The sequence below is a fragment of the Coregonus lavaretus genome (assembly GCF_964263955.1).
Source record: "Coregonus lavaretus genome assembly, contig: HAP1_SCAFFOLD_636, whole genome shotgun sequence".
NCBI lineage: Eukaryota > Metazoa > Chordata > Actinopteri > Salmoniformes > Salmonidae > Coregonus > Coregonus lavaretus.
The window spans coordinates 132,409-204,497 of NW_028157022.1; the positions used below are offsets into that span (position 1 = coordinate 132,409).

Sequence of the window (72,089 nt, forward strand, 5' to 3'; positions counted from 1 at the left end):
CTTTGTTAGGGGTGATTTCCACAACCTCCAGGTGAGAAGAAGCCGGGTCTACCTCTGTATTAGGGGTGATGTCCACAACCTTACGGTGGGAAGAAGCCGGGTCTGCCTCTATGTTAGGGGTGATTTCCACAACTTCCAGCTGGGAATAAGCCGGGTCTGCCTCTGTGTTAAAGGTTATGTCCACAACAACTAGGTGGAAAGAAGCCGGGTCTGCCTCTGTGTTAGGGGTGATGTCCACAAGCTCCAGGTGGGAAGAAGCAGGATCTGCCTCTGTGTTTGGGGTGATGTCCACAACCTCTAGGTGGGAAGAAGCCAGGTCTGCATCTGTGTTAGGGGTGATGTCCACAAACTCCAGGTGGGAAGAAGCAGGATCTGCCTCTTTGTTTGGGGTGATGTCCACAAGCTCCAGGTGGGAAGAAGCCGGGTCTGTCTCTGTGTTAGGGGTGGTTTCCACAACCTCCTGATAGGAAGAAGCCGGGTCTAACTCTGTGTTAGGGGTGATGACCACAAACTTCAGGTGGGTAGAAGCCTTCTTAGCCTCTGTGTTAGGGGTGATGTCCACAAGCTCCAAGTGGAAAGCAGCCAGGTCTGCCTCTGTGTTAGGGATGATTTCCATAACCTCCTGGTGGGAAGAAGATGGGTCTGCCTCTGTGTTAGGGGTGATGTCCACAAGCTCCTGGTGGGAAGAAGCCAGGTGTGCCTCTTTGTTAGGAGTGATGTCTACAACCTCCAGTTGGGAAGAAGCAAGGTGTGCCTCTTTGTTAGGGGTGATGTCCACAACCTCCAGGTGAGAAGAAGCCGGGTCTGCCTCTGTGTTTGAGGTGATGTCCACAACCTCCAGGTGGGAAGATGCTGGGTCTGCCTCTGAGTTATGGGAGATGTCAACAACCATACGGTGGGAAGAAGCCGGGTCTGCCTCTGTGTTTGGGGTGATGTCCACAAGCTCCAGGTGGGAAGAAGCCGGGTCTGTCTCTGTGTTAGGGGTGGTTTCCACAACCTCCTGATAGGAAGAAGCCGGGTCTAACTCTGTGTTAGGGGTGATGACCACAAACTTCAGGTGGGTAGAAGCCGTCTCAGCCTCTGTGTTAGGGGTGATGTCCACAAGCTCCAGGTGGGAAGAAGCCAGGTGTGCCTCTTTGTTAGGGGTGATGTCCACAACCTCCAGCTGAGAAGAAGCCGGGTCTGCCTCTGTGTTATGGGTGATGTCCACAACCTCCAAGTTGGAAGAAGCAGGGTCTGACTCTGTGTTAGGGGTGATGTCCACAACCAATGGGTGGGAAGAAGCTGGGTCTGCCTCTGTGTTATGGGGGATTTCCACAACCTCCAGGTGGGAAGAATCCTGGTCTGCATCTGTGTTTGGGGTGACAATTAAAATCCTGATTGGCTTTACTACTACAAGGCACCAGGATGTCATGACAAAAGGCATATGTCAGAGTGTTCTCTATGAGTGCTACTCACCTGCTTGGATGTCAGCTGGTAGTGTGGCGGAGACGGCCACCACTAGGACAGGGGGAACTGGCAGGGTGTCTGCAGTAGGCTGGAAGTAGCTTTTCACCTCGTCCGCCACAAAGGCACAGACAGAGCTCATAAAAAAAGGGGTTGTGAGGTCATCCAGGGAGAAGGACTGGCTGATTCTCCCAAGGATCGACCTCACAGAGTCAAAAGTAGCAGCCCGGGAGAAAGGGGTGTGAGGAGAAGAGGCCTTCAACATGCTGGAGAGCTTCTCCCCTACGGCCACCACCATACTCACAGCCATCCCGCTTAGGAGGATGGGGTGATCTGAATGGCCTTCCTCTGGCTGAAGCCACAGGGCCAGGAGGATCCTGGGCACCAGCTCCACCACCACCTGGGATGGGCTGAGCAGGTTGCTACAGGGCTTATTGGACAGCTTGTCCTGAATGCTCCTCACAGCTCTCTCCATGATGATGTGGACCTTGGGGTCGCTGAAATCAACAAAAAGCAGCAGAGAAAGCTAAACAATGTGCAATGTTCACACAGAGAACACTGCCCTAGTTTTTTTCTGCATAGCTCCAGATGTGTAGATGAATGGAGCAAGCCGTATGCGGGGCAGTACATGGAACTCACATGTCAGCGCCAGCTGGAGAGGTGGGGTGCATAGAGCGGCGGAGCTTGCAGACAGCCTTGTGCTCCATGTCAATCATTTTTAGGCAGGTGTTTACTTCCCAGGTCTGCCGTAGGAAACAGGAAGTCCCATTAGTGTAATTTCACAACAGATATATTCTGCTGTACTAACTAGTTGTTGAAAGGCTAGAAAAGAGCTCACTGACTGATAGTCTAAGTCTCTAACTCTCATTCTCTTACCAGCCGAGCGAGTTCGTTCCCCTCCTCCAGGGTTTCCTTCCACACCCTTCAAATAAAACACAAAGCATTTCAACTTTCCTGGCTTCCTATTTATCTGTTGTTTATTTTACCCACACCTCCTGGAGTGCTGCTGGTGACAGAGAATGGCAGTGAAGGTGAGAGCTGACGTGGTACTCACCTCTCCCTAAGGGATTTTTTGCCCTGAGACACCAGCCAGTCGCTCATGTGCTCCATGGTGACATGGGGCGAGACCTGGCCTCGACTCTGGAGCAGCAGATAGTGGACCATGAGCTTCTTCTGCAAGATGAGGTAAGGTGTGAGACCGTGCCACTAAAGACCATATAATGTGCTTTCAGAAGGGCCTCTCGTAACATTTCACAACTGCTCATGTCTCACAATTTGCAAGTGATATTAAGAACTCTTATGACCATCTTCTCTAAACTGTCTTGAAATAAAACTCTTGTTTTGGGATTAAATCTATCTCTTTCTTTCTGTGGTTACTGTTTTTGTGGGATGAATCTTACCTGTTTATTGTAATATGCTTCCTCCCAGCAGGCCTGCAGAGTCTGAAAATAAAGGCTGCTTCTACAGAATTCCTTTGAAAATAATTAAAATAAGTATGCTTTATTAGGTACATTATGCACAGGCATTTACAGTATGCCAAAAGGAATATCTCCTAAAATTACCTTAGTGGGACCATAAGTGAACTCAGGAATGCTCCCAATCCTATCCATGGTCAGAGGGGGACGAAATGCAGCGCTATAAATATACGGGATGCTCTAGAGATAACAGGAATTACTTAAAGTCGCGAATGATCAATGCCTGTGGAATCGTCCAATATGCTGCGCTGAGAATTGAGTTGTAGGCGATATTTGGTTATGTTTGGCGCAACATACATGTTTACATTCTATTGCCATGGAGAAATTGAGTTTCTAGAACCTGTTTTCTTCTATATCTTTATTTCGTGAAAGATTAAGATCTTTATTTTGTCATAATGTGTATATGAGGACGTTGGAGCCCGTTCCGATTCATGACGTGGTTATCCAGGTGCAAGTTGCATAGACCTACTAATCAAACCTTGGCTTACAAGTTAAATTAAATTAGTATATATGCCTATACAAATCTATTGACCACGTCCATTTAAATCAATGATTGTCAATTGAAAATCTGGTTGTTGTGTTATCCTGTTGTGCGTGTCAGGTGTCCTCTTAAGCACGTTATTCCAATATTTCCTAGAATTGACGCAGGTTACACTTTTGCAAAACTACTCGGTTAAAAATAAGAGCATGAATGACAATAAAGGTATGACTTGAATTATATGTGTAGTAGTGTGATGTTGTTCCCCTAGATTATGCACCAAATTGCACACAAGGACAGTTCAAGTAGGCCAGGTCAAGAGGGGATGTTAAAAAGTTAATAATAATAGTAATTCAATGTGGTTTCTTTATTTAATTACAGCTCCATAGCTAATGTTATTTTTTGGTGTACAAACATTTTTATGTATCTATATTGTTAATACACCTAATTGTAAAAGTTGTGTATATTTTGGTTTGGTCCATCGCGGGTTATCTGTATTTATGTACCCTCTTATTGTTCTCTTTTGCCTGACCTTCAACTAGCAAGGTATGTTGTCCTTGGCGCCGTAATTTGTCGATATAAAACTGTGGTAAAGTTACACAAAGTGCTGTTACGCAACTACAGGTTTTGTTACAATGTGGACAATATAAAGATGTATGTTAACAACTTTCACCGAGCTCGCTAATTAGGGTACCTATTGTAACTCGGGAGTATTTGGGTCAGTGTTTGAGTGAGTTTCTATGTGCTCACGCAGGTGCCCGAGAGCTGTGGCTGCACCAAGGGCTAAACTATTGTGTGTTGTCTCTTCGTGTACAGGTATGTCATTTATTTTGTCAGAATTATGTTGTATATCATTTTACTTGTATTGTATAGTGTGTTGTTAGGCACTGAATGTGTGCATGCAGCACCTGTTCTCTTTTGCCTGACCTTCAACTAGCAAGGTGCCCGAGAGCTGTGGCTGCACCAAGAGCTAACATATTGTGTGTTGTCTCTTCGTGTGCAGGTCGAATAAAAATTATCCAACCATCAGAATTCCAGTTGTGGCAGTGTCCTAATTACGTGACCTGCCGACTGGTCAGCTCAAGCCGACCGCCGGAGCTGTGCATGTGGATGAGGTGCACGACCTGCGCATGTGAATTTGTTGATGGCTTACTGTAAGTGAATATATACTGTAAACAGTGAAAGTGAATGTAGCATATTCATTAGATACAGGTATTCGTGCTTATTTGTATGTTTTGGATGAATTTGTTTATTGCATTTTTTGGGGGGGGTATTTGAATGCACTAAATGCACCCGTGTTATGCTGGGGATTTTAGTGTGGGTAGAGGGAGGGGTGTCCTTCCATTTACACCAATTGTACAGTCAGCTCCTGGGAGTAGAGCGTTTGCTAGTCCTGAGTTTGCAAGCACTGGGAGGGGTAGGCTGTTTGTTCCACCTGACCAGGGTATCCCACCTCTGTCTTTTGATGTACCATCATCCACAGTACTCGGTGATAATGGGACGCCTCCGAGTCAGCTTAGTGACCTTATTAAGCAGATTGGTTCAGAGATAGGAGAATCTATCAGAGCGAGTTTACTGCAGCCTGGGGTTTCAAGTCTTTCTCCTGCCCGTCCCCCTCACCAACCCCAGCAGTTTCCCCTGCCTGAGCAGTGTGGGTCAACCTTTATTGATGCGTCCAAGCTGAATCTGGTTGTGAAGTCAGATGTTAGTGCTCCACCTCTTTTTAGGGGTGATGGCTCAGATAAGTACTCTGTCCTGGAGTGGGAGGAGTTAATGGAAGTCTACCTAGAGAAGAGGGGTTACACTGGGTCTGGGAATGAGATGAGGATTCCTAGTCAATGAACTTGTCATAAATCAACATAGGATAGGCCCTCTTCCCCCCCCCCCCCCCCACAAGACTCATATATATATATATATATATAGGAAATGTAAGCAAGGGTTGAGCTTCTTCAGTTTGTGTCACAAAGTGGATAAGTTTCTGTGTCCCTTTCAGAGTGAGTGACACATTTACTTTATATAGTGTACCAAGAGTTGTTCCCTCGCTTACGGCCATACCAGCCTGAATACGCCCGATCTCGGAAGCTAAGCAGGGTTGGGCCTGGTTAGTACTTGGATGGGAGACCGCCTGGGAATACCAGGTGCTGTAAGCTTTTTGTCCCAGTAGAGCGTGCTCTTGTGTCATGGAGCAACTGCCTTTTATTTATCACCCTAATAATATCATGGATTGTTATTGGACTAAATGCAGTTTGTGTGCTGCCCTGCCCTGCCCTGATCAAATCAAATAATGGACAGTGCGTTTCCCTCAAAATATAGGCAGTACATGCAATCTTAGTTTTTAGTCTAGGAGACAGTCAATGTCTGTAGTCCATTAGGGCACTATAAAATCCCTTCAATGTTTTGCCTGATTCCGTTAATTCCCAAGTTCCCTTTTCTCCGTTTAGATTTCCCCGTTGACCGTTTGTCCCTGTTTTGGCAGGTTTTCGCTCTCAAAAGTACACCTTTTTAATAGCAAAACAGCACAATTGGATGTTCTATGTCCACAACAATGTTTAAACCCTATCAGGTGACCATTTGTGAGGTCTGGGAAAAATGTAAGACATTTAGATTTTGGGGTGTAGTTACCCTTAAATGCAAGCGTGCACCAGGAAGAGACCTTTGTTTGGTTAAGCGGTGTTGCTGTAGAACAAATGGCCACTGGAGTGATGCAAATGATCACGGTATAATTCTGCCAGGCAGGCATAGGCTACTTTGTAGTTAACATTTACTTGCGAAGGTTTTGGGGAAAGCCATTCCTTCCCTACCAGAAGAAGGTTATCATTAGCATCATCGCTAACGGCTACACAAAGTGTAGACATACGCGCGCACCGCACACATGCACACAGACAGGGGCATTCCTGTGCCGTTTCAGAAAGTTCATGGAAATACGAATCACTGATGCATTTTGTTCATGTCTTATGATTGACTTGGGCAAATGAATGTGTTTTCTAACAAGTTGAATAGATTTAGTTGATTTCTTACTAAGTTCAATAAATGTTTGAATATTGTTGAATTTCGGTTTAATGTCTGGATTCCGTGATTCGGTCCGCAACGCTTATTTTATAGGGCCCTAGTCAATGAACTTGTCATAAATCAACATAGGATAACGATATTATAACCGCGATTGATAATAGACAGTACTGTGCAGCCGTCTTCATCGACCTGGCCAAGGCTTTCGACTCTGTCAACCACCGCATTCTTATTGGCAGACTAAATAGCCTTGGTTTCTCAAATGACTGCCTCGCCTGGTTCACCAACTACTTCTCAGATAGAGTTCAGTGTGTCAAATCGGAGGGCCTGTTGTCTGGACCTATGGCAGTCTCTATGGGGGTGCCACAGGGTTCAATTCTTGGGCCGACACTTTTCTCCGTGTATATCAATGATGTCGCTCTTGCTGCTGGTGACTCTCAGATCCACCTCTACGCAGACGACACCATTTTGTATACATCTGGCCCTTCATTGGACACTGTGTTAACAAACCTCCAAACGAGCTTCAATGCCATACAACACTCCTTCAGTAGCCTCCAACTGCTCTTAAACACTAGTAAAACTAAATGTATGCTTTTCAATCGAACGCTGCTGGCACCCGCCCTCCCGACTAGAATCACCACTCTCGACGGGTCTGACCTAGAGTATGTGGACAACTACAAATACCTAGGTGTCTGGTTAGACTGTAAACTCTCCTTCCAGACTCACATAAAGAATCTCCAATCCAAAGTTAAATCTAGAATCGGCTTCCTATTTCGCAAACAAAGCCTCCTTCACTCATGCTGCCAAACATGCCCTCGTAAAACTGACTATCCTACCGATCCTTGACTTCGGCGATGTCATTTACAAAATAGCCTCCAACACTCTACTCAGCAAACTGGATGTAGTCTATCACAGTGCCATCCGTTTTGTCTCCAAAGCCCCATACACTACCCACCACTGTGACCTGTACGCTCTTGTTGGCTGGTCCTCACTACATGTTCGTCGTCAAACCCACTGGCTCCAGGCCATCTATAAATCACTGCTAGGCAAATCCCCGCCTTATCTTAGCTCATTGGTCACCATAGCAGCACCCACCCGTAGTCTGCGCTCCAGCAGGTATATCTCACTGGTCATTCCCAAAGCCAACACCTCCTTTGGCCGCCATTCCTTCCAGTTCTCTGCTGCCAATGACTGGAACGAATTGCAAAAATCTCTGAAGCTGGAGACTCTTATCTCCCTCACTAACTTTAAGCATCAGTTGTCAGAGCACCTTACCGATCACTGCACCTGTACACAGCCCATCTGAAATTAGGCCACCCAACTACCTCATCCCTATATTGTTATTTATTTTGCTCTTTTGCACCCCGGTATCTCTATTTGCACATAATCTCTTGCACATCTAGCATTCCAGTGTTAATACTATTGTAATTATTTTGCACTATAGCCTATTTATTGCCTTACCTCCATAACTTGCTACATTTGCACACACTGTATATATATTTTCTGTTGTATTTTTGACTTTGTTTTTTTACCCCAAATGTAACTCTGTGTTGTTTTTATCGCACTGCTTTGCTTTATCTTGGCCAGGTCGCAGTTGTAAATGAGAACTTGTTCTCAACTGGCTTACCTGGTTAAATAAAGGTGAATTTTTTAAAAAAAATTTAATAAGTTTGCAAATGTGATGATGCATGGAATGCTTGATATTTTTCATGGAGAAAATTAGCTTCCCCAAACTTGAGAGCAAGACTGGCCTAAACGCGCTAATGTTTTCCTTTGCTAATGTCCGTCCCGCCCCCCTGTCAGCTGTCAGTTTTGTCGATGACCACGTACATAAGACACGCCAATCACCGACACCTGAAGTTCCATGACCATCACAGCCCTAGTTGTATGCTTGAGTTTGTTCAGAGGAGGCTTTGAATAAAATCCGATCTGAGTGTGAAATGCCTTACTGAGGGTAAATGGAAGCTCCTCTTGTGCCCGGCTCAGCCTTATACAGTTTAAGGTACTTTACCGTATCCATTTCAGTAAGGCCAGATTGTCCAAATTCTACCCAAATATTGATGGTACATGTGACAGGTGTAAAAGCTCCTTGGTGGACTTGACCCACATGTTCTGGTCCTGTCCCCGTCTGGCAGATTATTTGTCCACTATTTAAAACCCTTTCTGAAGCATTTGATATAAAGTTGCAGCCTAGTGCAGAAATTGCTATTTTTGGAGTACCAAACAACAATCCTTCTCTGACCAATAGACAGCTAGATGCCATTGCCTTTGCCTCCCTGTTAGCCCGCAGAAGGATTTTATTGGATTGGAAATCTATCAATCCTCCCTTAGCCTCTCTTTGGCTCGAAGATCTGAAGCTGTTCCTAAAATGAGAAAAAATGAAGTTACTATTCGAGGGTCAACCAACTCATTTTATTCCTCCTGGGACCCGATGATATCCTATTTTGAACAGCTCCAAACACTTCCTCCAGATTAGTACTCTTGGCCCCACCTTGAGATTACTGCTATATAGGCCTATAAAATCACTTAATCACCTGAAATTGTTAGGCTATTACATTTTTGCTTGAAGTAACGTTGTTGTATACTTTTGTTTTGTTTTCTGACATGTAAGTCAATTACTTTCCCTTTCTTTTTAAATGTGTTTGGAGGCATTCTGGGGGGAGGGGGAGGTCAAAGGGGGACTAAAAGGGGAGAAATGTACCATGTCTTTACATGTTATCTTTCATTCATTGTGAATACAAAATATATAATTTTAAAGGGAAGGCTTTGAAGCCAGATTTAGCGGATTTTGCTGTTTAGTTTTCCTCAACCTGTGTTTTGTTTCTCTCTCCTCTCCCTGTTAGATGGTGAGGCTGCTTCTCTCCAGAGGAGCCAACATTAATGCCTTTGACAAGAAGGATCGCCGAGCAATCCACTGGGCTGCTTACATGGGTGATGAGTTTACCACATCATTTACATTCTGACTAATGTCCTTTATACCAATGAATGAATGAATGAATGGACTGTGTGTTAGTCTCACAGCTCAGCTGTATGAGCCACGTCTAGTGTGTTATTATGTCAGAATCATGTACTAAGTAGGTTGATTAGATGTTTTCAGTTGTACTAACATGATGTAGGTGTTGCTTATGGTGCTGTGTACCACTGTAAACTAATCTCTCTCTCTCTCTCGCTCTCGCTCTCTCTACCTACCATAGGGCACATTGAGGTGGTGAAACTGCTGGCCTCTCATGGATCAGAGGTGTCCTGTAAAGACAAGAAGGCCTACACCCCTCTCCACTCTGCAGCCTCCAGTGGAATGATCAGTGTGGTCAAGTACCTCCTGGACCTTGGAGTGGATGTGAGTCAACACGCATTCAAATGTGTAGTCACTGTTCAATTACAACTCAATGAAAATACAGAGCTCTAGTGGGTTGGCGAATGATTTCCTTTCAAGTAATGAAGAGATGGAGGTTGGAGCCAGTGTTTTGGACCAGGGGGTTTTCAGAACCAAGTAATGAAGAGAGAGAGGTTGGACCAGGGGGTTTTCAGAACCAGGTAATGAAGAGAGAGAGGTTGGACCAGGGGGTTTTCAGAACCAGGTAATGAAGAGAGAGAGGTTGGACCAGGGGGTTTTCAGAACCAAGTAATGAAGAGAGAGAGGTTGGACCAGGGGGTTTTCATAACCAAGTAATGAAGAGAGAGAGGTTGGACCAGGGGGTTTTCATAACCAAGTAATGAAGAGAGAGAGGTTGGACCAGGGGGTTTTCATAACCAAGTAATGAAGAGAGAGAGGTTGGACCAGGGGGTTTTCAGAACCAAGTAATGAAGAGAGAGAGGTTGGACCAGGGGGTTTTCATAACCAAGTAATGAAGAGAGGTTGGACCAGGGGGTTTTCAGAACCAAGTAATGAAGAGAGAGAGGTTGGACCAGGGGGTTTTCATAACCAAGTAATGAAGAGAGAGAGGTTGGACCAGGGGGTTTTCAGAACCAAGTAATGAAGAGAGAGAGGTTGGACCAGGGGGTTTTCAGAACCAAGTAATGAAGAGAGAGAGGTTGGACCAGGGGGTTTTCAGAACCAAGTAATGAAGAGAGAGAGGTTGGACCAGGGGGTTTTCATAACCAGGTAATGAAGAGAGAGAGGTTGGACCAGGGGGTTTTCAGAACCAAGTAATGAAGAGAGAGAGGTTGGACCAGGGGGTTTTCAGAACCAAGTAATGAAGAGAGAGAGGTTGGACCAGGGGGTTTTCAGAACCAAGTAATGAAGAGAGAGAGGTTGGACCAGGGGGTTTTCATAACCAAGTAATGAAGAGAGAGAGGTTGGACCAGGGGGTTTTCATAACCAAGTAATGAAGAGAGAGAGGTTGGACCAGGGGGTTTTCATAACCAAGTAATGAAGAGAGAGAGGTTGGACCAGGGGGTTTTCAGAACCAAGTAATGAAGAGAGAGAGGTTGGACCAGGGGGTTTTCAGAACCAAGTAATGAAGAGAGAGAGGTTGGACCAGGGGGTTTTCAGAACCAAGTAATGAAGAGAGAGATGTTGGACCAGGGGGTTTTCAGAACCAAGTAATGAAGAGAGAGAGGTTGGACCAGGGGGTTTTCAGAACCAAGTAATGAAGAGAGAGAGGTTGGACCAGGGGGTTTTCAGAACCAAGTAATGAAGAGAGAGAGGTTGGACCAGGGGGTTTTCATAACCAGGTAATGAAGAGAGAGAGGTTGGACCAGGGGGTTTTCAGAACCAAGTAATGAAGAGAGAGAGGTTGGACCAGGGGGTTTTCAGAACCAAGTAATGAAGAGAGAGAGGTTGGACCAGGGGGTTTTCAGAACCAAGTAATGAAGAGAGAGAGGTTGGACCAGGGGGTTTTCAGAACCAAGTAATGAAGAGAGAGAGGTTGGACCAGGGGGTTTTCATAACCAAGTAATGAAGAGAGAGAGGTTGGACCAGGGGGTTTTCAGAACCAAGTAATGAAGAGAGAGAGGTTGGACCAGGGGGTTTTCAGAACCAAGTAATGAAGAGAGAGAGGTTGGACCAGGGGGTTTTCATAACCAAGTAATGAAGAGAGAGAGGTTGGACCAGGGGGTTTTCATAACCAAGTAATGAAGAGAGAGAGGTTGGACCAGGGGGTTTTCAGAACCAAGTAATGAAGAGAGAGAGGTTGGACCAGGGGGTTTTCATAACCAAGTAATGAAGAGAGAGAGGTTGGACCAGGGGGTTTTCATAACCAAGTAATGAAGAGATGGAGGTTGGAGCCAGTGTTTTGGGCCAGGGGGTTTTCAGAACCAAGTGACCTGATCAGGAATGTATTGTTTTGTTCCCCCCCCCCCCCCCCCCCTCTCTCTCTCCACTCTTTTCCCTCCCTTGCTCCCTCCAGATAAATGAGCCCAATGGGTACGGTAACACCCCCCTCCACGTGGCATGCTACAACGGGCAGGACGTGGTGGTGAATGAGCTGATCGAGTGTGGCGCCAACGTGAACCAGGTGAACGAGAAGGGTCGCCCCACTCCACTTCACGGCCGCCTCGTGCCATGGGGCGCTCTGCCTGGAGCTGCTGGTGGGCAACGGGGCCCTCGTCAACATCAAGGTGAGGAGACCGGATGACCAACACTGTGTCTGAACTAAATAACACCCTATTCCCTATGTAGTGCACTACTTTTGACCAGGGGCCCATAGAGCAAGGAGCCGTGGTGACACTGGCTGTGTCCCAAATGGCACCCTGTTCCCTTTATAAGTACACTACTTTGGTTCAAAAAGTAGTTCACTATGAAGAGAATAGGGTGCCATTTGCGACGCACACACTGACGCAGCACATGGCTTAGTATTTGGCCCTGGTCTACATTCAAATACCAATGGAATAGGCCTAACAATGCAAACTAAATGCAATCAAGCGCTCCTCCAATACGTGTTTGATTTTGCCTGTGGTCAGCAGCACAGACTGCCGTGTGAACCATCTTTGTCTTTCTATCTGCAGAGTAAAGATGGAAAGACCCCCCTCCACATGACGGCCATCCACGGACGCTTCTCCAGATCTCAAGCCATCATCCAGAATGGTGAGTCGCTGTGAATGCTCTCAACTGAATATATATGAACCAGTAGGCTCTTCAGCATTGTCTTTAGTCTTCAAACCATGATTCACTGGCACAGAGCAATGTTACTTGCAATGTGGTTGAACATGAAGCTTCATGAGGCCTCTAGGGTCAAGTGGTTGACGTGTGTGTGTGTATGTGTGTGTGTGTGTGTGTGTGTCTGTGTGTGTGTGTCTGTGTGTGTGTGTCTGTGTGTGTGTGTGTTCTGTAGGTGCTGAGATCGACTGTGAAGAAAAGAATGGAAACACACCCCTGCACATCTCTGCTCGCTACGGCCACGAGTTACTCATCAATACACTCATCACGAACGGAGCTGACACAGCCAAGTGAGAACACACACACACACAGTTTCCAGCAATAATGCAACATGCATCTGCAATTCTGTCATTGACCGAATTGCCGCTTGGAGACTATGCTCAACACATTGTGGTGTGTGGGGGGTTGATAGACAGGGCATTGCAGCATGCTGATGTGTTGATCTGCTGTGGGGTTTAATGAGGACTGTGATGTGGTGCTGTTTCCAATCTTAGCTGAATCAACTGTAAGTCACTCTGGATAAGAGTGTCTGCTTAAAGTCTAAAATGTAAAAATGTGTTGCAGGCGAGGCGTCCATGGGATGTTCCCCCTCCACCTGGCTGCTCTCAGTGGGTTCTCTGACTGCTGTCGGAAGCTCCTCTCATCAGGCTTTGATATAGACACCCCTGACGACTTTGGAAGGACCTGTTTACATGCTGCAGCAGCTGTTGGGTGAGTGGACTGGTCCAGGCTTTACACCAAGGAATATTTAGTTCATGAACTGGAAAGCCACCAGAAAGAACAAACACATATTCACACTCTTACATTTCACATTGTTTAGCAGTATAAAAAAATCGTTTAGATCATTAGTGCGGTATCATTTCTGTATAATGTGGTTCCATGCCATGGTGGTATTGACTTGCGCTCTGGTCTAAATTGTCTTTATATCTTCTTGAAAGAGAAGAGAAACCTGCAAACTGCTCTTGCTAGTATCACTTTTTATTATAGCTTTTATTAGCATTATAAAAACAGTGATACTAGCAAGAGCAGTGTACGGGTTTCTCTTTTCTTTAAGGTTCTCATTGTTACCATCCACCTGATAGCTCAGATGTGAAAGGGCCTTTCTGAACTTGATATCTTGTTACCATCCACCTGATAGCTCAGATGAACGAGAGCCTTTCTGAACTTGATATCTTGTTACCATCCACCTGATAGCTCAGATGTACGAGAGCCTTTCTGAACTTGATATCTTGTTACCATCCACCTGATAGCTCAGATGTACGAGAGCCTTTCTGAACTTGATATCTTGTTACCATCCACCTGATAGCTCAGATGAACGAGAGCCTTTCTGAACTTGATATCTTGTTACCATCCACCTGATAGCTCAGATGTACGAGAGCCTTTCTGAACTTGATATCTTGTTACCATCCACCTGATAGCTCAGATGTACGAGAGCCTTTCTGAACTTGATATCTTGTTACCATCCACCTGATAGCTCAGATGTACGAGAGCCTTTCTGAACTTGATATCTTGTTACCATCCACCTGATAGCTCAGATGTACGAGAGCCTTTCTGAACTTGATATCTTGTTACCATTCACCTGATAGCTCAGATGTACGAGGGCCTTTCTGAACTTGATATCTTGTTACCATCCACCTGATAGCTCAGATGTACGAGAGCCTTTCTGAACTTGATATCTTGTTACCAGGAACCTGGACTGTCTGAATCTGCTGCTCAACACAGGGGCAGACTTCAACAGAAAGGACAGCTTCGGAAGGTCTGTCTGTGGCATCAAATAACTTTCATATGTGATCTTTATGATAATGGGGAATATAGTATAGGGGCATATAGGAATTATTATGGGAAATATTGGGCGGCAGGTAGCCTAGCGGTTAAGAGCGTTGGGTCAGTAACCGAAAGGTTGCTGGTTCAAATCCCCTAGCTGACTAGGTGAAAAATGTGTCTATGTGCACTGCAGCAAGGCACTTAACCCTAATTGCTCCTGTAAGTCGCACTGGATAAGAGTGTCTGCTAAATGACGTAAATGTAAAATGTAAATGTTATACAGCTCCAATAAGCTGTTTCTGTTGTTGATGTTGAATGGTTTCTGTGCGTTCTTCTAGGAGTCCTCTGCATTATGCGGCAGCCAATTGTAACTACCAGTGTCTGTTTGCCTTGGTGGGGTCTGGGGCCAGTGTGAACGATCTGGATAAAAGGGGTTGCACCCCGCTCCACTACGCTGCTGCCTCCGACACAGACGGAAAGTACGTCTCACACCTCTCTTACTGTTGTGTGTGTTGTGGTGCCATGACCTTTCACATTTCACTGTAGTCTGGAGAGTATGTTGTGGTGCCATGACCTTTCACATTTCACTGTAGTCTGGAGAGTATGTTGTGGTGCCATGACCTTTCACATTTCATTGTAGTCTGGAGAGTATGTTGTGGTGCCATGACCTTTCACATTTCACTGTAGTCTGGAGAGTATGTTGTGGTGCCATGACCTTTCACATTTCACTGTAGTCTGGAGAGTATGTTGTGGTGCCATGACCTTTCACATTTCACTGTAGTCTGGAGAGTATGTTGTGGTACCATGACCTTTCACATTTCACTGTAGTCTGGAGAGTATGTTGTGGTGCCATGACCTTTCACATTTCATTGTAGTCTGGAGAGTATGTTGTGGTGCCATGACCTTTCACATTTCACTGTAGTCTGGAGAGTATGTTGTGGTGCCATGACCTTTCACATTTCACTGTAGTCTAGAGTATGTTGTTGGTCGTGTTTGAATACATACTAGTGTTAAATCTGCAGTGTGAAAGCTTGGCCACGTCTCCTTTGGGAAAGTGTCTCTGCTTGCTTATCTGTCTGTCTTGATGTTGGTATAATGATTAGTGAACTCTTGACCTCTGACCTCTAGGTGTCTGGAATATTTGCTGCGAAACGACGCTAACCCAGGGATCAGGGACAATCAGGGCTACAACGCAGTCCATTACGCGTCTGCGTACGGACACCGCCTCTGTCTGGAGCTGGTGAGTCAGAACCACAGGGGACTAGACGCCCTGCATTCACAGACCATTTTGTCTGCGTCCCAAATGAATGTAGGGCCCATAGGGCTCTGGTCAAAAGTAATGCACTATATAGGGAATAGGGTGCCATTTGGGACAGACGTTGATATTCAGTAGGTTTTAAGGTGTGGTTGCATGTTTGTCGTGGCCGCATCGTCACTCTTGATGTTCTTTTTCCAGATTGCAAGTGAAACACCTTTAGATGTGGTAAGTACCAGTTGGTTACTTTTCCTCACACTAGCTTGTTTAAGATACGAATGCAACACCCCAGTATGTCTGCAGGGGCTGGTCACTGAGATTTACAACATGAAACATGCTACTAGACTAACCTTCAAAGTAAATATGTTACAAGTCTAAACTGGCCCGTCCTTGTCTTTCCCCAGCTAATGGAAACCTCAGGGACAGACATCCTGAACGACTCTGATGTCAGAGCTCCCATCAGCCCCCTACACTTAGCTGTGAGTAAAGCCTACCTGCTCCTGTAGGGGTCTCGCCACATGACAAATGGCACCCTATTCCCTATTTAGTGCACTACTTTTGACCAGAGCCTTATGGGCCCAGATCAAAAGTACTGCACTACATGGGAAATAGGGTGCTATCTGGGATGCAGGCATGGTGTTGTTTTTCCACGAAAAGTTGATTGTCCAGACACTCACACACCATGTTCCTATCTGTTCCTGATTAGTGTAAAATACATGCATATTTTGACACGGTGATGATGAGGATGATTTCCTTATTTTGCCATTTGAGTTAATCAACCTCCAACAGAGGAGAAGTAGAGTGTTTCTAAATCTCACGCTTGGCAGGGACCTTCGATGTTGATGCTGGGCGGGAGAAAAAATGGGCACCCGATTTGAGAGACACTGGTCTACTTTAGGGGTCTAGGACTGTTTCTGTTCAGGCATACCACTGGTCTACTATAGGACATTGATTATATTAAGAGTGTATATCTGTTCAGGCGCACCACTGGTCTACTATAGGACATTGATTATATTAGGAGTGTATTTCTGTTCAGGCGTACCACTGGTCTACTATAGGACATTGATTATATTAAGAGTGTATATCTGTTCTGGCATACCACTGGTCTACTATAGGACATTGATTATATTAGGAGTGTATATCTGTTCAGGCATACCACTGGTCTACTATAGGACATTGATTATATTAGGAGTGTATATCTGTTCTGGCATACCACTGGTCTACTATAGGACATTGATTATATTAGGAGTGTATATCTGTTCAGGCATACCACTGGTCTACTATAGGACATTGATTATATTAGGAGTGTATATCTGTTCAGGCATACCACTGGACTTTGCTTCAGACTGTGTGTTTGTTTCCATTCAGGCGTACCACGGCCACCACCATGCTATGGAGGTCCTGGTTCAGTCTCTGCTGGATCTAGACGTGAGGAACAGCCAGGGGCGCACCCCTCTGGACCTGGCTGCCTTTAAAGGCCATGTGGAGTGTGTTGACGTCCTCATCAACCAGGGAGCCTCCATCCTGGTTAAAGACTTCACCCTGAAGAGGACCCCCATCCACGCTGCAGGTACGCATAGGATATCACGTAAGACCTAGAGATTCTGTAATTCAAAAGTTTTCCTTACCAAGATGGACATTTGTTTGGTCATGTTGCTAGGACGCCAATGTCCACTCTAGGGATATTATATAGCATAGTGTGAAAATGCCCACTACACACTGATCTAAGGTCATTTTTTGTCATTATTGCTGAGGATCTGGGGAGGGTAAGCTGATCCTAGATCAGTGCACAGGGGGACTTCTATCCAGAGCCAGGTACACAGCTAGCAGGTGACAGGCTTCGAGGGCCTCAGCCCCAAAATGTTTTATTATCTGCTGTGTTAACATCATGAGGATGTCATCTACCAATACCACTGTTCTAGAAATCTGTCTGTTCATGTGAAGGTAATAGTCGTCCAGCAATCAGCTCATATCCTCTCTGTTTAGCCTCCTCTAGCTACCAACGGTCAATCATCTCACATTCTTATATCCTCTCTGTTTATCCTCCTCTAGCTACCAACGGTCATTCGGAGTGTTTGCGTTTGCTGATTGGAAATGCTGACCTCCAGAGTCCAGTGGACGTTCAAGACGGGAATGGACAGTAAGTCAATTGGGTTTTGGATACAATTCCTGAAATAAAGAGATTTTGACACTAGTTCTACGTCCCAAATGGCACCCTATGCCCTACTTGGTGCACTACTTTAAACCAGAACCCTATGGGCTCGGGTCAAAAGTAGTGTACCATATAGGGAATAGGTTGCCATTTGGGACTCAGCCTGGTTATTACCAGTTTGTAATATGACCTTGTTGTCTTGTGTATCAGAACCCCTCTGATGCTGTCAGTGCTGAGCGGACACACAGACTGTGTGTACTCACTGCTCAACAAGGGAGCCAGCGTAGAAGCCAAAGACAAGTGGGGCAGAACAGCGCTACACAGAGGGGTGAGGAGGAGAGCTGGCTGTATACGCTCACACACAGAAAGAGACGGGGAGGCTCAAATATACATATTATCTTCAGAAAAGTAGTTGTCCATGGGTAGTGGTGTATTCATCCCTGTAGGGGGACCTGCCTCCAGACATCATTTGTAATAATTGATGATTCATTATTATATCATTGATTATTAGTTATTCAAATCCATTCTTGTCTCCCTGCCCTTCCTCCCAGGCGTTGACGGGTCATGAGGAGTGTGTGGAGGCCCTGCTGCAGCACAGCGCCAGCTTCCTGGTTCGGGACTGTAAGGGGCGGACCCCTGTCCACCTGGCGGCGGCATCCGGACACATCGGGGTGCTGGGGGGACTCCTACACGCCGCCCAGTCAGTGGAGACCCTCCCCGTCATCACAGACAACCAGGGCTACACGCCACTACACTGGGCCTGCTACAACGGTACGTACTGGACTAACGGAACACTAGATATTTTCTGATTTTCTCTCTTCAGCACCGTAAACATGTCCCTGAATTAGGCAGGCCATACAACTAGGGGTGTAACGATTCGATTTGTATCACGATTCGTGGTTGTCGATACGATTCAAGGACGATATTGGTTCATTTAGAACGATACGATCCGAAACGATTCAGTGACTTGAAATCGATTCAGTAACCTTTTAGCCAAAAATTCAACCAGTGTGACTGAAATAAATACCTGGATACTGGACAGTGCAGGTGAAGTTTCCTAGATTCCTGTTTCTTGTAAGGACCGCAATGGTGGCTTGATAATTTCTCGCTCGTCGGCTTCTCCTCTGTCGTCCGCCATGCTATGTTTTGTTGTCTTTGCGCCTTTGCGCTGCTGCTGGCGTGGGGCGATGACGTCACGGATAGGCAGACTGAATCGAGTAATGTTTAAAGCCTTTATCATTAAAAGTGCTAAGAAAAAACATCCATATAAAGTCTGACGTGCTTAAATCCAATGGGTTATTTCCTAGTATCGATACAATCGATTTATTACATTTTAAAACGATGTTAGAGTGATATATGTTGTCCAAAAGGCCAACTCACCGAGCACAGATCGATGTAGTTGGATCATAGGAATATAAATCGATACATCGATGTAGTAGATGGATCGTTACACCCCTACATACAACGGTACGTACTGACTAACTGGACTGTAGCTCTGTTCTCTCCTCCATGAAGTGTACACTCATTCACTCCCTCTTGTGGCTTGAAAAGCATTCGATTGGTGTGGACGGAGCCATGTGGGGGAATGAACAAGACTACAACAGAATTAGGGGTTATGACTCTCAGTGGAGGACCTTACACTGAAACAGGACTTTGTCATAGCATATGTCACCGAGGGCAACTCGTTCAGCCCCCTCCACTGTGCTGTGATCAATGACAACGAGGGGGCTGCAGAGATGCTGATTGACACTCTGGGGCCGGCCATTGTCAACGCCACTGACACCAAGAACCGGTAACTACAGCACATGACAAAGTCCTTTTCTTCTGGAGAATAATGTTGTCTTGGGAATAAAATGACCTCTGGGGTTGGATGAGGGATTGTAGATTACTTTTAATACATCTATTAGTGATTTTATATTTCTATGGTATAAACAGGGTTAATTGAACAAACTTGTTTATAACAGTCCTACATGATATCGGTGAAATAAGTTTCCTCTCTCTCCAGGACCCCCCTGCATGCGGCGGCTTTCACGGACCACGTGGAGTGTCTTCAGCTGCTGCTAGGCCACAACGCCCAGGTCAACTCCCCCGATGCCTCCGGGAAGACCTCCCTCATGATGGCTGCTGAGAACGGACAAACCAACGCTGTCGGTACGCAGCCCCCTCTCCTCCGCTTTGCCTCGCCCAGCCGGCTTAAGTTCAACATGTCTGTTTTACATTTTAATAAGTCGCTTCATTTCCTAATTGAGTTTCTTTATGTTTCTCTGTCTGTGTCAGAGCTGTTGGTGAGCAGTGCCAAAGCAGAGCTCACCCTGCAGGATGCAGTCAAGAACACTGCTCTTCATCTGGCCTGCAGTAAGGTGAGCATCCCCACATGAAGATGACGTTCATCTGAACAGTTGGCTCTCTCTGGTTGACATTTTGGTCTGACATGTTTGACTCTGGTTTTTAAAGGGGCATGAAACCAGTGCTTTGTTGATATTGGAGAAGATTACAGACAGGAACCTCATCAACTCGACTAACGCAGCCTTACAGACGTACGTATGGTTCAGCTGTATTAATTGGGCCAGAAGAATTAGAAGAAGTGCACTATATAGGGAATAGTCTGGCATTTGGGAGGTATCCTCATTTGCTGCTGGCTAATCTGACGGTACTTTCTCCTCAGGCCGTTACACGTTGCAGCCAGAAATGGTCTGACGGTGGTGGTTCAGGAGCTACTAGTGAAGGGTGCTAGCGTGCTAGCAGTCGATGACAATGGTAAGATCCATAACGCTAACACCGTTTTCTTCTGTACTTCTCTTCTCAATGTGTCCACAAATGTTTCTCTCTAGTCCACTGCTTGGTTATTGTCTTAACTTTGTATCTCCTAGCCTGCTGTTATTTCATGTTTTTCACCAAAAGTGTTATAGTAAACGGTGATGCTCCTGAAGTGACCCTCTGCTGTTCTGTTTGAACCCCTCAGGTTACACGCCTGCCTTGGCCTGCGCCCCCAACAAAGACGTGGCGGACTGCCTGGCGCTGATCCTGGCCACCATGATGCCCGTGTCCCCCTGCAACCCGGCGCCCAGCCTGTCCTTCAGTGCCATTAACCACTACACCACCAGCCCCTCCAAGAGTGTGACCTTCGACAGCCTGCCCGTGCTGCGCAGCGAGCACAGCTCCTACTGCAGCTTCAACAACATCGGCCACCGCGACCACGATGGAGGCTTCTACAAGGATGAGGAACTCAACGACTCAGACTCAGAGACATACTGAGGGGGGTGGTGGTCGCTGCCCAGGAGGGGAGCCAAGGGTAGGCGGATGGACAGTGAAGTGGGGCAGAGGCCACAAACAAATCCACACATACACACCGTGTCTTAAATCACCACAGCCAGCTTTGGGAGGGCACGAGCCGAGACAGTCCGCACAGGAGCCTTAAGAGTCCTGCAGATGGAGAGAGAGAAATGGAGGGAGGGAGGGAGAGGGGGAGGCACAACAGGCTGGCTGGCCACACTCATCCTCTCGTACCACCAGGTGTCCTTCCAGCAGATACTGGACTTCAGAGGAACTGCTGCTGCTATACCCCACCTTTACCTTTACCCACAAAGGTCCTAAACGGTAGAAACTGTCCAGCCAACAGACAGACGGACACCTTATGACGGCAATAACCTGTAGTCCAAGGGGATAGTAGCACTTCACTGAGTGAAAAACAGACATGGACCAAAAGATGCGGAAGAAGCCTTTTCAAAACCTGTTTTGACAGTAGAAATGGGATTGAGCGTTTTGGCCTGAGAAAAAACATAAGGAGTGATGTTTCATTTAAGTTTTATGAGAGTGATGGTCATGTTTATCCGCACACTAAGACAGTCAGAACGCACCTAGCCTCTTGTCTGTAATCCATGTGGGAGGAGGGGAAATCATTTATTTTTTATGAACAAACATTTTAATAATATCATTCATGTCTTAAGCTCCTGACCCTCTGTGGGAACCAAAGAATCGTAGTATTTGCTCTCATGAGTAATTTCAAAGAATTTCCATCCCCAATGGCACCCTATTCCCTTTATAGTACACTACTTTTGACCAGGGCCATAGGGTTCTGGTCAAAAGTAGTGTACTCTATAAAGAATAGGGTGCCATTTAGATTTTGCATTTGTATGTGAGCGACAGGACTTTTTACATTTGCGTTATTAAACCTACCTGTCCTTTGCCCTCTAGAAAATATTTTAGAAAGTAAATTATTAATTCATGTATTCTTTCTTGTGATATTTATGTCATCATTTTGTGCCATCTTTAGTTACTGAGGGGAGGTTAGGAGAGTAGGGGCAGCTGTATGAGCGAAAACAATGATGCACACTAAGTAATACAACGTTTGTGAAAAGCACTGATACTATTCCGAGGCATACGAGGGGGAAAACATGCCTCCCTTGGAGAGGAGAAACACTGTAAACCAATGGTAGGACAGCAGCATTTAGATTTTCTTCTGTTGAAAAAAATATATATATATTATTTGTCTTGGTCTTATAATCAATGTATTTTGACAGGTTTTGCTTGCTTAACTTCTTCAAAAAAATGAAACCACTCAAACCTTTTATGTGATTGCTTGTTCAAACCCCCGTTTTTGTCTCTTTTTTAAAATAATTTTAACTGGAAATATGTACAATACATATGCTATGTTCGTCAAATCAGGATCAGGAGGTTCACAGGTTTTTTCGTGTCCTTTTTTTCTTTAAAAGGATGAAACTAGCATGTACATATGAAATAGTGACTGAATCGAAACTCCCATGAATTCTTTCAGTATCTGAAGATTGCTGTATATTTTATGAGTAATAAAATAAAGAAATGAGTTATGTTATTTAATAATGAACTATGGGTTATCTGTTTTATGTGACAACCGCAGTATCAATTTCTAGGTGACAGTGGTGCTAATCCCAAAAGAAAGGCTACATACAACAAGGAACAAGAAGTCTATTGGCAAAGTGATGAATATTGCATGTACCTTGGCCTAACGGTGTGGGTTATGTATTTTATTTTTCATGGCGTCCTCAACATTGCAGTTTTAAGGGCAACAATAGCCTAAATTTGTTTACAACTCGCAGGATTTCCATACATGAGCTTTCAACAACACAGAGTGTTGCATCAGCACGAGATCGAAAGTGCGTCAAATCTGTACAGGTCATTGTTACGTCATCACTGATAAACGTTGAAACTGATGAAAAACCGCTGGAGCAGTTCAGTCTAAACCTCCCTAGTGCTGGAGGATTGCGTTTGTTTTCGCTCTGGATGCGCGTTCATTTTGGCAAGGAAATGTGCTGATTTTGCAAGGAGATGGAGAATAAAGAGTTCAAGGTAGGCATGTTATTTATTTTTAAATCTTCAATTATATTAATTACTGTGGATTAAATATTGTTTAACAAATGAAATAATGTGCTATTCATGCTGTAATATCAAACTAGAAAGTCTATGGCCGGGGAGTCATGAGAGTTGGCTAAAGGTACAGTAGGGTCAAATGGGGGTCAAAGGTTATGACAGCACCTTCATAATTTCGTCCAAAATGGCACCCTATTCCCTATGTAGGCTAGTGTACTACTTTTGACCAGGAGCCATAGAAGGGTTGGCTGACGTCACGAAAACGATGCCCGCGCATCGATGTCCCGAAGTCGTGTATCTTGTTATGATTCTGAACCTCAGCTAACAACAAGCTGCCATGTGGGGAATCGTAGCTCTGTGGCATGTTTCAGCTTGTTGTATGGTGTTATTGATACCATGTCTTGTTTTGAGGTGTTTTGACTGATATCATGTCTATGCAATGACTCAAATTCGCTACCTAGCTAACCAACAACAACTGTAACAATGTATTTGAGACGAGTTCATTGTTCAAATGTATTTATGTTTGCATTAAACATTTAGAGACTAAATATAGTTTACATGTTGTCAACAGTCTAAGTCAAACCCTGTCTATTTTGCCCCATAGTTGCATGCCAGTTTTGTTGCTTAACAACCAACCCCTCTATAGAGTCCCACAGTGGAGGTGTGATAATACCCAAAAAACCTAGCGGTCAAACAGGGACATGGTTCCAATCGTTTTTCCACCATTCATTTTTCCCATAGCCGATTTTAGAAACACATAAAATAAGGGCTGTATTTCGTGTAGGCTTACCCTGGCGTGACGTTTTTGTAACCATGTAAATCTCTCTCGGACAAGTTGACTTTTATCAGTATATTTACATTTTACATTTATATCATTTAGCAGACGCTCTTATCCAGAGCGACTTACAATGGTGCATTCAACAATTGGTGTATTCAACTTATGATAGCCAGTGGGACAACCACTTATTTTTCTTCTTTTTTTTTATGGGGGGGGAGGGGGGGGGTAGAAGGATTACTTCATACTATTCCAGGTATTCCTTAAAGAGGTAGGGTTTCAAGTGTCTCCGGAAGGTGGTCAGTGACTCCGCTGTCCTGGCGTCGTGGGGGAGCTTGTTCCACCATTGGGGTGCCAGAGCCTGAAGGTAAGGAGGTGCCGTTCCTCTCACAGCTCCGTAGGCAAGCACCATGGTCTTGTAGTAGATGCGAGCCTCAACTGAGCGGGGTGACATGAGAGAACTTGGGAAGGTCGAACACCAGACGGGCTGCGGCGTTCTGGATAAGTTGTAGGGGTTTAATGGCACAGGCAGGGAGCCCAGCCAACAGCGAGTTGCAGTAATCCAGACGGGAGATGACATGTGCCTGGATTAGGAACTGTGCCGCTTTCTGTGTAAGGTAGAGTCGTACTCTGCAAATGTTGTAGAGCATGAACCTGCAGGATCGGGTCACCGTTTTGATGTTAGCAGAGAATGACAGGGTGTTGTCCAGGGTCACGCCAAGGCTCTTTGCACTCTGGGAGGAGGACACAATGGAGTTGTCAACCGTGATGGCGAGATCATGGAACGGGCAGTCCTTCCCAGGGATGAAGAGCAGCTCCGTCTTGCAGAGGTTCAGCTTGAGGTGGTGATCCGACATCCACACTGATATGTCTGCCAGACATGCAGAGATGCGATTCGCCACCTGGTTATCAGAAGGGGGAAAGGAGAAAATTAATTGTGTGTCGTCTGCGTAGCAATGATAGGAGAGACCATGTGAGGATATGACAGAGCCAAGTGACTTGGTGTATAGAGAGAATAGGAGAGGGCCTAGAACTGAGCCCTGGGGGACACCAGTGGTGAGAGCACATGGTGCGGAGACAGATTCTCGCCACGCTACCTGGTAGGAGCGACCTGTCAGGTAGGACGCAATCCAAGAGTGAGCAGCGCCGGAGATGCCCAACTCGGAGAGGGTGGAGAGGAGGATCTGATGGTTCACAATATCAAAGGCAGCGGATAGGTCTAGAAGGATAAGAGCAGAGGAGAGAGAGTTAGCTTTAGCAGTGCGGAGAGCCTCCATGACACAGAGAAGAGCAGTCTCAGTTGAATGACCAGTCTTGAAACCTGACTGGTTTGGATCAAGAAGGTCATTCTGAGAGTGATAGCAGGAGAGTTGGCTAGAGACGGCACGCTCAAGAGATTTGGAGAGAAAAGAAAGAAGGGATACTTACTTGTCTGTAGTTGTTGACATCGGAGGGATCGAGTGTAGGTTTTTTGAGGAGGGGTGCAACTCTCGCTCTCTTGAAGACGGAAGGGACATGGCCAGCGGTCAAGGATGAGTTGATGTGGGAGGTGAGGTGAGGTGAGGTAAGGGAGAAGGTCTCCGGAAATGGTCTGGAGAAGAGAGGACGGGATAGGGTCAAGCAGGCAGGTTGTTGGGCGGCCGGCCGTCACAAGTCGCAAGATTTCATCTGGAGAGAGAGGGGAGAAAAAAGTCAAAGCATAGGGTAGGGCAGTGTGAGCAGGACCAGCGGTGTCATTTCACTTAATAAATGAGGATCGGATGTCGTCAACCTTCTTTTCAAAATGGTTGACGAAGTCATCCACAGAGAGGGAGGAGGGTGGGGGAGGAGGATTCAGCAGGGAGGAGAAGGTGGCAAAGAGCTTCCTAGGGTTAGAGGCATAGGCTTGAAATTTAGAGTGGTAGAAAGTGGCTTTAGCAGCGGAAACAGAGGAAGAGAATGTAGAGAGGAGGGAGTGAAAAGATGACAGGTCCGCAGGGAGTCTAGTTTTCCTCCATTTCCGCTCGGCTGCCCGGAGCCCTCTTCTGTGAGCTCGCAATGAGTCGTCAAGCCACGGAGCAGGAGGGGAGGACCGAGCCGGCCGGGAGGATAGGGGACATAGAGAGTCAAAAGATGCAGAAAGGGAGGAGAGGAGGGTTGAGGAGGCAGAATCAGGAGATCGGAGGGAGAATGATTTAGCAGAGGGAAGAGATGATAGGATGGAAGAGGAGAGAGTAGCGGGAGAGAGAGAGCGAAGGTTGTGATGGCACATTACCATCTGAGTAGGGGCAGAGTGAGTAGTGTTGGAGGAGAGCGAGAGAGAAAAGGATACAAAGTAGTGGTCGGAGACTTGGAGGGGAGTTGCAGTGAGATTAGTAGAAGAACAGCATCTAGTAAAGATGAGGTCAAGCGTATTGCCTGCCTTGTGAGTAGGGGGGGACGGTGAGAGGGTGAGGTCAAAAGAGGAAAGGAGTGGAAAGAAGGAGGCAGAGAGAAATGAGTCAAAGGCAGAGACGTAGGGAGGTTAAAGTCACCCAGAACTGTGAGGGGTGAGCCATCCTCAGGAAAGGAACTTATCAAGGCGTCAAGCTCATTGATGAACTCTCCAAGGGAACCTGGAGGGCGATAAATGACAAGGATGTTAAGCTTGAATGGGCTAGTGATGTGACAGCATGGAATTCAAATGAGGAGATAGACAGATGGGTCAGGGGAAAAAGAGAGAATGTCCACTTTGGAGAGATGAGGATTCCTGTGCCACCGCCGCGCCGACCAGATGCTCTCGGGGTATGCGAGAACACATGGTTAGACGAGGAAAGAGCAGTAGGAGTAGCAGTGTTTTCTGTGGTAATCCATGTTTCCGTCAGCGCCAAGAAGTCGAGGGACTGGAGGGTAGCATAGGCTGAGATTAACTCTGCCTTGTTGGCTGCAGAACGGCAGTTCCAGAGGCTGCCAGACCACTAGGTTTTATGGGTATTATGACTCATACTGTGGGACTCTATAGGGCTCCAGCCAAAAGAAGTGCACTATATTGGAACTAGGGTGCTATTTCGGACACAAGCATAGATATGATGCATTATTATGTGACCATAGAAATAGAATCACTAGAAAGGATAGAGCCTCTGACCTTGGCAATTTGACTGGTAAACTGAACTGCACACCTGATATGATGTTCTGGTGATTCTATTTCTCTGAATATGATGCATTATGATGTGACAATGAGAGTTGGGTTAATGGTGCTCTCAAGGCAACTGGGAACTCGAAAAAAATAACTAGGTCAAATCATGACGTCCGTGATCTTCAGGTCGGAAAGTCGGAGCTCTAGAAAGATGCCAGAGTTTCCGACTTGGAATTCCTTTTTACATTTTGTGGTGGTAATTTTATCCCCTTTTTCTCCCCAATTTTTCGTGATATCCAATTGGTAGTTACGATCTTGTTACGATCTTGTCTCATCGCTGCAACTCCCCAGCGGGCTCGGGAGAGGTGAAGGTTGAGTCAGGCGTCCTCCAAAACATGACCCGCCAAGCCGCGCTGCTTCCGTCTTGGAATTCCGAGTTGGATGACTGTTCAAAACGATTTTTCCCAGTCGGAGCTTGTTTTTTTTTCCTATTTCCCAGTTGTCTTGAACGCACTGAAGTCGGAAGTCAGAGATTTCCCAGTTGTTTTGAACACGGCAAAAGGCGACACAGTAGGTGACATCTAAACATGACTTTGTGCTGTCTTTCAGAGGTCAGAGGTCAATGGAAATGACCTCACCCTCATAGACCTGGATGACCCCATCAATGAAGCTGATGTTATGAAGGAAGTCAGGTAAGTGATTTACACTAATGACACATTTGTGACTGGTTACAGGATCACATAGGCCTACAGATACAGATTCAGTAGTAGGTCAAAGGTCACCGCCTATGGAGAGGTAGGCCCAGAGCCATGTATTTAGAGAGTTGGGACATTGAGATATAAACTCAGCAAAAAAAGAAACGTCCTCTCACTGTCAACTGCGTTTATTTTCAGCAAACTTAACGTGTAAATAACGCATCTCCCGAGTGGCGCAGTGTTCTAAGGCACTGCATCGCAGTGCTAGCTGTGCCACTAGAGATCCTGGTTCGAATCCAGGCTCTGTCGTAGCCGGCCGCGACCGGGAGACCCATGGGGCGGCGCACAATTGGCACAGCGTCGTCCAGGGTAGGGGAGGGAATGGCCGGCAGGGATGTAGCTCAGTTGGTAGAGCATGGCGTTTGCAACGCCAGGGTTGTGGGTTCGATACCCACGGGGGGGCAGTATGAAAAAAATATATATATATATATAAAAAAAGAATAAAAATAAAATAAACAAATAAAAGAATGTATGCACTCACTAACTGTAAGTCGCTCTGGATAAGAGCGTCTGCTAAATGGTAAAAATGTAATGTAAATATTTGTATGAACATAACAAGATTCAACAACTGAGACATAAACTGAGATGTTACCCCCTCGTCCACCAAGGCACCTGCAAGTTCCCAGACATTTCTGGGGGGAATGGCTAAATCCTAGCCCTCACCCTCCGATCCAACAGATCCAGGCTCTTCATGGCAGAACACTGACATTCCTGTCTTGCAGGAAATCACGCACAGAACGAGCAGTATGGCTGGTGGCATTGTCATGCTGGAGGGTCATGTCAGGATGAGCCTGCAGGAAGGGTACCACATGAGGGAGGAGGATGTCTTCCCTGTAACGCACAGCGTTGAAATTTCCTGCAATGACAACAAGCGTAGTCCGATGATGCTGTGACACACCGCCCAAGACCATGACGGACCATCCACCTCCAAATCGATCCCGCTCCAGAGTACAGGCCTTGGTGTATCGCTCATTCCTTCGACGATAAACACGAATCCGACCATCACCCCTGGTGAGACAAAACCGCGACTCGTCAGTGAAGAGCACTTTTTTGCCAGTCCTGTCTGGTCGAGCGACGGTGTGTTTGTGCCCATAGGCGACGGTGTTGCCGGTGATGTCTGGTGAGGACTTGCCTTACAACAGGCCTACAAGCCCTCAGTCCAGCCTCTCTCAGCCTATTACGGACAGTCTGAGCACTGATGGAGGGATTGTGCGTTCCTGGTGTAACTCGGGCAGTTGTTGTTTCCATCCTGTACCTGTCCCGCAGGATGTTCCGATCCTGTGCCGATGTTGTTACACGTGGTCTGCCACTGCGAGGATGATCAGCTGTCCGTCCTGTCTCCCTGTAGCTCTGTCTTAGGCGTCTCACAGTACGGACATTGCAATTTATTGCCCTGGCCACATCTGCAGTCCTCATGCCTCCTTGCAGCATGCCTAAGGCACGTTCACGCAGATGAGCAGGGACCCTGGGCATTTTTCTTTTGGTGTTTTTCAGAGTCAGTAGAAAGGCCTCTTTAGGGTCCTAAGTTTTCATAACTACCGTCTGTAAGCTGTTAGTGTCTTAATGACCGTTGCACAGGTGCATGTTCATTAAGTGTTTATGGTTCATTGAACAACATTTTACATTTTAGTCATTTAGCAGACACTCTTATCCAGAGCGACTTACAGTTAGTGAGTGCATACATTTTCATACTGGCCCCCCGTGGGAAACAAACCCACAACCCTGGCGTTGCAAGCGCCATGCTCTACCAACTGAGCTACAGGGGACTAGCATGGGAAACAGTGTTTAAACCCTTTACAATGAAGATCTGTGAAGATATTTGGATTTTTACGAATTATCTTTGAAAGATCCTGAAAAAGGGACGTTTTCTTTTTTTGCTGAGTTTATGTATACATTACATGACACAGTAGATATCCATATGACAGCTGGCTCCCCATGGGCAATGTTGACATTTTAAACAATGCTATGTAACTGAACATCTATAATTAGAATTTACTTATAATGAAAGGATAAATGAAAGGCTCCAAGGCGCTAACATGGAGTCCTTTTAAAAGTTGGCAGAATTCTCTAAATATTTGGCTCTGGATAGGCCGAGTCATCTCAAGAGTATTGGAGCCATAGAATTTGAGTGATTATATTCTAATTCTAGAATGATTCATTCTAATTCTGTGATTCTAATTCTATAATTACACATCCTCACACTCACATTATAGCAGTGACCTAAGAGATATTCCTTTTCTCTATCTAGATCCCATAAAGATCACAGTGAGGCTGAGAGACTGACCAAGTTGGACGAGGCTGTTCTAGACACAGATACCCCAACTCAGTCACAGGAGGTTGAAGAAGAGAGTGAGTTGGACGAGGCTGTTGCCATCCCATCTCAGTCGCAGGAGGTTGAAGGAGAGAGTGAGTTGGACGAGGCTGTTGCCATCCCATCTGAGTCGCAGGAGGTTGAAGGAGAGAGTGAGATGGACGAGGCTGTTGCCATCCCATCTCAGTCGCAGGAGGTTGAAGGAGAGAGTGAGTTGGACGAGGCTGTTGCCATCCCATCTCAGTCGCAGGAGGTTGAAGGAGAGAGTGAGTTGGACGAGGCTGTTGCCATCCCATCTCAGTCGCAGGAGGTTGAGGGAGAGAGTGAGTTGGACGAGGCTGTTGCCATCCCATCTCGGTCGCAGGAGGTTGAAGGAGAGAGTGAGTTGGACGAGGCTGTTGCCATCCCATCTCGGTCGCAGGAGGTTGAAGGAGAGAGTGATTTGGACGAGGCTGTTGCCATCCCATCTCAGTCGCAGGAGGTTGAAGGAGAGAGTGAGTTGGACGAGGCTGTTGCCATCCCATCTCAGTCGCAGGAGGTTGAAGGAGAGAGTGAGTTGGACGAGGCTGTTGCCATCCCATCTCAGTCGCAGGAGGTTGAAGGAGAGAGTGAGTTGGACGAGGCTGTTGCCATCCCATCTCAGTCGCAGGAGGTTGAAGGAGAGAGTGATTTGGACGAGGCTGTTGCCATCCCATCTCAGTCACAGGAGGTTGAAGGAGAGAGTGAGTTGGACGAGGCTGTTGCCATCCCATCTCAGTCACAGGAGGTATGATGTATTTTTCTATTACATGGATGACATTTCATTGAGATATTTTGTGTTTTAATGACGCAAAATTGAATTCCAGCCTAACTCTGCTTTCTGTTGTCGCCATCAGGCTGCAGTGGTGACCTTCACTACCGTGACCCACAAGGATGAAACTTCCCAGACCAGTCTCACCCTCAGCAGGGGAAAGAGAAGCTACCCAGACCTACACACCTTTGTGCAGGACATGAAGGACGAGTAAGTTGCTCTTTGGCTTCCCCATGCATCCCCTAGATATGTTCCCTATCTCAATTGCATACTCCTCGTGTCCTCTCTTCTCAAAACCCATTGGATGAGAAAGCCAGAGGTCCCGCCCTTCTGACCTTCTCATCCAATGGGTTTTGAGAAGGAGGTGAGGAGATTGAGAGTCTCCCATAGTCTCGGGCCAATACAAAGGACTCAACGGACCAAATAACCAATCAGGGATGTCTGGGTGTGGCCTAGTTCCATAGAGGTCCATCCTTAACGTAGTCTAAGATAATAGAGGTAATGTCCATCCATAACGTAATCAAAGATAATAGAGGTAATGTCCATCCATAACGTAATCTAAAATAATAGAGGTAATGTCCATCCATAACGTAATCTAAAATAATAGAGGTAATGTCCATCCATAACGTAGTCTAAGATAATAGAGGTAATGTCCATCCATAACGTAATCTAAGATAATAGAGGTAATGTCCATCCATAACGTAATCTAAAATAATAGAGGTAATGTCCATCCATAACGTAATCTAAAATAATAGAGGTAATGTCCATCCATAACGTAATCTAAAATAATAGAGGTAATGTCCATCCATAACGTAATCTAAAATAATAGAGGTCATGTCCATCCATAACGTAGTCTAAGATAATAGAGGTAATGTCATGTAGTTCATTGTGTACTTGCATTTATTTACTTTTCAGCCATTGGAATCTGCTGAGTGAGAATATGCGTGCCGGGGTGAGTTATAGTCACCTCTAAAGTAGTTAATGTTGGTAAAATGGACCAAACATTCATTTGTGGAAATCCTGCAGGACCTTTAATCCTGAACCACTGCTTTAATTGACTAGCTTGAGTAAATGGTTCTAAGTTTTATATCAGTGCAGCCCCTTTAACAAACTAACTCTGGATGGTCTTTTAACATTGCAGATGAGCAGACATGAGTTTAGTGCCAAGTGCATGGATATTGTAGCATGGGTGATGGAGTCTACATCCACTGTGGTTGTTCCCGCCCTTGACCTCACCATGCAGATAGAGCTCTCTGATTCGCCAAGCTCTTCTGGATCAGGAAGTAATGAGGCAGGAGAGGTGACCTCTCTTGGCCGCAGCGTCAGATTCAGCTGTAGTGGAGGACCCAGCAGGTGCACCAGCGCCAGAACCGCCTGCAGCACACGCACTCCCACGCCTTTCCCCTCCTCTCACAGGTACCTAGCCCTATCCCCTCCTCTCACAGGTACCTACCCCTCTCCCCTCCTCTCACAGGTACCTAGCCCTATCCATGCCTCTCACAGGTACCTACCCCTCTCCCCTCCTCTCACAGGTACCTAGCCCTATCCATGCCTCTCACAGGTACCTACCCCTATCCCCTCCTCTCACAGGTACCTAGCCCTATCCATGCCTCTCACAGGTACCTAGCCCTATCCCCTCCTCTCACAGGTACCTAGCCCTATCCTCTCCTCTCACAGGTACCTAGCCCTATCCCCTCCTCTCACAGATACCTAGCTCTATCCCCTCCTCTTTTTGCAGGTCTTTCCTGTTATAGGTACAAATATCCATTCCAGATCCACTTAGTGAGAAATACTACTTAGATACTACACAACCACTCTAAAAAGTTTACTCTAAATGTTAATGTTTGGACTGAGTGTGGTTTGAGATGGTTCACAATGCTTCCTTTGAATAACAATAACAAGGTTGAGTTTGTGTCCCAAATTCTTGGATCATATTTTTTTATTTTGTTACCATGTATTATTAATTTCTATTGTGCATTCTGCAGGTGTTTGACCTCTTTGCTGAGTGAGGACAATGAGCGATATGTCTCCTCACCTGAGGGTGGCGATAGAGAGATGAGACACAGACCACACTCAGCACCACTGAGATCTGTGTTTGGCATTTCTGAGGACTCTGTCTTCGACATGGTCCAGAGCGGCCAGTCGCAGGGCGACATCGTACCGCCGCCCAAACGGAGTAGACAGGAGAAATACAGACCTAGCAAAATGTCAACGGACGGCAAGTTTATGATGGGTATTGTCGAGTTGGTTATAAACCTTCTCAACTCCAGATGGGCTGAGCTAATGCGAAGTGTCAGTCAGGGAACTCTAGTTCTGCTGACTGGAAGTATCTCAGCAAGTCAACAGTTTGCCCAAGAGATGCTAAGCATGGCGACTTCTAAGATGTATTCCCATGCCATAGAGCATATTGCGCTCGGCCACAAGTCTCCCCTTGAGTTAGAGACGGAGCTTGAGGCCATCTTGGGTCCTCTGGCTGGACAGGTCATAGTCATCATCATAGATAGCATCATCAAGGCTAAAACCAACGGAGGAAATGAGGGGAGAGCGACCAGCCCCTTGACCTATTTTCTAACTGCCATTTCGGCAGAAATACAAAGCCTAGTGGTTCACAGATCGGCTAGCAGACCATCCACCAGACTGTCCAACAACGACCCACTGCTGAACATTTCCAAGTCGAAGGTCTTAAGATCAGTTCTGCTCAAAATGGCAGAGCTCTTTGGCCAAGGTCCAAGTGAAACCTGTCTAGTTCCACTAGTCCAGAGTCAGTCCAACAACTCCATTTGCGACTGGACTGTGAATGCAGGCACCATTCATCCAAGTACATTTCTGTCCGACAACAGAATGATAGAAGTGTCATCCGATGTTGTGGATCTTGTACTTGAGGTTTTTTGGATAACAGGATTTTTGGATAACAGGAACCCGTCAAGGCCACAGAGTGCCTGCTCCCACAACTCAGCTAGTGGAGCAATAGATATGAGAGCTCTTGCTGGGGACTTGGTCAGACAGGTGTCTGTCAAACTCAGCCCGTTTGTCTCTGAGAGTCAACTCTCCACCATGTCCATGACAGATCTGTCATCATCTTTTTCTGACTCCACCTTGAAGCAGTTGTGTTCTCGCTCTGTTGTTGCTCTGGTAACTGCCTGTCAAGCAATCAAAACAGAGCTCGAGAACCAGAGACCTACCAACCTGGCAGCCAGAGACCTACTATCGTCTCTGGTAGAGACCATTGAGGACATGGATATCTCTGACATCCTCCGGGGCCCGTCGGCCATTTTGGAGGTGGCTGCTGTGATAAAGCACCCAGAGATGTCCACCTCGACAATATACAGATCTCTGCTTCTCGACTCATCTCTCGCCTCCTCTAAGATGGTCACTGAGAGCATTATCTTCAACAACCCATGCCCATCAGAGGAGAATGTGAGTATTCAGAAGGAGCTCCCTGCTGATAAAGTTGACATCCTCCATGGTCAACCAGTGGAGGAGTATATTGTCAAAGCTGAGCAATGCATCACTCAGGTCATTCAGGATGCAGCTGTGACATATACTGCTGCGCTGGATAAAACCGACACTTGTGGGAAACTGTCGGAAATCCTATCTGTCCATGTTTCCTCAGAGAATATTGAGGAGGCATCCTCTGATCTCTTTGGTGGAATTATTTCCGACCTGCTTGAGGTATATGAGGTCAATAAGGCCTCCAAGCGTACGAAATCAGGTCGCAAAATGTTCTGGGTGGAAGTGAGTTCAGGTTCCCAGAAGATTTATACCAAAACCCTGGACAAACTAAGGAAGCTGTTCACCTCCCACCATCTCACTGAGGGAAAAAATACTCCTGTGCAAATCGAGCTTTCTGCAACTGGACTACTTGTAACTGAGGCCACTGTGCAGGAATCTCCTGTAACTGAGGCCACTTTGGCAGTGTCTCCTGTACAGAAGACAGACAGTAAGACCCCTTCTAAGTCCTCAGCCTCAGCCTACCAGCTCACCCTCGACACCTGCACTAAAGGGGTAATCAAACAGGTGATCTCGGTGCTGAGGGTGGACACTTCAAAGGAAAACTGCTCCGCTTCCGTTGGGGAGAGCACGTCAAATTCATCCTTCGACTTCAACCAGAAGTTGGACTCGATAATTTCGAAATTGGAGGACCTCACCATTTCGAGTGATGTGACGTCAGCCGAGATTGCCACACTCACGCGATCTCTTAGTGCAGCCAGCAGAACCTCTAACATTTCTATCCAGAGCTTTCACAGTGCTGAGTTCCGAGCTAAGGCCAAACACATTGTGAATGAGACCATTCTCAGAGCTGCTAGCAAAGCCAGCCATTCTTTGCTACAGAGCATGCCTAGCACCACCTTCTCACACCATGCGGTTTCTACAGCCGAAGATATAGTAAATATTATCATGCAAGACCTTGAAAGTGTATCCCAGTACACTGTGGACGACGCAGACTCCTTCCCACTAGGAGAGAAAAAGCTGGAGTTCCAGCTCAAACCCAGAGTTGTCTTTGACAACTTATTGGATGCTGCTCAAACCATGTACCACAGAGTAAAGGATAGACTGAACATCTTTTTCTCTTTTCCACCAGTGTCAGTCACCACAGCCAAATATGTGCTGGACTCCACCCCTGTGGAGACACTCAGACGTTCTAAGTCCGCTGACACTGCTCTTGTTGAGGACAGGAGCCGCCCTCCGTCTGTGAGAAGTGAGAAGCCTTTGTCAAAAGTCTGTTTGGCTAAAAGGTCTAAAACCCTTCTGTCTTCGAGTGGCTCTTCAACAGACCACCATGTAATTGACACATGCAGTGAGGATGTCACTCTGCCCACCAGGAGTATGTCAGTTGTGAGCAACAACAGTTTGAAGAGAGCCTCTCCTCTCCACGGCAGTGGATTGAGTGAAAGTTGCAAACCTCTTGTGGCTCTAAAAGACGTAACAGTGGCAGTCAGCCAAGAAGGCTTTAGCAAAACTGCAAAGAAGACGCTCAGCTTGATCCTAAATGTGATCAAGTGTAGATTGGCCAACTCTGAGAGTTCATCTGTTGGGCAGATTGCAAGTGAGGAGTGTCTGATAGCCACTAACATGTTAGACTCTGTACTGGAGAGCCTTGACCAGTTGCCTGACATGAGCGCTGCCGATGAGATCACAAGGACAGAATCCCATACCTCAATCGCAATGGACGAGACAGGTTCACGGTCAATGCTTGTGAGCCAACAAGAAATAAACATATCTGACACCAATATCATAGTGAAAACTATAATGGACACATTGAAGACGGACGACCCAGAGATGACTTCAGCAGAAGAACATCTGGATAGGCTCCTGTCAGTTGAAGCCCTTCAAGGTGCATCTGGCAACCTGATCGCAAAGGTCCATGGTCTCATTCAGGAGATAACCATAAACCGTCAGCTTCAATCCATGGTTGGCCACAGAAGCCTCTCTCAACCAGCGCTGCCTAAACCAGCCCTGAGGAAGCTGTCAAAGGACGATGCCTCAGAGCTCATTTACAACTTTGCCCAGACTTCTGTTAGGAGACTCCTGGGGCAGTGTATGGGAAGGCCTTTGCCACCATCAGCTGAAATGGTTTTGGATCAGGTCATCAAGTTGATGACAGACGTGGTGATGGACAGCCTGACTTATGTGTCCAAGTCTACAATGGAGGATGGTAAGTGAAAGTACCTCTTTTCATCTGCATAGGACTTAATTGTAACATGATGCTCAATACATTGCGTTTTATGATGTAAAATTCACTGGTTGTGTCCAAAATGGCACCTTCTTCCATATTTAGTGCACTACTTTTGACCAGACCCTATGGGTCCTGGTCAAAAGTAGTGCACTATAAAGTGAAGAGAATGCCATTTGGGATGCAGTGACTGACTTCAATGGCTGCGTCCTCTTCTCCCAGTTATTGTACACAGGTCGGTCACACTAGCGTGCTCTTCTCACTCAGACACCAGCAATGCCACAAGTGACATCACTCATGGTGTTGTAGCTGACCTTAATGCTACTGAGGAATTCCCTGCCAGGAGCCTTAGCCCGGCTGATGTAAAGGCTGACGGCATGGCCCGCCTTCCCTCTGCCAGAGGGGAAGAGACTAAGAAGAACAGGAAGTGGCGTTTCCTACCGAAAATGCATAAGTTTCCAAAGATCATGATTAAGGTAGGGTGCTCTGTGTTTTGAGATTACCTCTGTAAGGCAGGGCTGAATTTTACCCTACAGATTCACTACACCCCTATTGTCTCTCAGCATTAGAACAAAACTGTTGTCATTGTCTTTAGGAGGTTGAGTGAGGACGCTGTAATGCAATCCTAATACACATGGGAGAGAGTCAATGGCTATGTCCCGAATGGCACCCTATTCCCTATATAGTGCACTACTTTTTACCAGCGCTCTATGGGCCCTTTTCAAAAGTAGTGCCTTGCGTAGCGAATAGGGTGCACTTTGGGATGCACACTCTGTATTTTACACAGGCTCAGTTGTCCTGATGTGTTTTGTCAACAGCTGTTCAAGACAAAAGGGGAACCGAAGAGCCACCCTAAACAGGATGCACTGCCTACCAAACGTCTCAGAGAGACTCATATTTCACAGGGTAAGTGATAAGCATCGATAATGTCATATTGATGTATCACCCTATGACAAGCTTGTTAAAACAGTGACAACAGATACAGGCAGACCGACGGACAGACAGGCCGACGGACAGACAGGCAGACGGACAGGCAGGCAGACAGACAGACAGACAGGCAGGCAGGCAGACGGACAGGCAGACAGACAGACAGACAGACAGACAGACAGACAGACAGACAGTCAGACAGACAGACAGACAGACAGACAGGCAGACGGACAGGCAGGCAGACGGACAGGCAGGCAGACAGACAGACAGGCAGACAGGCAGACAGACGGACAGGCAGACGGACGGGCAGGCAGACAGACAGACAGGCAGGCAGGCAGACGGACAGGCAGGCAGATGGACAGACACAAACACACACATTCATTTTCTGATTATGAAATGTTCTTATGACAGATGCTGAGTGTGAGGTTCCAGAGGTTCCATCCACTTCCCCTCCCAAGGAGGACCTGACAACCACACCGGCCCCTGCTCCCCAGGAGTCCCAGTCCCGTAAACGCCCACTCATAGTCAGGGTGTTACACGCTCTCTCCAGAGCCATCTCCAAACCATTCAGAGGAGCTTCTGGGAAGAAGAATTAGCCAAATGCCTGATTTTATTAATATTATATTTTAATCAGAGCCTTTATTTAATAAAACATTACTGCATTGATTTCTGTCTATAGTAGTCTTCATGTATGTGCAAGATAACGGTAAAGTACTTCAAATCACATAGTCAAAAGTATTCATAGTGAAGTACCGTTTATGATTATTGATTGTGGAAATACACATAATACAGAAAAGTTGTTGTCACATACAAAGACAGACATAAAGGAGAACTCCGTAGACCAGTCACATTCTCAAGCCATAACTAAATCCATGAATGGATCTCCTATAAGATGACAGGAGAACATTTGTAACACTTTCTATGAATCCAGGCTCTGTCGCAGCCGGCCGCGACCGGGAGACTCATGGGCGGCGCACAATTGGCCCAGCATCGTCCAGGGTAGGGGAGGGAATGGCCGGCAGGGATGTAGCTCAGTTGATAGAGCATGGCGTTTGCAACGCCAGGGGAGTGGGTTCGTTTCCCACGGGGGGCCAGTAAAAAAAAATATATACATATATATATTTATTCACTAACTGTAAGTCGCTCTGGATAAGAGCGTCTGCTAAATGACAAAAAAAAAAAAAAAAAAAAAAAAAAAAGCCTATATCTATAATGCATACACTCAAGTCATTTACATTTTACATTTTAGTCATTTAGCAGAAGCTCTTATCCAGATCGACTTACAGTTAGTGAGTGCATAATAATATTTTTTTTCATACTGTCATACACTCATAATGACTTAATTGAGTTAAGTGTTAAGTTAAGTGCAGTTATAAACACATAATGAGGGCTTATTATGTATTTCTTGCAATAAAAAAAGAAAAATGCTACTAGTTTATTAAATATTCATGACTGCTATTGCACGGCTCATGTCCACACTTCTGTACAATAGGGGGCAGTAATGCACCATAACGTTGGATGCCAACTGTCTATAAACCCCACTGAAGAAGAAAAAGCTACTCATGTAATGCATGCTGGAAAGCAGACAAAAACTAATGATTTGCAAGAGATCTAAACACGATTTATAAGCTACTGAACAACAAGTCCAAGAAAGCATTGCTAACCGCGTTTGCACTTTGAACAGATTTCTCGACAATAATAATGGAAGATGTGACTGGGGCTCAGCTCATTGCAGAGGCACTAAAAGCTCAGGTGAAGTGTGTGCAATTTATATAAAACAGTGTTATACTGTGTAACCGTGTTGCTAAGAATATATTAGTCGCTGATCATGTCCTTGGCAGTGAGAATGTAGCACTACGAGTTGTGAAAGTGTGCCATAGGTCATTGCACTGGTATAGCTAACTATTCATATTGTTGTAGAAAAACATTTAGATGTTTATGTGGAATAGCATATGTTAACATAGTGAGTTTTTGTCCTGGGTCCGCCTGGGTCCTGCAGTCGGTGAAAAGCAATTGCACTGCCTGCATCTCAGAACTGCGGCTGCCTTGATCTCATGAGGTTATCGTTGCCCGCGTGTGCATGACGTCAGAGAAAGTCGGGATCAAGTCGGACACAAATCTAACCAGCATGCATTGGGCGGTGATCGCTGGTAATCGATTCTGCGCAGACCTGGCTCATCTCAAATGGGCCTCTTGTCTATGATCTGTCGGCATGGTTATACTGGCCTGTGGCCTTCTTGGAGGCCTTGATGATATCGGAGGGGGGCTCCCATTTGAAGCAGGGCTCCAGATTGGCCATCTTTATGGTCATTATTGAGGACAGGGTGCCATCCAATGCTAGGCTGTTTCTTCTCTTGGTTTTGTTCAGTCCCACAACTGAAAACACCCTCTCAGCATCTGCGTTTGCATGGGGCAACACCAGGACAAGCTTGGCGACGGCAGCAAGCCTCTCGAATTCTTTGGCTCCTGTCACCTATGGAAAATGCACCAAAACACAATGGAAAAACATACCTTGATTTTTTTCCATGAAGCTCTTCCAGTGGCAGCTTCTTAAGTGCATAGTCCACAGCACTTGTCAGGAAACACAACACAGCTTCATGGAATGAATCCACCTGCTGTGGTGTGATGTCACCCTCGTCAAGTAATCTGTTAATTTTAGCCCTGGTTGTGAACCCAATACAGCATATCGGTATAATGTACAAGGCTAAATATCACATATCACAGTGTTTGATCATAATAATAGTCAAATACTAACCTGGTAAATGGTTTGCCTTTTCTTCAAAGGCAATTTCACAAGGCTCCTCATGGCACTGCAGAGCTGCTGGAACCATAAACTTGGAACATAACTTGCGTACGAATTTCACCATCTATAACAGACATTTACAAAAATAGTAGGTGAAACCTGTTTTAGAGGACCCCTGCAGATATCAGCAAGAAACACAGAATGGAAAAAAACTGCAAAATCCAATCCCACCTCATCATGTAACAAAAATATTGATGACTGCTCTCTCTGAAGCAGCAAGTTGAAAGAAGTGAAAGTTGGTACGGTGGCTTGGAAGAACAGCAGGTACACTTCTGTCATGGGGACAGTGAATGTCTGCACAAGTCTCTTGAACCTGGCCTGATTTTCATCTTGAATCAATCAATAAATAACACAAAACAAGAGGTTGTCATTAATACAAGTATGTGACTAACAATCCATGTAGTTGCTGCATAATGAAATTGAAAATTGATGACCATACTAGCAGATTTGTAGTAGCTGGCCAGAGGTTCATACAGCCTCAGGATCCTGGTCACACAACGTTCAAGGCTTAGCCAACGGACCGAGATATGCAGGAGGACCTCCATGTACTCCGCTTCATGGAGCTCACAAAACTCTGTTTTAGACATTAAATCCATATCATATATTTTCTACAGCTCAGCATTTCAGTATTACACTTAATAGTATCAAACATGCATACCTGACAGGTATCCTTTCCGATTTGAGCTACCCTTGAACCAGTAACCGATGTCCACTACCATATCCTCAAAATCAAAACCGTACACCTGCAATGCATAAATCAATCGTAACGCATTCAGTCAATGCACGTAATTAGGATACAAATAAAAAGTTACATGTAAAGATAAATCAGGCCTTAACTCACTTTAAAACATCTTTAAAAAATCCCACTCCTGCAGCTTTGGCGGTGTTATGTGCCACATGACAAGGATAACCATGAATATAGGTGTTGGGATGCTTCTGGAGCACCCTAGAGGCAATGGGATTACGTGGTCCAATGTTCACAGCTGCATTGTAAACTGAGAGACCAATGCAGTTCTCCCAAGGGATGCCATGCTCCTCTATGGTGGAGTTAATTTTGGTGAAGATCTCACTTGCTGGCCCACATCTCCTCCCACTTGTTGTGCACGTATTTAAGAACTGGTGGACAACTTTGCTGCCCATGAAGACCCGGACAGTAAGCGGGTTCATCTTTTCCACTCCTATAATGACAAGTTAGAATCATACAGATGTTCATGTTATTAGATGTTTAAAAATACACAAAGCACATGTTTTGCAGATGAGAAAAATCTCAAATAGTTTGTGAAATACCAGTGTCATTCGACCCATCCGTAACAAGGGTATACGGGGCTTTTTTCATCTCCATCACAAGCTCCTGTGTGAAATATGGTGCGAGTGCTTCATTGGTAATGCAGGATGACTTAGTCCTGGCACACCTGTACTCCTGCGCTGTCTTCGAATCTCCGAAACATTATTTTAGGAGAGGCCCCAGGTGGTCCGCAAAGGCTAGGGGGACGTTGTGAACTACCAACCCAGCTGTCATTTTGACCTCAGCCCTTCTTGTCTGTAAGAAATTAAAAATTATTAATCCTCCCAAAAGACCATAGTTTATTTAAAATAGACGCCTGCGATAATAGGGCACAGGTAAAAAACACATTCAGCAACTAAGATCTCAAATTAAGAAAACTGGACTGTACTACACTGAAATACAAACCACAAATTAGTCAAAACTATCAACCATGACTTTACCGTGATCAACTAGAACACAAAACTCTTGATTGAACCTTGACAGAATCATTACACATATCATACCTTAACCTCTTGTGCAGACATACCCCCAACAGATGGAACGGCCATTGCATATTGGGATATTGTGGCTGTGGACAGGAGAGCTCGTTGCTTATCTTGGTGGCCTTTTGCTTTTTATATGGCGCACTACATCTGTCACACCCTGGTGGCAACATGAGTTTTCAATACGGCAGACTGCACACCAGTAGTGCGTGTTGAGGCTCCCTCTGGTAATAAATGGCCATGAAGAGGTCCACTCATTTTTGAAAATGGATCTATATGTTGCTGCTCCAGCCAGAGCACGACTCTTCTGGCCCTGCTGTTGGATTGGGGGGGTCTCTTCTTTCTGTCCCTCTGTGTCTTCTTCCATCTGCCCTGTTGGTTGTTCTATTTGTCCTGTCTGTTGCTCCTCTGCATGTGCGTCAATCTGTCCTGTCTGTTGCTCCTCTGCTTGTTTGTCAGTCTGTCCTGTCTCCTGCTCTCTCTGTCCTTTGTGTTGCTCCTCTGTCTGTTGTCCTGTCGTTTCTATCAATCGTTCTGGCTGTTCTGTCAGTGTGTTTGTCTGTCTTTTCTCACTTGGCTGGTTCTTTAAATAAAATAAAAGGTTTCGCTTTTGTCCTGGCAAAGGTCTCTTACGGGACATCTTTGAAACCTTAAACAATTAAAATGGTCATGTTGGTTTAATAACTCTACTCTCAGTTACAAAAACATACCTACTTCTATTGCACACATTTCCTGTATTTATGTTAAATTCTTTGGAATACATCTTACCTGTTCGAAATCAGCTGAGTTTACATTCACCACACTAAATCATGTTCACACGCACAAACAAATAATTTATTTCAAGATTTAAAGTTTAAGAGAGTGAGTATTCAATTGGACGACATTTCATTGTTACATACCTAGTCTCAGCTCAGCTTCTTATCAGACTTCTTCAGGGCGGCAGGTAGCTTAGTGGGTAAGAGCGTTGTGCCAGTAACCGAAAGGTTGCTGGTTCTAATCCCTGAGCCGACTAGGTGAAAAATCTGTCGATGTGCCCTTGAGCAAGGCACTTAACCCTAATTGCTCCTGTAAGTCGCTCTGGATAAGAGCGTCTGCTAAATGACAAAAAAAAAAAAAGGTAGTGACCTGCTCATCTTATGTTGACTTTCACGGCAATGGTATCTCTTCTTCTGTCGCTAACTTCGGGGTGCAGCACATATGGTTCATTGGCGCTCATCAGCGCCATCTACCGTCGGGGAGTTTGAAAAAAGGAACGAACGAGTCTCTGCCAATTTTTTTTGCTTGAGAAATTGGATGTGTGGCGTGAGTGCGTGTGAAAACAGGCAAAAACGTGTGTCACACGGCGAAAGCGTGAGAGTTGGCAGCTCTGTGTTAACACCCTTGTTGATGCATGCCAATGTGTGTGTCAATGCAAAGAAAATCTAAACTACATTGTAACAATTCATATACAATTCAGAATGAAAATGTATGCACTCACTAACTGTAAGTCGCTCTGGATAAGAGCGTCTGCTAAATGACTAAAAATGTTTTAAAAAATGTAAATATACTGTATCTACATGTATCTCTCTACAGAATGTAGAATATATGTTTGGAATAGTTGGTGTTCCAGTCATTGAAGTAGCTATGGCAGCTCAAGCCTCAGGAATCAAGTATGTGGGAATGCGCAATGAACAAGCCCTAAGCCACCTTTTTATTACTAAACCAGCTCTCCCCAAATCATGTGATATTAACTACCCTTACATAGACTACAGGAGCGTGTAGTGTGTGAGGGTCAGTTTCATAGCTTTTTTGCATTGCTAATTATGTCTGCCTGTCTGTCTGACCCTTTGTGTGTCTGTCTGCCTGTCTTCCTGTCTTTCCCTCTGTCTGTCTGTTCCTCTCCAGTCCAGGTGCATGTCTGGTTGTGTCTGGACCGGGACTCATCCATTCACTTGGTGCAATGGCCAATGCTAACATGAACTGCTGGTATGCTAGAACTCCACAAACAGAAGACCCTACTACTCATGTTCAGTGGCCTTTCAAAAGAAGGGATGCTATCCGCACACTGCAAAAAATGATCTGAGGACTCCAAACTATCTCAGCTTGTCAGTTGATGTCATTGTGTGATACCTCTCTCTCTGTAGGCCTGTGATTGTTATTGGAGGCTCCTCTGATAAAAACCAAGAGACCACTGGGGCGTTTCAAGAGTTTCCACAGGTACCGATTCAACCATGACATTTATGACTATTGAACATTAGGGGATGGTATCCCGGGACACAGATTAAGCCTAGTCATGACCTAAAAAGCAAACTCAATAGAGAATCTCTGTCTGGGAAACTGGCCCTAGCAGTTTAATTGCTGAAAGAGGAAATCATTTGTTATTTGTGGTCCTCTTTCTCTGTCAGGTGGAGGCATGCAGATTGTACAGTAAGTTCTCTGCTAGGTCTAGCAGTCTGGATATGATCTCCTCAGTGGTAGAGAAGGTATACAGTCTACTCTGACTCCCTCTGTGTAGTCCTCTTCATATCATTTGGTATCACCTGCAATTGTCTGTTTTCTGACCTCTAATTTTCCAGCTTAGCAAGGTACCTTAACTGCTTCATAAGAGCACAGCACAGCCTTAATTGATCTGAATGGAAGGGTGTTTGGTCTGTCTAAGGCAGCACGCACTAGCATGTATGGACGTCCAGGTGCTGTATACGTAGACATATCTGGGGACATGGTCAATGCTAAATTGGACAGGAGCAGAGCCAGGTTAGTGGCCATCACTGTCTTTCATCCATTTAAAATGTATACTAATGCGTTACTGTTGAATATGTATACCTCTGAATTCACATCACCGTAGTCATTTTTATTTTATTTTGTTATACCTTTTAACGTCTGAAGTGAACCAGAAATTAAATTACTTAGAAAATATAGCACTATATCAAAATATTCTCATCAGAGAATAGCAATAAGCCTCGATAGACCTTCATGATGTATTTACATATGCAATACAGTTGCTAGGTAACATGTTTAATGTTTGACCTATTATTTATTATTTCCTTTGTCAGAGAGGTGCCCTGTAGTCCACCTCCTCCTGTGAGTATGGCTGACCATATGGCGATCACAGAAGCACTGGCGGTCCTGAAAGGAGCCAAACGGCCTTTACTCATCATTGGCAAATGTAGGCATTGCTTTTTTAATAGCCAGATCATCTGGGGGAAACAGAACTAAAATCTTGCATAATTGCGTCAGATACTTGGTTAAGGTCTGGGGAGATGTTAAGAGAAAGATACTAACGCCACTTGCGAAGTTTCCACCCCCCTAAACGGAAACTCTCTGCAAGTTTCAGGCAAGTTTATGGGCCAAATGTCCCCTCCCCTTCTGAAATTGAAAAGATGCGAGTACCTGCGAAATCGTGATTTGTCCAAATGATTAGTGGTGAAAAATCAGCGTACCGGAACAAAGTTGTCACATCCCAGTCTGTTGACAGACGCTACTTCCAGTTATGTTACGTGCGTCTGTCCAGGAGAGATCAATAGCCAGGTGAGACGCACTGTAACACATATAGCACTGTACCACAGCCGGGGCGGCAAGTAGCTTAGTGGTTAAGAGCGTTGTGCCAGTAACCGAAAGGTCGCTGGTTCTAATCCCCGAGCCGACTAGGTGAAAAATCTGTTGATGTGCCCTTGAGTAAGGCACTTAACCCTAATTGCTCATGTAAGTCGCTCTGGATAAGAGCGTCAGCTAAATGACTAAAATGTAAATGTACCACGGTTCAGTCGAAAATAGGGCCACGTTCAGTAGACAAATGTTGTTGACATGATTTCTCATTCTACCTGTCCGAGAGGCACGTTCGTTCTACATGCTATATTTCTATCTGAACGTTGCACAACGTTTTGCTCAGCTGAATGCATCCCAGTTGTGAAGGCCAGTCTGTTGAAATCCGTGTGGCAGTGCCCTCTGTCTGTGTCCCTCTGCAGGTGCAGCCCATGGAAGAGCAGAGGGGGCTCTGAAGGAGCTGGTGGAGGGGTGTGACCTGCCCTTCCTGCCCACCCCCATGGGTAAAGGGGTGCTGCCTGACGATCACCCCAACTGTGTTGCTGCTGCCCGCTCCAGGTCAGCCTCTCCTTCTCTCAGCTGGCATCATATTCATGTACAGACCATTGACTGTATAAGTAGGACCAATAATTTCCCTGACCATTTGAACGGACCACGAAACTCCTGAAATCCCTATCTATAACTAGTCTCTCCTGGCCAGGTCATGTCAATGTAAACTGGTGTCAATCAAACAACTACACTACTCCTATAACTAGCCTCTTTTCATTACATTTTGTTTTGTCCCTGCTCTCCTCCTCCTCTCTTCCTATCCTCCTCCTCCTCTCTTCCTATCCTCCTCCTCCTCTCTTCCTCCTCCTCCTCCTCTTCCTATCCTCCTGGTTCTATGGTCTTGGTGGGGACTGCAGAGCTCTGCTCCAGTCTGATGTTGTGGTCCTACTTGGTGCCAGACTCAACTGGATCCTGCACTTTGGCCTTCCCCCCAGGTTTGACACCCAAGTAAAGGTCATCCAGCTAGGTCAAAGGTCACCAGTAGGGTTTCTTTTTTTTCCTTCTTTTTTTCGGATTTTCTTCTTATTCCGTTCTGATTTCTGGAATCTTCCAACAGGGATTTCTGGGAATTTTGGGAAAGTAACTGTAATTTTGCAACCCTAGTCACAGGTCATTTCATAGTGAACTACATTTCATTGTAACCAGGTATAAAGGTATTTGACTCAGTCTATTGGATTTAGTCTATCAATTATATAGCTTCTCTATAAGTCTTTGTGGTCTCTCCAAATAATGTCATGGCTGTCTTAGTGCTGTACAGTACATCTATATTTAAGCAATAAGGCCCGAGGGGGTGTGGTATATGGCCAATATACCACGTCTAGGGGCTGTTCTTAAGCACGATGCAACGCGGAGTGCCTCGATACAGCCCTTAGCCGTGGTATATTGGCCCTATACCACAAACCCCAGAGGTGCCTTATTGCTATTATAAACTGGTTACCAACGTAATTCGAACAGTCAAAATACATTTCAAATCAAATCAAATCAAATTTTATTGGCCACATGCGCGGAAATACAACAGGTGCAGACATTACAGTGAAATGCTTACTTACAGCCCTTAACCAACAGTGCATTTATTTTTAACAAAAAAGTAAAAATAAAACAACAACAAAAAAAGTGTTGAGAAAAAAAGAGCAGAAGTAAAATAAAATAACAGTAGGGAGGCTATATATACAGGGGGGTACCGGTGCAGAGTCAATGTGCGGGGGCACCGGCTAGTTGAGGTAGTTGAAGTAATATGTACATGTGGGTAGAGTTAAAGTGACTATGCATAAATAATTAACAGAGTAGCAGCAGCGTAAAAGGATGGGGTGGGGGGGCAGTGCAAATAGTCCGGGTAGCCATGATTAGCTGTTCAGGAGTCTTAAGGCTTGGGGGTAGAAGCTGTTGAGAAGTCTTTTGGACCTAGACTTGGCACTCCGGTACCGCTTGCCGTGCGGTAGCAGAGAGAACAGTCTATGACTAGGGTGGCTGGAGTCTTTGACAATTTTGAGGGCCTTCCTCTGACACCGCCTGGTATAGAGGTCCTGGATGGCAGGAAACTTGGCCCCAGTGATGTACTGGGCCGTACGCACTACCCTCTGTAGTGCCTTGCGGTCGGAGGCCAAGCAGTTGCCATACCAGGCGGTGATGCAACCAGTCAGGATGCTCTCGATGGTGCAGCTGTATAATTTTTTGAGGATCTGAGGACCCATGCCAAATCTTTTCAATCTCCTGAGGGGGAATAGGCTTTGTCGTGCCCTCTTCACGACTGTCTTGGTGTGTTTGGACCATGATAGTTCGTTGGTGATGTGGACACCAAGGAACTTGAAGCTCTCAACCTGTTCCACTACAGCCCCGTCGATGAGAATGGGGGCGTGCTCAGTCCTCTTTTTTTTCCCTGTAGTCCACAATCATCTCCTTTGTCTTGGTCACGTTGAGGGAGAGGTTGTTATCCTGGCACCACACGGCCAGGTCTCTGACCTCCTCCCTCAACGTGACCCATGTTATACGGTCAGATATACCACAGCTTTCAGCCAATCAGCATTCAGGGCTCGAGTCACCCGGTTTATAAAAGGGAACGTGTGTGTGTCAGCCTTAGCATTATGTGGTGCTGCCTGGTTATTTCTGTTGTGTTTAGCTTGAGGTTTGGCCACTCCTCCAGCTGCTGTTACATGTGTCACGCACGGCGCTCTTCCTGTCGTGTCGTTGCTGGTATGTTGTAGTAACGTTCCACATACGTTATTTATGTCAAGGTCAATGTCAAGGTTGATCTGTGTGCTGAGGAGATGGGGAACAACGTGCAACCTGCTGCTGCTCTCCTGGGGGACATCAATACTATTGTCAAGCAGGTAACACAACACAGTCCTGGGGGACTGGAGATCCTGGTTTGAATCCAGGCTCTGTCGTAGCCGGCCGCGACCGGGAGACCCATGGGGCGGCGCACAATTGGACCAGCGTCGCCTAGGGTAGTGGAGGGAATGGCCGGCTCAGTTCGTAGAGCATGGTGTTTGCAACGCCAGGGTTGTGGGTTCGATTCCCACGGGGGGTATGACATTTTTTTATAACGTATGCACTAACTGTAAGTCGCTCTGGATAAGAGCGTCTGCTAAATGAGGGCAATGTGGGGCATTCTTATTTTTCCTCCACTGATGATGATATCCAATCTGTTTATTCTTACTTTTGTGAGTCAGTACCCAAGAACAACACAGTCATTTTTCAGAACACAATGAGAATTACTCAGAATGACAGTTTGTTTTACACCACTGTGCTAGTACAGGATAAAGTTGAGCTGAAGGGGATGTTAGATAGTGGGTCCATGGCTACTACTCTGCGCGCAGATATTGTACCTCGGTTGAGGGAGGCAGGAGTGGTAGAGGGGAACTTTCTAGCTCCTTCAGACATCATCCTGGTGGGTTGTGGTGGGAACAAACTAGCCCAGTGGGCATGTGTGACTTAAAAATGCAACTTTATGGCTTCTGTTATGTAGTCCCAGTGCTTATTGTTGATGGGCAGGTTGATGAACTCATTGTGGGAACTAATGTGTTGAAGTCTCTGATTAGACAGTGAGTTTCTATGTGCTCACGCAGGTGCCCGAGAGCTGTGGCTGCACCAAGGGCTAAGCTATTGTGTGTTGTCTCTTCGTGTACAGGTATGTCATTTATTTTGTCAGAATTATGTTGTATATCATTTTACTTGTATTGTATAGTGTGTTGTTAGGCACTGAATGTGTGCATGCAGCACCTGTTCTCTTTTGCCTGACCTTCAACTAGCAAGGTGCCCGAGAGCTGTGGCTGCACCAAGAGCTAACATATTGTGTGTTGTCTCTTCGTGTGCAGGTCGAATAAAAATTATCCAACCATCAGAATTCCAGTTGTGGCAGTGTCCTAATTACGTGACCTGCCGACTGGTCAGCTCAAGCCGACCGCCGGAGCTGTGCATGTGGATGAGGTGCACGACCTGCGCATGTGAATTTGTTGATGGCTTACTGTAAGTGAATATATACTGTAAACAGTGAAAGTGAATGTAGCATATTCATTAGATACAGGTATTCGTGCTTATTTGTATGTTTTGGATGAATTTGTTTATTGCATTTATTTTTTTTGGTATTTGAATGCACTAAATTACATTGTATTTTAGTGCTCTGTTGAGCCATGGAAGATTCTCAAATCCATAAGACGTGTTATGCTGGGGATTTTAGTGTGGGTAGAGGGAGGGGTGTCCTTCCATTTACACCAATTGTACAGTCAGCTCCTGGGAGTAGAGCGTTTGCTAGTCCTGAGTTTGCAAGCACTGGGAGGGGTAGGCTGTTTGTTCCACCTGACCAGGGTATCCCACCTCTGTCTTTTGAAGTACCATCATCCACAGTACTCGGTGATAATGGGATGCCTCCGAGTCAGCTTAGTGACCTTATTAAGCAGATTGGTTCAGAGATAGGAGAATCTATCAGAGCGAGTTTACTGCAGCCTGGGGTTTCAAGTCTTTCTCCTGCCCGTCCCCCTCACCAACCCCAGCAGTTTCCCCTGCCTGAGCAGTGTGGGTCAACCTTTATTGATGCGTCCAAGCTGAATCTGGTTGTGAAGTCAGATGTTAGTGCTCCACCTCTTTTTAGGGGTGATGGCTCAGATAAGTACTCTGTCCTGGAGTGGGAGGAGTTAATGGAAGTCTACCTAGAGAAGAGGGGTTACACTGGGTCTGGGAATGTTGGGGAGGTGATGTCTAGGCTCATGGGGAGGGCACGGGATGTGACCAAAGTCTGGAAGCGTAACAACCTTGTTGTCACAGATGTTAAGGCGGTGTTCAGTGTTTTCAAGCAACACTTTGGGGATACTGTCTGCTCAGGTATGCCATTAGCTGATTTCTATTCAATCAAACCATATGCTAATGAGGGTCCAATAGATTTCTGGATTAGGCTTAACAAAGCTGCAGAGGCAGCCGACCAGTACCTTGTGAGTGAGGGCAGGACCTTACCCAATCAGTGCTCAGAGTTGGCAGTCATGTTTGTACGCAACTGTCCTGATAAAGAGTTGGCCCAAGTGTTCAAGAGCAAACCCATTCGTGACTGGACAGCCAGTGAGGTACAGGATCGGTTGGATGAACTGTTAAGGGAACGTAAAGCATGTAGAACACAACTTTCACAGCAGGTTGCTGCTGTTTTTGACTGCCCTCAGGAGGGAGTGGGTCCTGTGAAAAGACCTAATGTGTCATATTTTTCTCAATGTGGCCGTGAACCAGACCAGGCACCATCTGTATCTGAGGGTGGGACATTAATGAAAGTTTTGACTTTGTTAGAGAAGGCTCTGGTCAGCAATACTCAGTCTGTGAGTGGCGCAGTGGTCGAAGGCACTACATCGCAGTGCTAGCTGTGCCACTAGAGATCCTGGTTCGAATCCAGGCTCTGTCGTAGCCGGCCGCGACCGGGAGACCCATGGGGTGGCGCACAATTGGACCAGCGTCGCCTAGGGTAGTGGAGGGAATGGCCGGCTCAGTTCGTAGAGCATGGTGTTCGCAACGCCAGGGTTGTGGGTTCGATTCCCACGGGGGGTATGAACAAAATGTATAACGTATGCACTAACTGTAAGTCGCTCTGGATAAGAGCGTCTGCTAAATGAGGGCAATGTGGGGCATTCTTATTTTTCCTCCACTGATGATGATATCCAATCTGTTTATTCTTACTTTTGTGAGTCAGTACCCAAGAACAACAGTCATTTTTCAGAACACAATGAGAATTACTCAGAATGACAGTTTGTTTTACACCACTGTGCTAGTACAGGATAAAGTTGAGCTGAAGGGGATGTTAGATAGTGGGTCCATGGCTACTACTCTGCGCGCAGATATTGTACCTCGGTTGAGGGAGGCAGGAGTGGTAGAGGGGAACTTTCTAGCTCCTTCAGACATCATCCTGGTGGGTTGTGGTGGGAACAAACTAGCCCAGTGGGCATGTGTGACTTAAAAATGCAACTTTATGGCTTCTGTTATGTAGTCCCAGTGCTTATTGTTGATGGGCAGGTTGATGAACTCATTGTGGGAACTAATGTGTTGAAGTCTCTGATTAGACAGTGAGTTTCTATGTGCTCACGCAGGTGCCCTAGAGCTGTGGCAACAAAAAATGCAACTTTATTTTGTCAGAATTATGTTGTATATCATTTTACTTGTATTGTATAGTGTGTTGTTAGGCACTGAATGTGTGCATGCAGCACCTGTTCTCTTTTGCCTGACCTTCAACTAGCAAGGTGCCCGAGAGCTGTGGCTGCACCAAGGGCTAACATCATTTTTTTGTCTCTTCGTGTGCAGGTCGAATAAAAATTATCCAACCATCAGAATTCCAGTTGTGGCAGTGTCCTAATTAAAAGTACACAACGCAGAACGAACCACGCTACATATGCATAATGATGTAGTAAACAACATCGCTCTGCGTGGGAACTTTTGGTGGGGGGGAAGTAGCCTTTATAAGTCTCCATGGTGGGTAAAGACCATCACTTCGTTGTCTTGTTGGGAATAGTAATAATTTGTGACAGTACGCATTGTATTAGTCTAACGGTTGTTTTTAATTTAGTTTCTCACATTAAACAGACATTTGAGAAGGATTTGAGAAGCGAATTGCTTGCAGTTGTACCTATGACGCACAGACACACTAAAGCTGTAAAGTGTAGTTAGAAAAGTCAATTTACATTATTTGCAGATGTGTTCCCTTTTATTTACAAATCGAAAAATGTAACATTTGAAATGAATGTGGCAGAACAGTTAAGCATAGAGTTCCTGTGGGAGTCTTCTCCTTCAGTCTTTTTGCCTCCTATGCCTCGTTTCCCATTAGATGGGATTTTCCCAATGCCAAGTTCACCTGAGACAGCCGCTATCCAGTGTCATGTGTTGCTGAATTACAGATCTCGCTATCCCAATGTCGCTGCTGTCCATGGTGCTGAAATATCCAATCTCGGCTATTTGCATACATAGGACCAACCACACTTGACACCACACACACAAGTTAATGCTAATATCACACACACTTTTGAACATTGCACAACCTGCAACAAGACACTGAAACAGCACTTAATTTCAAGTTTGTTTGTTTCTGAATAAAGATGCGAAGAATGAAATCAATGTGTGGAAGGAGATTGGACAATGTATAGGCATTCCCTATAGCTGTATTTGACTGGAGCATGATCAGATTGCTTTGTTTCAGCCAGAATGGAAATTTGGTCTGAGAAACTATGCCCATTATAGCATGACTATTTCAGACAGAATTCACTTAATATTGTCTGTAAAAATATAAATAAGGCAATGTTTATATGACCCCCTTTCAAACATTCACATATTTATCATTTTCTTGCAGATATACAGTACATTCAGAAAGTATTCATACCCCTTAACTTATTCCACATGTTGTTTTCTTACAGCCTGAATTCAAAATGGATTCAATTATAATATTTTCTCTCACGCAGCTACATACAATACCCCATAATGACAAAGTGAAAACACGTTTTTGAAATTTTTGCAAATGTATTGGAAATGAAATACAGAAATATCTCATTTATATAAGTATTCACACCCCTGAGTCGATTAAAGCTGTGTCTTTCTGGGTAAGTCTCCAAGAGCTTTGCACAACTGGATTGTAAAATATATGCAATATACATTATATAGACAGCCATTTTTTTTTTTTGCCATAAGTTTTCAAGCCGAATTAAGTCAAAACTGTAACTAAGCCACTCAGGAACATTCAATGTCATCTTGGTAAGCAACTCCAGTGAATATTTGGCCTTGTGTTTTAGGTTATTGTCCTGCTGAAGAGGGAATTTGTCTCCCAGTGTCTGTTGGAAAGCAGACTGAACCAGGTTTTCCTCTAGGATTCTGACTGTACTTAGCTCTATTCTGTTTCTTTTTATCCTAAAAAAGTCTCTAGTCCTTGCCAATGACATGCATACCCATAACATGATGCAGCCACCACCATGCTTGGAAATATGAAGAGTGGTACTCAGTGATGTGTTGTGTTGGATTTGCCCCAAACATTACACTTTGTATTCAGGACATAAAGTTAATTTCTTTGCCACATTATTTGCAGTTTTACTTTAGTGCCTTATTGCAAACACAATGCATGTAAGGTTTCCTTCTTTTACATTTACATTTTAGTCATTTAGCAGACGCTCTTATCCAGAGCGACTTACAGTTAGTGAGTGCATACTCTGTCAATTAGGTTAGTATTGTGGAGTAACTACAATGTTGATGATTCATCCTCAGTTTTCTCCTATCAAAGCCATTAAACTTTCTAACTGTTTTAAAGCCACCATTGGCCTCATGGTGAAATCCCTGATAGTTTTCCTTCCTCTCCGGCAGCTGAGTTAGGAAGGACGCCTGTATTTTTGTAGTGACTGGGTGTATTAATACACCATCCAAAGCGTAATTAATACCTTCACCATGCTCAAAGGAATATTCAATGTCTGCTTTAATTGTACCCATCTACCAAAAGGTGCCCTACTTTGCGAGGCATTGGAAAACCTCCCTGGTCTTTGTGGTTGAATCTATGTTTCAAATTCACTGCTGGACTGAGGGACCTTATAGATAATTGTATGTGTGGGGTACAGAGATTATGTAGTCGTTTGAAAATCACTATTATTGCACACATAGTGAGTCCATCTAACTGATTATGTGACTTGTTAAGCACATTTTTACTCCTGAGATTATTTAGGCTTGCCATAACAAAGGGGTTGAAAACTAATTGATTAGATTACTAGATACTAGACTCTGTCAATATGTTTTTGGAAATGGCTCTGCATTTCTTGCATACACATCATATTTATGTAAGGATTATGACGACCTTCTAAAAGGACAAAGCTGTTTATGTGTGTTCCCTTGTCTCCACTGTCACCACATCCCTCGATGTGTGCAAACAGAGCATCTATATCAGGGATGGGCAACTCCAGTCCTCGGGACCTGATTGGTGTTACACTTGTTCCCCAGCCCCAGCTAACACATTTGACTCTAATAATCAAGTACTCATGGGCTTCAGTTTAGAATGCCATAAGTTTAATCAGCTGTGTTTGCTAGGGATGGGGAAAAAGTGTGACACCACTCCGACCCCCAAGGACTGGAATTGTCCATCCCTGATCTATATGGTAGGACCAGTACCAGATTAATATGGAGGCGAAAGAAACGCACACCTATTTAGGCGAGGTGCTGGCTATCGGAGTAGAACACTTGAAAAAGAAAAGGAGAGCCGCACACTCTAGGAGCTCAGATGCAATAATTTAATAACTTAATAACCAACGTCAGGATACCCTGATGAAGACAGCTTGTCTGTCGAAACTTTGGTTATTAGGTTATTAAATTATTGCATCTGAGCTCCTAGAGTGTGCGGAAAAAGTGTGACACCACTCCGGCCCCCAAGGACAGGAATTGTCCATCCCTGATCTATATGGTAGGAACTGTACCAGACCTGAATGAATGTGTCTGTTTTGAATATTCACGGAGACAGAATGATGTGGTTGATAGCAGAGACGTCATGCCCAAAGGGGGCACAGGGTCACCTGCCCCCTCAGATTTGTGATGTTTAAATTTGTCTTGTTATTTTTTCTCTGTCATACTACTAACCATGAAGTTGGCTTTAGCTAGCCCAGATAGGATCCCATTCTCCCAACCTAATAACTACACTGAACAAAAATATTAACGCAATATGTAAAGTGTTGGTCCCATGTTTCATGAGCTGAAATAAAAGCGTGAAATATTTTGTTCGCACAAAAAGCTTATTTTTCTCAAATTGTGTGCACAAATTTGTTTACATCCCTGTAAGCGAGCATTTCTCCTTTGCCAAGATAATCCATCCACCTGACAAATATGGCATATCAAGAAGCTGATTAAACAGCATGATAATTACACAGGTGCACCTTGTGCTGAGGATAATAAAATGCCACTCTAAAATGTGCAGTTTTGTCACACAACACAATGCACAGATGTTTCAAGTTTTGAGGCAGCGTGCAATTGGCTTACGGACTGCAGGAATATCCACCAGAGCTGTTAACAGATACGTTTATGTTAATTTCTCAACCATAAGCCAAGGCGGCTTTAGAGAATTTGGCAGTACTTCTAACTGGCCTCACGACTTCAGACCACTTGTAAAGCAGCGTATGGGCGAGCTGTTGGCTGATGTCAACGTTGTGAATGCTCCATGGTGGCAGTGGGGTTATGGTATGGGCAGGCATAAGCTACAGACAATGAACACAATTGCATTTATCGATGACAATTTGAATGCACAGATATACCGTGGGATAGTGTACGTGCACAAAGTGAGTTTGTAACATGTATATCATTCTTACTTGTTGTTCTTTATATTTACTACCATTGCCTATTGTAAGTTGCCTCTCTGTGTTTTACTGTGTTGTGTAATACTCCGCAGGTAGCATTATGCCATTAATACAGCCCTTCCTTTGTTAATAGCGTTGTTGCTCTACTTGTGCTCTCAGTTATTGTGCATATTCATTACCCCTGTTATCTGTCCATTACAGGACCACTATCATTCCACTACCTTTCCATGTCCATTTCATCCGTGTGTGTCAATAAAGTATCCTTGAATGTAACTCTGAGGTTGCCTTATTCCCCTCTTACCGGGGGAGGTGAAAGCGCAACCTGGTCTCAGAACATTTCGTATTATTCTGTATGTACAAAGCTGTGATCAAGGCAAAGGGTGGCTACTTTGAAGAATCTCAAATCTGAAATATATTTTGATATGTGTAACACGTTTTGGGTTACTACATGATGCCATATGTGTTATTTAATAGTTTTGATGTCTTCACTATTATTCTACAATGTAGAAAATACACAAGACACAGAGGAGGAGAAACTATCCAACACCCTGGGAGAGAGAACGAGTGACCTCAGTCGAACTCACAGCCAGAAAGATGGGTTAGATACAGGAGAGGAGGAGGTTACCCCGGATGCCATCACCCCTGCTCCTGTGAACAAGGAATGAGAGGGGAAGCCTTCTAATCAGGCCAACGGGCAGGCGGAGCGAGAGGTCATAGTGATAGTGATTCACACCCAGAGAGAGACAGACAACCCATACAACCTCTTGGCTGAGATTAACCACACAGAGGTAGAGGCAGAGGGCCTTCAGGGCAAGCCAGTCAGCCTGCCTGCTCTGATCCTCAAGTCAATTGTATTTAAATTCATATTCATTAAAGATTTTTAGTCAAGACTTGAAAAGTGCCATTTATTTCAAATGATAATTATTCAGTGTCTGCAACCCTCAAGAACCAGGGTGAGTCTGGGTCCCCCTTTAACTGGGCAAACACAACTTGCATATTGTCATAGACTAGGCTGAAACGTTAATCTTTTAACCTTGCTTAAATAAAACAATGCATTTTTAATAGTGAGCAAGAGTTTTCTATGATGATTAAAGTTTTTTTGTCGCGCCCTCCACTTTTTTGTCAAATAATACATCTAAAAAAAATGTAATAAGTTAATTATTAAAAGCATTAAAATTGGGATTGGGATGTTTCCCACCTATTTATACAACCTACTCCACAAAGTTTAGAGAAATGTTCTGAAATTAATTAAGAATTAAACAGAAGAAAATCAGAATTGAAGGCAACTATAATGCAAAGAATTTAATGGTATATGGTTCAATCCTGTTTCTGGTCTAATGAATAGTTAATATTGTTCCTCCTCTTCCTTGTGGCAAGCGCAGCAGCACACTGCCCTCCAAAGCCTGCAAAAAAAACGCTGGACTGCCCCTTTCCTCGCCCTGGATGGAACATCCAGGGTCACGTCCTTGGTGACGTGTGGGGTGACGTCCAGGGTGACCACAGCAACATCCTCTGGAAAGGGACAAAAGCGGGACAGAATGTAAATAAATGCAAACCGTAGGTTCTAAACACTGGCCAGTTGAATGGGATCTTTTATTTCAGCTCATGAAACATGGGACCAACACTTTACATGTTATCATGATGAACGGCACCTGTCAGAGTGCTTTCTATAAGTCTTACTCACCTGCTTGGATGTCAGATGGCAGAGTGGCGTAGACGGCCACCATGAGAGGCTTTTCTTCAGGTGTGACGTCCACAACCTCCAAGAGTGAAGAAGCAGGGTATGCATCTGTGTTAGGGGTGAGGTCCACAAGCTCCAGGTGGGAAGAAGCAGGATCTGCCTCTGTGTTTGGGGTGATGTCCACAACCTCTAGGTGGGAAGAAGCCGGGTCTGCATCTGTGTTAGGGGTGATGTCCACAAACTCCAGGTGGGAAGAAGCAGGATCTGCCTCTGTGTTAGGGTTGATGTCCACAACCTTCAGGTGGGAAGAAGCCGGGTCTGCCTCTGTGTTTGGGGTGATGTCCATAAGCTCCAGGTGGGAAGAAGCCGGGTCTGTCTCTGTGTTAGGGGTGGTTTCCACAACCTCCTGATAGGAAGAAGCCGGGTCTAACTCTGTGTTAGGGGTGATGACCACAAACTTCAGGTGGGTAGAAGCCGTCTCAGCCTCTGTGTTAGGGGTGATGTCCACAAGCTCCTTGTGGGAAGAAGCCAGGTGTGCCTCTTTGTTAGGGGTGATGTCCACAACCTCCAGGTGGGAAGAAGCAAGGTGTGCCTCTTTGTTAGGGGTGATGTCCACAACCTCCAGGTGAGAAGAAGCCGGGTCTGCCTCTGTGTTAGGGGTGATGTCCACAACCTCCAGGTGGGAAGATGCTGGGTCTGCCTTTGAGTTATGGGTGATGTCAACAACCATACGGTGGGAAGAAGCAGGGTCTGACTCTGTGTTAGGGGTGATGTCCACAAACTTCAGGTGGGTAGAAACCGTCTCAGCCTCTGTGTTAGGGGTGACGTTCACAACCTCCAGGTGGGAAGAAGCCAGGTGTGCCTCTTTGTTAGGGTTGATGACCGCAATCTCTAGGTGGGAAGAACCCGGGTCTGCCTCTGTGTTAGGGGTGATGTCCACAAGCTCCTGATGGGAAGAAGCCAGGTGTGCCTCTGTGTTAGGGGTGATGTCCTCAACTTCCAGGTGGTAAGATACCGGGTCTGCCTCTGTGCTACGGGTTTTGTCAGCAGCCTCCAGGTGGGAAGAAGCCAGGTGTGCCTCTGTGTTAGGGGTGATGTCCAAAACCACTATGTGGGAAGAAGCCGGGTCTTCCTCTCTGCTACAGGTGATGTCAACAACATCTAGGTGGGGAGAAGCTGGGTCAAACTCTGTGTTAGGTGTGAATCCCTCAACCTCCAGGTGGGCAGAAGCCGGGTCTTTCTCTGTGTTAGGGGTGATGTCCACAACCTCCGGGTGGGAAGAAGCTGGGTCTGCCTCTCTGTTATGGGGGATTTCCACAACCTCCAGATGGGAAGAAGCCTGGTCTGCATCTGTGTTAGGGGTGACAATTAAAATCCTGATTGGCTCTACTACTACAAGGCACCAGGATGTCATGACAAAAGGCATCTGTCAGAGTGCTTTCTATGAGTGCTACTCACCTGCTTGGATATCAGCTGGTAGTGTGGCGGAGAAGGCCACCACTAGGACAGGGGGAACTCGCAGGGTGTCTGCAGTAGGCTGGAAGTAGCTTTTCACCTCGTCCGCCACAAAGGCACAGACAGAGCTCATAAAAAAAGGGGTCTTGAGGTCATCCAGGGAGAAGGACTGGCTGATTCTCCCGAGGATCGACCTCACAGAGTCAAAAGCAGCAGCCCGGGAGAAAGGGGTGTGAGGAGAAGAGGCCTTCAACGTGTTGGAGAGCTTCTCCCCTACGGCCACCACCATACTCACAGCCATCCCACTTAGGAGGATGGGGTGATCTGAATGGCCTTCCTCTGGCTGAAGCCACAGGGCCAGGAGGATCCTGGGCACCAGCTCCACCACCACCTGGGATGGGCTGAGCAGGTTGCTACAGGGCTTATTGGACAGCTTGTCCAGAATGCTCCTCACAGCTCTCTCCACGATGATGTGGACCTTGGGGTCGCTGAAATCAACAAAAAGCAGCAGAGAAAGCTAAACGATGTGCAATGTTCACACAGAGAACACTGCCCTAGTTATTTTCTGCATAGCTCCAGATGTGTAGATGAATGGAGCAAGCTGTATGCAGGGCAGTACATGGAACTCACATGTCAGCACCAGCTGGAGAGGTGGTGTGCATAGAGCGGCGGAGCTTGCAGACAGCCTTGTGCTCCATGTCAATCATTTTTAGGCAGGTGTTTACTTCCCAGGTCTGCCGTAGGAAACAGGAAGTCCCATTAGTGTAATTTCACAACAGATATATTCTGCTGTACTGACTAGTTGTTGAAAGGCTAGAAAGGAGCTCACTGACTGATAGTCTAAGTCTCTAACTCTCATTCTCTTACCAGCCGAGCGAGTTCGTTCCCCTCCTCCAGGGTTTCCTTCCACACCCTTCAAATAAAACACAAAGCATTTCAACTTTCCTGGCTTCCTATTTATCTGTTGTTTATTTTACCCACACCTCCTGGAGTGCTGCTGGTGACAGAGAATGGCAGTGAAGGTGAGAGCTGACGTGGTACTCACCTCTCCCTAAGGGATTTTTTGCCCTGAGACACCAGCCAGTCGCTCATGTGCTCCATGGTGACATGGGGCGAGACCTGGCCTCGACTCTGGAGCAGCAGATAGTGGACCATGAACTTCTTCTGCAAGATGAGGTAAGGTGTGAGACCGTGCCACTAAAGACCATATAATGTGCTTTCAGAAGGGCCTCTCGCAACATTTCACAACTGCTCATGTCTCACAATTTGCAAGTGATATTAAAAACTCTTATGACCATCTTCTCTAAACTGTCTTGAAATAAAACTCTTGTTTTGGGATTAAATCTATCTATTTTTTTCTGTGGTTACTTTTTTTGTGGGATGAATCTTACCTGTTTATTGTAATATGCTTCCTCCCAGCAGGCCTGCAGAGTCTGAAAATAAAGGCTGCTTCTACAGAATTCCTTTGAAGATAATTAAAACAATTATGCTTTATTAGGTACATTATGCACAGGCATTTACAGTATGCCAAAAGGAATATCTCCTAAGATTACCTTAGTGGGACCATAAGTGAACTCAGGAATGCTCCCAACCCTATCCATGGTCAGAGGGGGACGAAATGCAGCGCTATAAATATACGGGATGCTCTAGAGATAACAGGAATGACTTAAAGTCGCGAATGATCAATGCCTGTGGAGTCGTCCAATATGCTGCGCTGAGAATTGAGTTGTAGGCGATATTTGGATATGTTTGGCGCAATTTACATGTTTACATTCTATTGCCATGGAGAAATTGAGTTTCTAGAACCTGTTTTCTTCTATGTCTTTATTTCGTGAAATATTAAGATCTTTATTTTGTCATAATGTGTATATGAGGACGTTGGAGCCCGTTCCGATTCATGACGTGGTTATCCAGGTGCATGTTGCATAGACCTACTAATCCAACCTTGGCTTACAAGTTAAATTAAATTAGTATATATGCCTATACAAATCTATTGACCACATCCATTTAAATCAATGATTGTCAATTGAAAATGTGGTAGTTGTGTTATCCTGTGCGTGTCAGGGCTCCTCTTAAGCACGTTATTCCAATATTTCCTAGAATTGACGCAGGTTACACTTTTGCAAAACTACTCGGTTAAAAATAAGAGCATGAATGACAATAAAGGTATGACTTGAATTATATGTGTAGTAGTGTGATGTTGTTCCCCTAGATTATGCTCCAAATTGCACACAAGGACAGTTCAAGTAGTCCAGGTCAAGAGGGGATGTTAATAAATTAATAATAATAATAATTCAATGTGGTTTCTTTATTTAATTACAGCTGCATAGCTAATGTTATTTTTTGGTGTACAAACATTTTTATGTATCTAAATTGTAAATACACCTAATTGTAAAAGTTGTGTATATTTTGGTTTGGTCCATCGCGGGTTATCTGTATTTATGTACCCTCTTATTGTTCTCTTTTGCCTGACCTTCAACTAGCAAGGTATGTTGTCCTTGGCGCCGTAATTTGTCGATATAAAACTGTGGTAAAGTTACACAAAGTGCTGTTACGCAACTACAGGTTTTGTTACAATGTGGACAATATAAAGATGTATGTTAACAACTTTCACCGAGCTCGCTAATTAGGGTACCTATTGTAACTCGGGAGTATTTGGGTCAGTGTTTGAGTGAGTTTCTATGTGCTCACGCAGGTGCCCGAGAGCTGTGGCTGCACCAAGGGCTAAACTATTGTGTGTTGTCTCTTCGTGTACAGGTATGTCATTTATTTTGTCAGAATTATGTTGTATATCATTTTACTTGTATTGTATAGTGTGTTGTTAGGCACTGAATGTGTGCATGCAGCACCTGTTCTCTTTTGCCTGACCTTCAACTAGCAAGGTGCCCGAGAGCTGTGGCTGCACCAAGAGCTAACATATTGTGTGTTGTCTCTTCGTGTGCAGGTCGAATAAAAATTATCCAACCATCAGAATTCCAGTTGTGGCAGTGTCCTAATTACGTGACCTGCCGACTGGTCAGCTCAAGCCGACCGCCGGAGCTGTGCATGTGGATGAGGTGCACGACCTGCGCATGTGAATTTGTTGATGGCTTACTGTAAGTGAATATATACTGTAAACAGTGAAAGTGAATGTAGCATATTCATTAGATACAGGTATTCGTGCTTATTTGTATGTTTTGGATTAATTTGTTTATTGCATTTATTTTTTTTGGTATTTGAATGCGCTAAATTACATTGTATTTTAGTGCTCTGTTGAGCCATGGAAGATTCTCAAATCCATAAGACGTGTTATGGTGGGGATTTTAGTGTGGGTAGAGGGAGGGGTGTCCTTCCATTTACACCAATTGTACAGTCAGCTCCTGGGAGTAGAGCGTTTGCTAGTCCTGAGTTTGCAAGCACTGGGAGGGGTAGGCTGTTTGTTCCACCTGACCAGGGTATCCCACCTCTGTCTTTTGATGTACCATCATCCACAGTACTCGGTGATAATGGGACGCCTCCGAGTCAGCTTAGTGACCTTATTAAGCAGATTGGTTCAGAGATAGGAGAATCTATCAGAGCGAGTTTACTGCAGCCTGGGGTTTCAAGTCTTTCTCCTGCCCGTCCCCCTCACCAACCCCAGCAGTTTCCCCTGCCTGAGCAGTGTGGGTCAACCTTTATTGATGCGTCCAAGCTGAATCTGGTTGTGAAGTCAGATGTTAGTGCTCCACCTCTTTTTAGGGGTGATGGCTCAGATAAGTACTCTGTCCTGGAGTGGGAGGAGTTAATGGAAGTCTACCTAGAGAAGAGGGGTTACACTGGGTCTGGGAATGTTGGGGAGGTGATGTCTAGGCTCATGGGGAGGGCACGGGATGTGACCAAAGTCTGGAAGCGTAACAACCTTGTTGTCACAGATGTTAAGGCGGTGTTCAGTGTTTTCAAGCAACACTTTGGCGATACTGTCTGCTCAGGTATGCCATTAGCTGATTTCTATTCAATCAAACCATATGCTAATGAGGGTCCAATAGATTTCTGGATTAGGCTTAACAAAGCTGCAGAGGCAGCCGAACAGTACCTTGTGAGTGAGGGCAGGACCTTACCCAATCAGTGCTCAGAGTTGGCAGTCATGTTTGTACGCAACTGTCCTGATAAAGAGTTGGCCCAAGTGTTCAAGAGCAAACCCATTCGTGACTGGACAGCCAGTGAGGTACAGGATCGGTTGGATGAACTGTTAAGGGAACGTAAAGCATGTAGAACACAACTTTCACAGCAGGTTGCTGCTGTTTTTGACTGCCCTCAGGAGGGAGTGGGTCCTGTGAAAAGACCTAATGTGTCATCTTTTTCTCAATGTGGCCGTGAACCAGACCAGGCACCATCTGTATCTGAGGGTGGGACATTAAAGAAAGTTTTGACTTTGTTAGAGAAGGCTCTGGTCAGCAATACTCAGCAATACTCAGTCTGTGAGTGGCGCAGTGGTCTAAGGCACTGCATCGCAGTGCTAGCTGTGCCACTAGAGATCCTGGTTTGAATCCAGGCTCTGTCGTAGCCGGCTGCGACCGGGAGACCCATGGGGCGGCGCACAATTGGACCAGCGTCGCCTAGGGTAGTGGAGGGAATGGCCGGCTCAGTTCGTAGAGCATGGTGTTTGCAACGTGTCAAAGTCACGTCAATTCAAATCTGGTATTAGGAACAAAAGAGGTCAACACGACTTCTAAGATATACTAGTTATTTTAATTAATGCAAAAACCTTCAATGGTAAATATGATGTTTCGTATATACGGGCTCTTTGAAATACCTCGCAGGGCACTTAAGATAACTAAAACATTGTTTCAGATCCAATACTCAAATACTCTGACAGAGAAAGTTTCCCACTTCTCTGCTGGCCAATTAGAGTAAAGGACTGAATGTGGTTTAAACTTTACTCAGCCAATCCGTTGGTTCAGGTGTTGGTCCCATCTCCTCGGCGCCATTTGTTGCACACTTCAGCCAGGCACAAGTTTATCATAACAACCTGTCATAGTGAGAAGAGCCAGCTCCCTTAGACATCATTCCTACGTCCAAGGAAGGTTCACAGATCACAAAGAACCATCATAGTCTAGCATTTGGAGACACAATCCTTATCTCATTTTACCCCCTAAAACAGCTCTTCACATCAATCACAGCCTGCCAGGTGTCACAACCTACATTAGCCCAGTCAAGAATGCATTCTTTCTAAATTAGTCATCCCATCAATTTAGGAGAATAATAAATCCCCAATAATCCCCCTTTTCACACCTAATAAGGTGTGATTCAAAAAATAAGAAAACACAGATTGTCATTCATTATAATACAATACAAACAAAAAATCACACTTTTATTAATAGGCCATAATGATACTAAAAAATTTAAACCCTCAGTTCATCTACACCCAACTTGCAAATTGTTACCAGTCATCAAAGAACTTCAAACCATATAACACAGGATTAATAGAACACAAAACATAAAACTATTAACACATAAAACACAAACAAAGAAGGACATTTTGACTCCCTTTTGACACCCTCTAGGGTGTGATTCCAAAAATGTGAAAGGGAAAATGTAAGATTCCCTCTGTTGACACCATTTATGGTGTCACTCCAAATAACAGTTTGAACAGAATATAAACAACCCTGAGTATAACAGGATATGGAAATTAAATCACATCAAAAAATTAATAAACAAAAAATAATATTTCTAACCCTCTATTTCTCCCCTACACCTAACATGTACTGAGTTGGCTACCAGCCACCCAGGAATCCTTTACCTTCACCTCAGGAGGAATAAACAATCACAGTGGTTAGTAAAAACACAAGGTAATAAATGAGCAAAAACTGAAATTAAATGCGTGTATATATTTTACTAGGCAAACCATGGATCATCCAACTTGGTCTCAGAGTCAGTGGCAGAGTCACCCGCAACTTCCTGGGCTGGCAACAACGGCATCACTCCTGACACCCGCACCACTCCTACCACTGACTTCCTGAGACAGGGAATGATACAAGCAGCACAACACATCAACAATAAAAACACAATTACTAGGGTCAGAAACCCAGTAACCACCATAGAAGAATACTTACCGAACCAGTCACTTAACCAGGAGAACAGCCCACCACTCCCCACTCCAGCCATGCTCTTCATTTCTGCTGACAACCTTCCAGGCCAACTAGGGCCTTTGTGATGCTCCCGTCCGGGCTAGTATTGTTAGGAATAAACGTACAGCATTGTTCCCCAAACATCTTACACACACCCCCTTGGTTAGCAAGCAACATGTCAAGTGCTAGTCTATTTTGCCTAGCCACCCTAGAGGTGGCCTCTAGTTGTTCCGACATTCCAGTCAGGGCAGTGCGTGTATAGTTAACAAATCGCTGTTGGTTATAATAGATGTAATTTATCCAAGATCGCTGTTTAGCAGCATCTATGGCAGGTCCTATGATTGGCAACAAATGCCACAACCCATTATTCCTGTTGAGTGCCTGGAACTGTAATGGTACTCCCACAGGCACCCCCAACAGGTTAGAGTGGATCTCCTCTCCTGCTGACCATGGGGCACTACGTTTCCCCCGCCTCATTCTCTCTCTGTCTGGGGCTAGCTGGGCGATGCCCAAAAGTTGGTCTGAGGAAACATGAATAATGGTCAGAGGTATAATCAAACTGGCTAATGCACACGTGCCCTGCCAGTCCCCCTTTAGAATCGGGGTTAGTTTTCTATTTGGTCCACAGATCCACCACACATCAGCCACCCCTTTTGTCTGGGTTTTACCCTCTACTGGCCAAGTGCTGTTCATAGTTACATTCACAGCACAGTCCCCTGGTGGTAGCCTACCATAGTTAACACCCTTACCTGTTCCAGTAATGCAACTGTAATTACCTCCATAAGCCTGAACTCCTTCAGGTGCCTTTTGTGGGGGAACCTCAGGGAAAATCAAACTTAGGGCTTTGCACAGGGTGGTGTTTGGCAGTGAATGTTAGAACTCTTCCAATATGCACTGCCATCCTTCCCCTTCTCCTAAAGCGAATGGGTGGGTTGCCAACCCAGGTCTTGCATGCCCACAGATAACACAATTCTGCCTGACCAGTGTCCTAGCCGTATACCTCTTGTATGCCAACCACATATTTTCTTTCCCTTCATAGCCAGTTTCTGTCCCCAATTGGTCGCTGTCCGTTATATCCCTAACATTAATCACCCGAACGGGGTTTGGTACCTTAGTGGATTGAAGCTGAGCTGGTCCTGGAGTGGTGATGTGGTTCAACTGGGTCTGTCTCTCCCCAGCTGCAGGTTTGGGTGTGACCACGATGGTGAACACACCCATGGTGTCTGGTCCGGATCGTACTGCTGCTAAGGTGTACACACCTGCGTTAGTAGGATTTCATCACCTTTACATGCACCCCCTTTTGACCCCTGCACACCCCTTATCATTGAAAACCTAGCTGCTTTAGAAGCATCTCCTATTACATATGGATAGCCTCTACGCCATTCCCAGAAGGTGCCAACATTTGTAATCATAAAATCCCAATATGGACACCACTTTCCCCCACACAGATAAGTACCTCTCTTTAACACATGGGGATACATTTTGTTACAGTTTTCCTTCTGGTTCCAATTGCAACCAGTGTCCCCAATTCCACTAGCCCTATTCCTCCATGACCAGATCTTACATGGTTCTAGGGACATCACTTGAGATTCCCCTTCCTGTAAGGTAATGACTATATTATGATACTGACTGGATGTCACTGTTCCCCATAGGGCCAGCCCCGCTAGTAACCATACCATCCTCCCCGTCTGCAGCCAAGTCCTGTTGTACTTGATCTAGAGTTCTTCCTGGAACTATATCTTTGGCACAATGTGTTCTGTGGTACCACACGTCCTTCTTACTCGTGTTTACCCTCAGCGAGTGACTTGATACCTCTTTCACCTGAAAAGGCCCTTCCCACCTTGGCTCCGTCCACTTCCTGGAATGCACCTTCACTCTCACCCAATCTCCCACCAGGATGTCTCTGTTCTCGTCCGTGGTTTCAACAGCAGGAGTGCGCACTTCCACCACCTGTTTAGACAATCTTTCAACAAGAGAAATTTGTGCCTGCATGTAGTCTGTATATCTGATTTTTGCAATATCTAGCCTAGCCTCTTCTCATCCATTGTGGTCCATCAATGTGTGCAATCCCATGTGCATGGGCAGAGTCTGTGTAGATGTCCACATTCTTTCCTTCACTTAGTTGTAGAGCTCTCCTCAACGGCCTAAGTTCAGCTAACTGTGCTGAAGCTTCATTGGGACCAAGTTTCTCTGCTTCCATTACTTCATGTCCTCCTTCTGTGTCTTGTTTCACCACTGCATAGGCAGCAGTGTTTCCTTCCTTTGGGTCATTTGACCTGTAGCAGCATCCATCAGTGAACAGGGTGATTTTGTTCCCCTCCAAGGGTGAGTTTTGCAGGTCCATTCGGACTTTAATCTGTTTGGCTGCTCTATCCTCACAGACATGTGGTTCTCCAAAACCCATACCATCGGTCATATTGGTTGCTGTTGTCACATATGTAATGTGCTTTGCCGTGATGGCCTTTGTTATGCTGGATTTTCTTTTACTGGACATTGTGAAAAGTTTGGAGCCTATAAAAGCGGTCACCCCATGATCTGTATTGATTTCAAGTGGATGTCTCATCACAATGTGGGCTGTTTTACCTATAGCTTTTGCAATGGCAGCCATGTGTCTGGCACAGTCAGTCTGTCCTGTTTCAATGTTGTCCAGTTTCGCGCTATAGTAGTGTAACACTCTTCTTTCCCCCTTTTGTTTCTGATACAGGATGGAATGTACATAACCATCCTGCTCAGAAACATCCAAACAGAATGGCGTGGTGTAATCGGGTAAGGACAGTGCTTCAGCCTGTGCCAGCATCTGTTTGAGTTGGATTAAAGCTGCCTCTGCTTCCGGAGTCCACTTAAGGACTGCTGTGAGGTTTCTGTTTCCTGCTTCTCTCAAGATTGCCCGCAGTGGTTCCACTTTAAGACAGTATTCTGGCACATGCGTTCTGCTATATCCAGTAAGGCCAAGAAATGACAAAAGGTGTTGTACAGTAGTAGGTTTGGGATGTTCCAAGATGGAGGTCCTCTGAGCCACAGACACAGCTTGTCCCTTCCCTGACAGCACTCTTCCCAGGAACTGGACACTTCTCCGACAGCACTGCACTTTCTCTTTCTTTACCTTATATCCCTTTTTGGCCACCAACAGGAGAAGGGACTTGGTGGCCTGCAAACAAGACTCAGCAGTGGGTGCTGCCAACAGAAGATCATCAACGTATTGGAGTAGTGTCACCCCCTCAGGTAATGTTAGTTCTTCCAAGTGGCTCTTCAGGATAGCGTTGAAGATTCCCGGGGAATCACGGTAGCCTTGTGGAAGTCGGGAATACGTAAATTGCTGCCCTCTATAGGTAAATGCAAAAAGTGGTTGGGACTCTGGATGTAATGGGATGCAGAAAAATGCATTGGCGAGATCCACTACTGTAAACCAATCTTGGGTGGGTGAAATGTTCTGTAAGGCCAGATATGGGTCTGGTACAGGTCGAACATCTGGTACAGTTACTTCGTTGATTGGTCTGAAGTCCTGCACCATCCTCCATTTCCCAGTGTCACCTTTCTTTACTGGAAGGATGGGTGTATTCCACACAGAACAGGTTGGATATATAACCTGTCCTTTTTGGAGTCCTGATATCGTAGGCTCAATACCCCTCGTCTTCTCTTCACTGAGAGGGTATTGAGATTTGTGAACTGGGATAGTGAGTTCACTTCCTTCTCGAATGGAGACAACCACTGGTTCTACATCAACCAGCCCCACATCTTCAGCACTTGTTGTCCACAGTTCCTCTGGTAGTTGATTGAAAATGTTAGGAGTATCCGGATGATCAGTCATCTCCCTGCCATGGTAACGTGATCTCCTCACAACCTCTGGTTTTGACACATCATCCACATTGAGTTTAATTCTCCATACTTGATTTCCCTCAAGGAATGCGCTTTCCACTTTGTAACAAGAGGTTTTGTTCCACCGTAGGCAACTTGCTGCCTTTACCGCTGGTCCCAGAGATCTTGCCTCATATCCAAATCCCACGAGAAGGGTAACATGCGGCATAGAATCATTAGGAAGAGCAAACCATTTGTCTGTGAGTACCACGTCTCCATCCATGACCATGCAGCTGGTAGCCACTCCTTCTTTGAGTATGTACATATAATTGCTGGTCACAATCGGGCGCCTATCGTCCATTTCCTCCTCCCAGGCTTCATCCAAGTCCCTGGTATAGTTCATTGTCATGTGCGGAGGGTCCTCAGGTGGATAGTATGCATTTAAGGTCTGTATCCAGGCCTTCCATAGTTGGAACTCTCTGCATACTCGGGGAGCATCAGGGTCAGTATCCATGAGCTTCAGCCAGTAAACATATGCTTCCTCCTCATCTTCCTCGTTTAGGTGTGTTCCCACATATAGCATGTGAGGGGGGTCGGAGAGTTTTTTCGTGATTACTGGCATGAGATCATCTATGGGCGTGATGGATGCATGTAAACCCTCCTGGTTACAATAGATACTACATCCCAGTTTGGAAAGCAGGTCCCTCCCCATGAGCCCCATTGAGCATTCCGGGTTGTATAGAAACTGATGGGTAACCTGTTGGTCATCCCATACAACCTCCAATGGAACTGTGTATGGCTTTCTCATTATAGCCCCAGAAACCCCAGAGAAAGCTTGTGTTTTGGTAGTGAGTTGATATGTTGCTTGTACAGAAGACCATGTACATCCTGTATCAATCAGCATATTATGTTGTCTTCCTCCAATTGAACATGTCACTATCGGCTCTGAACCTGGTGGGAAAGTGTAAATGTTGGTGGGGGGATCCTTATGGGTTTCTGGGCAGCTTCATTGGTAATTGTGTTCATCACCCAGCCATGACATGCTGGGCAGGAAGGCAGCGTTAGGCACTGCTGGGTCTTGTTTTCGGTTCTGCTGTTGTGGTGGTTGGTGCTGCTGGACTGGCATTCCTCCTCCTTGCCAGTTTCCCCATCCTTGTTGGTATCTCGGTGCTTGTCTTCTGGACTGTCCCATGTAACCCCTCCCTCTTTGTTGTCCCTGTCTTGGGAGATAACAGTGTCTTGCCAGGTGGCCATGCATCCCACAGTTAAAACACCCTTGGTCAGCGTATCTAGGGGTGTATCCCTGTTGTCGTGGTGGTATATAGGATTGCTGGTATGCGGGTGCACCATATCCAGGAGGACCAGAAGGTGCCATCATTTCCGTCATTGCCTGTATTACAGCAGTAACTGCAGCAGTAGTATCATTTCCGGGTGCAGGAGTGGTAGGATTAGATGTTGGGGTACTGGTTACCACCATTTGTTTTCCCGGCTTGTCCTCTGTCAGTTGCTTCTTCAGAACCTTTTTCTGAAGTTGTTTGAGTTCATCCTCTTCCTTTCGCTTACCCTCTCTCCATCGTTCCACATGGTGTTGTGCTATCTCGGTAAATTCCGGAATTGATTTTGCGGTGATTGCCACAACTTTTTCACATTCAGCTCGAGCCTGATCCGGGAGTCCCCCCAAGCAGTTTGTCAGGAAGAGGTGCTTCATGGTGTCTTTTCCTGGTTCTTCATTCCATGCTTGCCTCCAGAGGCACTTAGCCCTCTTCATGTATGCTGGTATGGTTTCATCGTCATTCAATATCAGAGTTCTCATCAGTTCGGGTCTGGCCTGGGTAGGATACTTCCTCCTTATGACATTCCATACGTCACTGCGGTGGGGGTCAAATCTTGTAGCCGACCACACTTGCCCTCTCAGTCCCCCAGAGGTCATTATCTCTCTGCATTCCTGGTCTCCCATACACCTGTTCATTACAGTAACCATATCACCTATGGTGAGTTCATCCGCTGCTGTGAGACTCTCAAAAGACTTCACCCATCTGTGTCCAGATTCATCAGGTTGGGGGAGACTGTCCACCAGTGTCTGTATGTCTCTGTGAGACCATGGCTTGTAAACTGAGACCCCCCCTGGGGTCTCCCTCAACGGGTACTGCCCCCCTTTGTGTCCTTCTCTGGACTGGGCCCTGGCTCGGGTATGGTATGCAGGTCCATCATTGTTGTCCCATATGTCTCCATCAAAAGCTCCACATATTAGTTTTTGTTGTTTCCCTCTTTCCTCCTCACTCTCTTCCCCATCTCTGAGGTCAATACAGTGTCCCCTTACTGGTGAGCGTTCACTTTCACTTCCGTTCTTGTTCGCTTTGAGCTCCATTTTTTACTTTTGCAATTGTGCTTCCTGGTGTCGTACTTCCTCTTTTATCATCTTCAACTCTTCCAGTCGTTCTTCATCTCTCTGTCTCTCAAGTCTCTCCCTCCTTTCCCCTTCTTCAGCATCCTTGTTTCGTTGCCACTCCCCCTGGGCTAGACCACCTCTTACGTTTCCTCCAGTTAGGCTCATTCTCTCTTCCTTCTCACTCTCACCGTCACCGTAAATACTCCCTCCTCCTTCTGTTCCGCATCTGTTCCCTGTCTCTCCCTCAATTCTACTCAGTTCAAACACTCCTTTTTCTAGCGCTCTTGCAGCTTTTAGAAGTACATCCACTTCTCCCCTTCTGTCAGTCATATCGCTCTTTCTGACCCACACTCCTTCTTCCCCCTCATCTGTCCTTTGTTGATAGTGGACTTTTCCCGCTATATCCAGAACCGGAGCCATTGTTTTTGGGTGGTCTTCATATGGTGGTGGCGCTGTTGGTAAGGGTGGGTATAAACGGGTCCTTTCCTTTTGTCCTGTTTTCTCCGCACACAGTTTCTTCAATTTTCCAAGCATTGCTAGGCCAATCCTCTCCTTTAGCTTTGCTTTCTCCATTGCGTCTTTAATTTTGCCACTGCGGGGCTCTCCTTCACTTTTCCATTCGCCTTCTGCTTTCTGGGTTTTCCGTTTCAACGTCTCCAGTATTCTCCCTGGTTCGCCTTCTACAGGCACTCCATCGGGGGACAGTATACAACCATCGTCTATCCATTCTCTATAAAGTTTTTCTCCTCGCCTGCTCCATTCTTTTCCATCTTTTCCTCCGTTTGTTTCAAGTGTGGATTTTAGAGCCTTCAATATTCTTTCCGCTTCTCCGCTGGTAGTCATGTTTTTTTCGTTTTAATTTGTAATATTCGTCCGCTATTTAGTTATTTAAAGTACATCTATCTATTATTCCCACCTAATTAGTTA

At 45.5% G+C, this 72,089-nt stretch overlaps 1 protein-coding gene and 1 pseudogene across 2 annotated transcripts; both read left to right on the forward strand.

Moving 5' to 3' along the window:
- The first annotated feature begins 9,248 nt into the window (after positions 1-9,248).
- Positions 9,249-21,058, forward strand: LOC311125881 (serine/threonine-protein phosphatase 6 regulatory ankyrin repeat subunit A-like; annotated as a pseudogene). Its single transcript has 21 exons — positions 9,249-9,336; positions 9,600-9,742; positions 11,754-11,964; positions 12,352-12,430; positions 12,678-12,792; positions 13,067-13,213; positions 14,190-14,258; positions 14,605-14,745; positions 15,395-15,506; positions 15,723-15,749; positions 15,926-16,000; positions 16,890-17,091; positions 17,574-17,661; positions 17,884-18,001; positions 18,225-18,444; positions 19,300-19,465; positions 19,679-19,824; positions 19,951-20,033; positions 20,128-20,210; positions 20,339-20,430; positions 20,636-21,058. The product of its transcript is annotated as a serine/threonine-protein phosphatase 6 regulatory ankyrin repeat subunit A-like (transcript).
- Positions 21,059-36,315: 15,257 nt separating this feature from the next.
- Positions 36,316-48,355, forward strand: LOC311125882 (2-hydroxyacyl-CoA lyase 1-like; the record flags this gene model as incomplete). The annotated part of the gene is made up of 10 exons (XM_084199907.1): positions 36,316-36,330; positions 37,237-37,324; positions 43,805-43,880; positions 44,039-44,111; positions 44,300-44,377; positions 44,554-44,648; positions 44,948-45,060; positions 45,860-45,995; positions 46,343-46,448; positions 48,230-48,355. The coding sequence occupies 10 exons, from the start codon at positions 36,316-36,318 to the stop codon at positions 48,353-48,355; spliced, it is 906 nt and encodes a 301-aa protein (XP_084056033.1).
- Positions 48,356-72,089: the final 23,734 nt, after the last annotated feature.